Genomic DNA, 71,899 nt, shown 5'->3' with positions numbered 1-71,899 from the left:
ATTAATGGAATGTTTGTGCCATTTGTTTGGTGGAATTTGTTTCACCTTGTTGTAGTTGTAATCAAGTGTTCCCTCACTTCTATGAACTATGAAAAATATCACTAGACTGTGTCCAGACCTTTGAGTGTGTACTTGTTAATCTTTAGAATAGGAAAAATATTACTAGATTGTGTCTAGACCTTTGAGTGTACTTTTTAATCTTTAGAATAGATAAAATTCAGTCTCGTTGTTCCTTAAATTTTTGTGTGGCTGTACTATAAGTTATGGGTTGATAGTTACATTATGAGATATTCTACTGGGTAAATGTTTGGGTTGATAGTTACATTGCCTTATCGGTAGTTCATTTTGTTACGTGGATGTAGTGGTTAGATTGGTGTTAAAGTTCTGAATTGTACGTAGGTTAGTTTATACTTGACATGGGGTAAGTTGCTTTTATACTAAAGTTCTATGTACGTACAGTAGTTGTAACCTGGAATGTTTTAAACACACAAATGATGCTTGCTTCATTTTAAATGCTAACACATCCAAAGCCAGCACTACTCTAGATCTTCTTTTGGCTAGTCTTAGAACTTGCCTCAACATTTAATTTAGACTATTCGTGTTTTGGTGGTTCCCATGTTGTGTTGCTGTGGACTTTTGGTTTTCTGATTTCTTTCCCCATGTTTATGTCAGTAAATAGTTCTGGTAAAAACTAAACTTATAGGTGAGTAGTCCAATCTTCATTTTCTGGTGGTAGAAACTAGTGTTAAACTTATAACTAGGTGAGTATAAGCCCTAGTCCCAGTAACTAAACTTATAGATTTTTTTTTACTTGTCTCACTAAAGAGATTATCTTAACCTGGTGGTGATTTTCGGACTTCTGACTCAGATATATCACCTACTCAAAAGAGGAGGAAGCAGTTCGATGCATTCAAGTAGTGCATAATTATATCTTACAAGGTCAACCTTTAATGTATGCTCATGGTCATTTCTTCAATGGGTTTGCTTTGTAAGAAATGTCTCAGTTTAAATGTTAATGGCTATTTATGGGTTACGCTTTTGCGTGCAGAGCTTGCTTTGGAACCACAAAGTCTTGCCACACTTGGTTGAGAAACATGGTATAAATGTGCTACTTGGTGTGCTTTTTTGGCTGTCATGTGCAATTTTCTTGTGTTAGCTTGAGCGTTTTACGATACAATGTCTTTCCCGATCCAGCCTTGTAGTAATCACAACTGTGTATATTTGCATGATATTGGAACCGAAGAAGATAGTTTCCTTTAAAGATGAGATCAATTTGTTTTCAAGATATACAAGGTATAGTATTTACGGTAGAACAATGCATTTGTTTTACGCTTATTATATCTTATGATTGTACTTTTTAAAACATGTGAGTACATCCGAGGATGTATGGGTGTGTATACATACATAGGTATTTACTTTGGTCATAGCGACAAACTATGTGTTTTTTTTCTTTTTTTTTTTTTTAGTTCCTGTTCTTTGAGTAATTATTCTATACCGTGGTTTGATTTGTGTAACATTTTGTTGTTTTTCTCTTCATTTTGTTGTTTTTCTCTTCATTATGTTCTCTCCTACTCTGTCTTTGTTATTTTCTAGCGGGGCTTTCTCACTTTACAACCTTCTCTTTGAGTAAGATATAACTTTTAATGTTTTAAAATTTGAAGCGGGTTGCAACTAGTTCTCACCGAGGAAGTGGTCCCACTGAGGAGACCGGTAAAGCGAAAACGCATCGGCATCTAAAATCCATCTATTCTATTGTCTTATGCGGGACATACCGTTCAAAGAAGCTCAACACACTTTCAACGAAGCCTATCCTATAGTATAGAAGTAAGAGGGTGTATATATGGGCATAAACGACCGGGCGAGGTGGAGCATCCTTTTCCCGGTTAAGCCTCTAGAGTTGGGTCATACTCAACTTCGATCTGGTCCGGTCGACCTAACCTTGATGAAGGAGTGGATAACACGACCCCCCGAGAGTTTGAAGTGAGGAGCCAAAGGAGTGAACGCGTCTAATTTCTATTAGAGTTTAGATAGATAAAATAGGGGGATGGGAGTCAAATCCATAGGTGGCAAAGAATAAGCAAGCAGGAGTAGATCGATCGACTTCTAATCAAACAACCATTGCGGTCGTTTTCAGTTGTAGTACGCGATTCTTGTGCCGGGCCGGATATCGTTACAGGTTGCCCGATTAAAGGGCGAAGGTGGTTAAGTCAGCTCAATCAAGTAAAAGTACATCATTTGGTGATCAATTGCCCCGGCTTAAAAGGCTCAAGGACTTGTTTTCCGAGTTTGGAACGATAACATCCTGCAAGGTCATGCTTGATTCTCAATGGCAGGGCAGGGGGTTTGGTTTTGTTGCCTTTTCTACCCCAGAGAATGCCACTAAGGCAGTCAAAGAAATGAATGGAAAGATGATTGGAAAAAAGCCTCTTTATGTTGCTGTGGCCCAGAGTAAAGAAGAAAGGAAGGCAATTCTAGAGGCACGTCCTGCTCAAGTTCAAGCATCAGGAGTGGCACATGTGTCCTCCGATTTGCATTTATCATCTCCTTTGGCTTCTACCCATGGCCCTCAGCAACCTTACTTTGGCCAAGGTTATGCTAGTTTAGTTTGACCACAGCCCGCAGGTTATGGATATGAGCAATTTGATTTTGGAAATCGTCCAGCTATGGCTCACAGTATACAGTGCATGACCACCTCGGGCCAGGGGCGGCTGAACGCCAATAGGTGTAAGACTAAGTGGAACTCCACAACAACAACTGCATCAGGCACGCCCTGCTCAAGTCCAAGCATCAGGAATGGCACATACGTCCTCCGGTTTGCATTTATCATATCCTTTGGCTCCTACACTTGGCCCTCAGACACCTTACTTTCGCCAAGGCTATTCTGATTTAGTTCCACTAGAGCCTGCAGGTTGTGGCTATGAGCAACAATTTGTGTTTGGAAATCTTCCAGCTATGGCTTTAAAGTATATGATGCCAGACCACCTCTGGAGTGAAGGGCAGCCTGGACTTCCAGTAGGTGTAAATCGCAGTGGAATTCCACAACTGCAACTGCTTCAGATGTGAGAGTCAGATATATCCTCTGCTGTAGTGACTTGAACATGTTTTTTTTTTTTGAAACGTTTATGAGGGGTTTGGCAGACCCCAACCTGTATTAATCAAACTCTCTGGTACAACTTACCAATAACATCTTCCTCTACTATTACATTAAGCTCATACGTAAGAGGAGGCATGCTTACAAAAGTAACTCCAAGATTTATAATTCTATCCCGAGTAGTACTAGACTTAGCCATCAAGTCTGCCGCTCTATTCTTTTCCCTATACACATGGGACACACTAACCGACCCACACTGGTTCATTAGCCTCGGATGCCTTCCATCAGATCGAGAGCGATTACCAAGGGCTCATCTCTCATTAATAACTTGATCGCTCTTAGAGAATTGGATTCAACGTAATCATATTACGATTAACACCGAGGCTGCGGAAGACCCGCCTCAATTCCTTTTAACTCTTGGATAATCACCAATCGTAAGTTCACATTTCCCATGTATAAGAGTATAGGAGACCCCTCATGGTTCCTCAATATACCGCCATAACCAACACTATCTTCATCCACCGACCCATCCGAATTAATCTTAGCGAACCCAAAAGGTGGTTTGGTCCACTTAACTAGCTCGGGCGGCTTCATTTGCTTTATAGTGATCTCAATACCAAGTCTCACAATCAAATTCCTTGTCATTTGAAGAAGAGTCCTCGAGTGGACTTGATTTACTTTCGGCTGCAAGTAGGTTTTCATCTTCTCCATGATGTAGCTGCTAATCGACTCTGCAGAATGTGCTCGTTCGAACCTCCCGCTATTCCTCTCGTTCCAAATCCCATACCACGGTTGCACAAATCATCACCCTTGTTATCTCACTTGAGATCAAGTTCGATCTTGTCGTGTGCAATGAAACGCCACTTTCGGCGGTGGATTACAAGCACCACTCTCCCCCAGATTATCTTTTACCACAGCCCAAATCTTTTTGTGAACGACAATTGAAGTAGAGATGCTTCGAATTTTCTGGGAGTTTGTCGTTACACAAGCAACACTCTGAATGAGAGAGAATCTTCCTATGAATCAGCCGATCTTGTGTTGCCAGACATCCCGCAAACAGTTGCTAGGTGATGAAAGAATGTTTCGGAATATTATATTTGCCCCACACCAATTTATACCAACCAACCTTTTCTCTCATCTTCTTGATGGATATGTAAGCTGACTTAGTGGAGAACCTACCTGAACTTGTAACAGTCCACAATACCAAATCCTGAGCCATATTGACATTGATGGGAGTCTGTAAGATTTTTTATTTCAACTCACCGTTTGGCAAGTTGAGGACCTTATCGTTCAAGTACCGTTCAGAATCGGCTCACTTACTTTAGCATCATCATCGGTTCATGGATGAAATTTCTAGCTTGTGCATTGTGGATTAGCAACATAGAGGCTATCCAAGGATCGTGCCATAAACTAGTTCCTTCTCCGTTAGTAATCAAGCATCTAATATATTTCGAGCAATCTTTACGTGTTTTCAAAGATATACTCCTCCACACCCACGAGCAATCCGAAGGAATCTTTATAGTCCAAAAATGTTTTACGTCGAATGTGGTACTCCCAAGTCCACCGTCCCACGAGTTTCATCCTTAGTAGCAACCTTAAAGACGAACCCACGATTATCTTTGCTTTGTTCCATACCCTAGGATCAATAATACTCGATCCACCTTCCTCTTTATGCAACCTCAAGGTTGCATGACTTGCTTTATGCATCTTCACTTGTACCAAATCTCCGGACCACATAAATCACATTCTGAGTTTAGTGACCTTGTCCAAGACACCAACTGGAATGATAAAAGTCTTTGCCAATATATATGAAACGAGGGACGGGATAGATTGTATAAAGTTTGTAATCTGCCCATAAGATAAAGACCTGTTCTTCCGGTTGGACATTCTCATGGTGATTTTTCAATCGGTGGCAAGCAATCCTTGGTGCCGATTCTAGCGTAAAGAGTGGCGCAGCCCCGGATATTTTATGGGAGGGGTGACCGGTTGAACCCCAACAAACCAGCAAGAGCTAGCCCATCATCATTTGTCATACTACCGGTGAGTATAGGCGTCTTCGTGAGTATTTATCTTCAGCCCCGTGGAGAGAAGAGAAATAATTGATTCCGACTTAATGACCAAGATAGAGCTGACTTCCCCTTTACAAAAAGTAGCACATCATCGCCAAAACTTCGGATGAGTTATTGCAAGTCTTTACATCTGGAATGAGGCTGGATGCCTTTCAACAGGAGCCCTTACTTCAGCAGACCACCTAACAGTTCCATTACCAGTACAAACAAATACGGAGACAAAGGATCACCTTGCCTTAACCCTCGTTTCCCTTCAAAGAAGCCATACGGACTACCATTGACAAGGACTGAATAACAAGGAGAAGAGAAGCACATAACTAGCCAACCAATAAACTTGTCGGGGAATCTGAATCTCTTGAGCACCAGCAGTAGAGATTCCCAGCTAACAGTGTCATAAGCTTTTTGGATATCAACTTTGATAGTGCATCTCTGCGGCCCATGCTTTCTGTTGTATCCTCTGAGCAATTCATGAGCCAGTAGAAGATTGTCCTGTATATATCTTCTAGGAACGAATGCTGACTGATTAAGAGCGATCAACTGTTCCATGTAAGGCTTCATCCTATTACTGAGAACCTTTGCAATACATTTAAAAGTAATATTATTAAAGATGCAATCGGACGAAATTCATTAACCCGTGAAACAAAAGGCTTTTTAGGAATCGGACATAGAAATGTTGCATTAGTACCTTTATGAATTTTGTTTTGACCGAACACTTCCTTGATGACTCTTAGGAAATCTTCACCGACTATGTCCCATGAATCTTTGAAGAAGAATGTTGTATAGCCATCGGGCCCGGGGATTTAAAGTCCTCCATATCAAATAAAGCTCGTGTAATTTCCCCATTTGTAACCTCTTTCGGACGGTTTATTTGCTTGTACCGAATCCACCACCCCTAAGCGATATGTCCTCCAACAACAACCCAATTACTTTCGTTATCGAGCCTCAACTCGAAGGTCCCTGAAAGCGATGAAAGCGTTGGACACTTGTGCTACTCCTTCATGTTTTACCCGCTCATATCGAAAACAAAGTCCACACAAAATTACGATTCCTTCTTTCTTTTTTATTGCTTGATGGAAGAATGCATTTCCTTTATCGCCCGTAATCTAGCCAATCATTTTCATCTTTGACCTTAAGTTCCATATACTCCATCTCAATCGGGTTTACGCAGGAGAGTTCTAGCTTTTCTTTCCTTTTTCGCATAACCGAGGTCGTAGGGGAACTTTGTAGTTCTTTCAGAATCTGTGAAGATCCTCCCTTGTTGCCTCGGTTTTATATGAATATCGGACATATGCACCCTTGCCCATCCTCGCAGTTTAGACTTAAGAATCTTCAATTTTTTGACCAGTATATATAGACAACTGCCGTCACCTCTCAGAGCCCAAACTGTTTGAACCAACTCTTTGAAACTGTCATGAAGGGCCCATGAATTACAAAACCGGAAAGGAACTCTCCCTTTTTCAGCATCAACCAAGCAGACTATCATGGGAGAATGGTCCGAAATTCCTTGCGGAAGGAATTCAGCTGAGGCATGCACAAACAAAGACGACTAGAGGATGTTGATAAGAACCCTGTCAATCTTTGACCATTTCCTATTAGCTCCTACTCCATAATTAGTCCACGTAAAATAACACCCTGATGCTTTTAAATCAAACAACCCTGTATCGACTAGGCAGTCCCTAAAAGGAACTATTTCTCGAGGATGGACCAGCTCCCCTATCCTCTCATGAGAATAGAGCACACTATTAAAGTCTCCCTGCACACACCAAGGTCCTGTAAAACTATTGTGAAGCTGCCGCAAATCCTGCCACAGCCCTAATCTCTCCTGGCTATTATTACTCACATAGATAAGCGTTGATAGGAAGCTAGCTGAGTTAGGACGAATAGTCACCCTGTAGTGTACAAACTGAGCTGTCTCTTGAATCTTACTCACGTCCACAAAATTTGGGTTCCAAAGAATCCATATTCTACCCCCAGGATTACTACTATAATTACTCTCAAAATGCCAATTCAGAGCACATATATCACTAATGTTTTTCCTCTTCACCTCCTTGACTTTCGTTTCCAGAAGCCCCAACAAGCAAAGATTATTCTTCAGAATGAATTTATTCACTTCCTTCGCTTTTTTTATTTCGTTTAGTCCCCTGATATTCCATGTTCCAATCTTGATCATTTTGCTTAATGTTTATTACTACCGGACCCCTTTGGTCTACCTTTCTTCTTCCTCTCAGATACCTAAGCATGCTTACCCTGAGCTGTACTTCCATCCTCATTGTTTATCTCGTTGATTTCCGCTCTTTTACGGCTCCACGGTTTTAGCTTTCACCACCTTTTCCTTAACCGGCTCATGATCTGTGAAGAATTCTATAGGATTTTGTTGGTGCAGTAACTGAGAAACTGTTGTAGATGGACCAGTCACCAGATGTACTGAAGAAGTAAGTAGGTGAAGCCATGATTGGCCAGTTGGCTTTTAAAGGGACAATTTTTTGCTAAGAAAGTTGATTTATGTGTTTATAGCTTCTATTATAGAATAGAATACTAATGGAGAACGAGTATCATTAGTTTAATCAAGGCCATGGTGTTTGGCAAGATCGAAATTTAGCGTCACGGATCTCGGTCATATCACTATTAGTTGTATAATGAGTGTCGTTTTCTGAAGAAAAAAATTGCCCCGGGCTTAAGCTTATGAATAGTATGCTTTTGTTTTATTTTGTTTTCGCAGCTCTCTCGTGATCGAAAAGAAGAGGAAGACTAGTGCTTCTTTTGAAGGCGAACATCGAACAATGATTTCTTTTAATACGCCGACATGAGATCGACGATCGAGGGCTTTTGTGCCTAGGGTGGAGTTGGGAATAATTCAATTGGAACACCAAGGAGGCACGCATGACCGGGAAGGTTTTGAAGTGAACATATACCACACCTCCCTTTTATTTTGTGCTTGGAGTTGGAAATGAGCTGCTATGCCCACAGCTCTTATTCGAGTCCTTTTATTTTGAGTATCAGGAAGCATCCCACACCCGATACCTTTACACATCGACTCGCCATCCATCTGTTGGAACCTTTTTTGTAGTTGAGCTTGTTTGCTTGATTTACTTGATGTTTAGCATTGCTTATTTTATTGTTTCATTGGTGATAACTTTATGACCGAGGTTTTTAATGGTTTGGCATTTACATGTATAATTTAGTTCAAAATCTATTAGCTTTTGGTTATTTTTGTCTTCTTATTTGATCTGTACCTTCATGAATGTGATCGAGTTATAACTTTGATAAGTTCTTTCTAAGTTTTTGGCCATGGGCACCAATTTACGCATATAGGAGGTGCATAGTTTTACATGCATTGCCAACTTGTGTATATTAGGTTTATTAATGTTTCTAATAAATTTACTAACGTGATTTTTTTTTTTTTTTTTTTTTTTTTTTTTAAATTTGTTGTGCTAGATTGGTTGATTGGTCGCCAGAAGTAGTAGAGCCAAGAAGAAGCTCCGAGTGGATGCTGCTCAAATTAGCATGCTATAGATATTATTTGTGGAATTTTAGTTTTGAATAATTCGTTTAAATTTAGTTGAACGTTGTTAAGATTATGTGAGACGATGTATTTTCGCAAAAAATAGTTATGTGAATTCTTTAAGATTTTTTGTATTGAATGATTTAGTAATGAAATTCATTTTGTTATGATTTGTGGTGAATTGTTATAGGGTTACTGTGTTCTATAAAAATTGTTTTGGGCAGGATTATGTAAATGAAAATGTACAGGTATATGTATGAATTGCACCATTTGTAATGCTAAATGCGTCCCAAATAAAGCGTGTGCTTTTCTGGAATTTATATCATTTGCAACAATTTTGGTGTAGCTAAAAACTTTGATTCTACCGTAACGTAGACACCTTTTGCCACACTTGGTGTGTCGCTAAATTTATGGACGTCTTTTGCCACGCCAAATGTACAGCTAAAAATTCAAACTTTCCGCACTATGTAGCCACATATATAAACTTTCCGCAACAGAAATAGTGTAGCAAAAGGTTGCCTTTTGCGACGCCTAGTTGTGCAGCTAAAGGTATCACTTTTGCAACGCCATCCTAGTTGTTACAAGCTCTCTTTTGCGACGCCAAGCGTTGCAAATAGTTTGAAATAAATTTGCAATTAATTTAATTTTCATAAATGAAGTAGCAACGGAATTAGTGTATTAGCAACGCCCATAGGTGTCGCAACAAACTAGGAACATTTGACACGCCACTTTTGGCGTTGCATTTGAGTATTTGAGATGCACTTTTTAGCCACGCCTTTGCAACGCCATCTGGTGCGTTGCGACAGATCTTTTGCCACGCTCAAAGGCACTTTTAGCGATAGGGTATGGCGCTGCTAAAAACATGTTCTGTTGTAGTGTTTTTTCCATACATGTTTTCCACCATTAAACAACCTTAAAATTCTAGTTTTTCAATTTCCTTTCAAACAACAATAGTTTTCACTTTGATAAAACCAACACAACTCATAGTTTGATTAGAAAATCTTAGAGAGTGAGAGTTTCTATCATCAAAACCATCCTTTTTTGCATAGATTTAAGATGAACAACATCCCCTTACTCACCCACACCACAACAATCAGGTGTCATTGAGTCCATAAATTGCGCGTAATAAAGTATACATCTTTGCACGTTAAGTTGGACTGTAATATAGGTTATATACGCCAAGTACATAGCAAATTGAATGAGATAGATAAGAGAGTACTTCGGTGAATTCGACTCGTATTGGTGATTGAAGATTCAAAGCCTTTGGTGAAGATGGGTGGGTTTATGGTTTTAGACGTGTGAATAGAGAAACAATATTGATTGGGTTCCTATATTCATACTCGAACTAAAGCTTCCTTCTCCACTATCACTTCTACTCCTAATAACAACGGTTTCATCTCTAACAAAAAATGTGGAAGAAGAATGATTAGGGTATGCGTTCTTTAGAAAAGAATTCATTTTACTCACCCACACCACAACAATCAGGTGTCATTGAGTCCATAAATTGCGCGTAATAAAGTATACATCTTTGCACGTTAAGTTGGACTGTAATATTTATATGTTTAGCAAATTGAATGAGATAGATAAGAGAGTTTGAATTTATTGGTGATTGAAGATTCAAAGCCTTTGGTGAAGATGGGTGGGTTTATGGTTTTAGACGTGTGAATAGAGAAACAATATTGATTGGGTTCCTATATTCATACTCGAACTAAAGCTTCCTTCTCCACTATCACTTCTACTCCTAATAACAACGGTTTCATCTCTAACAAAAAATGTGGAAGAAGAATGATTAGGGTATGCGTTCTTTAGAAAAGAATTCATTTTTGTGAAGTGAACTTTTTTTCATGTTTACATAATGTTGTTTGGTTTATTTAGGAGTATACGTATAGTAAGGGAAAGTGATTCAATTTGTAACTTTCCTATTTTAACTCCTATTTTATCATTGCTTTGGAGGGTAAAGCTAGTTTTCTTGATTTTTCGTAATTAGCCATGACACGTGGACACTCTAGAAACGCTTCCTCAATTGAAAAGGGTAGAGTATATATATATACAAAAATTCAGCCTTTAATTCAACTTTTAAGTCCACGATTTTGCTGTGATTCATTTACAATGTGGCTATAGTGAATGTGCCTCTATCCCTCCCTATATACCCTATATATATATACCTTGACATCTTATTTTGACACCTTATTTTGACATCCACAACTTACACAATGAACTAAGGGCTAATTTTCTGGGAATATGTTCTCCATATAATAGAGATCATCTCCATAAAATATCAAGACATTTGAACGTGTCTAACCTTGTCAAAAGTTGCGTTAAAGTCAGATATTTATCTAACGGTCCACAATTTTAGCACTCTTTTAAATAAAGCTAGACATATCCAATTGAGACGAGTTTTGGTGGAGATTCTATCCATGTAAAAAGATCTTCTGTACCAAAAATAAGCCCTTAGTTTAATGTGCAAGTTCATTTTTAGGTTTTGGATATCAAGATAAAGTGTCAAAATAAGATGTCAAGATAGCATATACCCTCCAAACTAACAACTGAATATAGGAAATATGGAAATTCTTCATATTGACATACAGAAATAACATATGCAATCCTACCTACCTACATAATGAACTAACAACTGATTTTATGGGGATGTGATCTCCACAACATGGAGATCCTCTCTACAAAAAAATCAGCTCCTTTGAACATGTCTAATACTACCAAAAGTTGAGTTCAAGTTAGAAATTTATCTCACGGTCCAAAATTTAAACACATTTTTGACAAGATTAGAGACATCCAATTGAGCTGATTTTTGTGGAGATACTATCCATGGTAGGTAAATCATCTCTACCAAAAATTAGCCTTTAGTTCAATGTGCAAGTCCGCTTTTGGAATGCGTATGTAATTTTCGTATGTCAATTATGTATGTCGACGTAGCCAGCTCGATATATATATAAATCAGCTTGGTTTTTTGTTATATCGAGCGGTCAGGGAGAAAACAGTTTTGGGATGATCCTTGGTGATAAATCAGTTTATTTTAAGAGTTCTGCTTACTCTAAACTAAAGAGTCCTAAAACTTGCTAACACAGTTTCTTTTAAGAGTCCTACTTACTATAAACTAAAGGGTCCTAAAACTTTCTAACAAAATCACCTCCCGAAATCAATTTCTTTTAAGAGTCCTACTTACTCTAAACTAAAGAATCCTACTTACTCCAAAAAAATTTGCCAACAAAATCACCACCCAAAATAAAAAGTCCTGCCTTATCCCCTATTCACGGCAAGAAAACCCCTTCCTCTTCACACCCAAAAAAAAACAGAGGTGCTGTCTAACAAGGTCCAGTCAACTCTTCTTCAGTAAACTTCTTCAAACATTGGAGATAATAGGTACCCCTTTTGTTATTTTTCATATATACTCCATTGTTAATGCTTAAGTACTGAAGGAAATAATCTCCTGAAAGGTTCGACTAATCTGAGTTACATTGTAAGATAAATAGATAATTGCTTTGAGTGTACTATTTTCCACACAAATAATATTAGCATACAGGTACACGGTGTACTGTTTTCCACACAAATAATATTAGCATATAGGTACGGTGACTAATAACTACTTTGAAAGACATACACCTATTCGAGTGCTAAAGTGATCACCATGTTTAACTTTCTATAGATTTAAATTAAAGAAAACTTTATTTATTACAAATATTGGAAACCAATAGTTCCGTTTGTTCTTAAGAAAAAATAAAATAAAGAGTTGTGTACTCTTCATTGAAAACCAAAATTGTTCATCGAATTTTTTTCCCATAGGTTTGGTTCCTTAGATTAAGTTTACTTCATTCCAACTTAGTGTACATGACAATGACTTCTAACCCTTGTGCTTTTGGTTCTTATTGATAGCAATATATATATACTTTGGATTATAGGAGTATGCTATTTGGAGAAGGATCGGAAAATTAGTATGCATAAACCCTTCAATTCCCTTTCAATTCCTAATTAAGGTGCGCACATACTAATATATGGAGGTTACTGTAAGTAAGCAAAAGAAGAAAAAGGTTAAAAACATGGCCAATAGGTCACCTAGCTTAGTGGTAATTCTAAGAGTCTTGAGAAAACATATCTACGCAGGATAGTATAATATGGTTAAAGCAAAACTTCATATAATAGCAAAACTACGAAATGGTAAGAATGAAATCTCTAATTGTTCTTTTTATAATTATGTTGTGGTTTCAATATTGGTTTGGGATTGGGTTGTTTCTTTTTTTTTTTGTGCTCCTACCACCAAACTCAAGTTGCCAAAGGAAGACCCATCAATTATTGAGTTTTGCAGGCCTTATGTGGCAACTAAAAAATAGGATGGCCTTCTTATTCTTATTGCTCAATCTGAGCATGCTAAAGCCAATTGTAGGTGCAATTTTTCTTTCCATGGGTTGTCCAGACATCTCCCCTCCCCCCCCCCCCCCACACACACACACACACTCAACAACCACCACCAACAACAAGTTTTGCTAGTTCCGACGTGCCTGCCAATCCCAACCCCAACCCCCCACACACACACACACACACACACTCAACAACCACCTACAACAACAAGTTTTGCCAATTCCGACGTGCTTGCCAAGTTCTTTGTAAATTAGATATAGCCCCAGAAAACCAAGACCCAACTGCTATGAGAACTTCATATAAGGTGTGGAAACAAGGGAAACAGAAAAAGATCATTTAGAAAGGCTGCACCATATGGATTAAAAAGTATTAGTTTATTATTGGATTTGAATTGTTAGACAACTTTAACTCATCTATAACTCATCTTCTGTATACAAACTTAATGCACATCAGTTTTTTTTACTAAAAGGCCAGTTTTGTACTAAATGTAAACTCATCTGTTTTTTACCTCTTTTGATGGATCTGTAAATTTATATATTGGTGTGCCTCACTATACATTTGGTGTTGGTGTTATGCCAGATCGAGTGCGAAAGGACCTTAGTTAGTGATTTGTTGTATTGCTACAAGCTTAGTCACTAAGGTACAGTGATTTGTTGTATTGCCATAAGGGTGGGAAACATTTTAGGATATAGTACTATTGTTTGAGCTTAAGGTGCATTATGATTATATTAGGTTTGAAGCACAATATTTTTTGCATCTAATATTACTGCTAACTTTTATATCTATTTTCATCGTGAATGCTACACAAGTTGCACATGAATTCTAAGGTTGTTGTAGTTTGTTATACAATAATGATGACCGTTGAAAGGCAATGGGTACCTTAAGCCACATTCACATAAAGAATTCAATATTGTAACATTTTTAGTTTTTAATTTTTGATTGTAAATGCAATGGGATTGCTCGCCTTAAAAAATCTCATTTTTGCATAAAGAAGTGTTGAGGATTATATATGCTTAAAATAGTTGTTTAACATGAAATTGAATAGTATAAAAATAATGTTTAATGCATTTTTATATAAAACAGGTTAAATAGTATATATATAAGAGCACTTCGCGCGAGATGTATCTGCGCAAGAAGAATTGAGGGCCGTGGATCACTACTTTGTGATGCAATACACACGCATTACCCCCTTTGTGATTGGCCGAGAAATTCTAGATTTATATATATAAAGTAGAGTGAAAATCTCTACACTATATGATAACCGAACTTCCCACACTACCCCCCTCACTTTCAAATAGTCATTTTGTGATTTTCCTATTTGTTCAATTTAGAACCACCTCCCTCACTGAAATTAGAACAAGCTCCCTTTTTATTAATTATTTTGAAGAACCTCCCTCATGTCACTTAAATTATATAATTATCCCCCATTTTTTAAAAAATTAGATGAGCCTCCCCTATATCACTAATTAATTAAAGTTATATAATTAGCCCCCTAACAATTTTATATCACTTCTTAAATTACAATTAGAAATTTAGAACTAACTATTGATCTTGAGGAAAACCAGGCTAACTATTGATCTAGAATGACGGGTTTGAAGACTTAAAAAAAAGCCAATGCGTAACACAATTTGAATTTGTTAAAAAAGTATATTTTGGGATATTCGGGTTTAAAATATGTGAGGATTTTAGTAAATTCTAAAATTCTTGGTCGTCTATGCGTCCTTCACTGCATGGAGCCAAAAGTGAAGGGCCACTTGGTAGCAGTGTTTAGAAAACCGGACCGGACCGGTGGTTGAACCGGAGTCCGACCGGAACCGGTAAATTTTCGGTTCGGTTCAGTTAAAACTTGAGTTTATAGTCGGACTCTCGGTCTAAGGTTAAACCGTGGTTGAACCGGCGAATCAGTTCTAAACCGGATCATCCTTATATAATTTTTTTTTTTTTTTTTTTTTGAAAAATTGATAATGTGGGGAGTTGAACCTAACACCTAAACAAGATAATCCAAACTCCAAACCAACATACTACTATGTATTTCTTGTATAAGAAATTTATTTTGATACATAATACCAATTAATATTGAATTAAAACATGTATTTATTCATTTTATTATTGTAATTATTAAAAAATTTACTAAATAAACATAAATCGGTCCGACCGAGTCGAACTATGGTTGAACCTGGTTGAACCATTTTAAAAAAATCTGTTAGATTACTGGTTCGGTTTTCAAAACATTGCTTGGTAGTAATAAATTAATAATGTTAACATGTCATTGTTCGCTTAGGGAAATCAGAATAGAGATTTGAGATGGAGGACGTGTGTTGATATGCAAAGAATGGAAAAGAAATGAGAGGTGGGAAATAACTTAGCCTCTCAGTCACATTCCAGTACGTGTTTGTTTGTATGCATGTGTTAACCATATTGTGTAAGCTATGGGAGAGTATCTGAAGGGTTGGTACCTTATCTTTCTATCGTTCTATCTATATATCTATCTATCCATCGTCAGTTCCCTCCTCCTTCACCTCTACACTTTCTCATTCTCAACAGCGCACTCCTAACATATATATCATATCTCTCATTTCATTCTCATATATATATTCACTTGCGTTGTTAATTCAGAATTATTTCACATTTCAAATCGCTGCGACATTCAATTCACTGCCAATGGTTCTCCAAACTATTCTGCTTCTTGTGTACTCCTATGAATTGTAGCTCTGCCGTTGCTTCATTCCACTCTAATTTGAGCATTTTCCTATTACTTAGCGCGCTTATTCTATCTGTGTGTGCTTGTCGTCCATGTTCCTGAGTTCATATTCTGTAGGAGAATCGGTTCTTCATATCGAGTATATGCGACGAGACTGAATTCCATGTCTTTCTGTTGCATGCTCGAATATAGTGAAGCTAATCTTTGTTACATCAATAGCAAAAACATGATGAACTTATTGATATTTGGAGGATTATAAGACATTTTGTTCAATCTCTAAAAGTGTCAGTAGTAGCTTTTTTTATGCAAAATGGCTCCAAAAACAGGAGGAAAATCGAAACCACACAAAACTAAGGGCGAGAAGAAGAAAAAGGAAGAGAAAGGTGAAACATCTCAAACGACTAGCCAAATTCTTGATCATTTCCTCTTCTGTTAAGTTTCTCTTAAAATGATACTAATGTTTAGAACCTTTTTTAGTTTTGCCAACTGCACTAGACATAACAGTTGAAACACCAGACTATACACAGCTGACTCTCAAGGTGAAAAAACCGCGAACACCAACCAAATTGAGTTTTGATAGTTTTTCAAGTGTGGAGTTTTGTTTGAAGGTGTTAACTAGCATTCATCTGTTGTTTTGTGGGGGCATATTATAGGGGATATCAACGGACAAAATCTTAGATGTGAAGAAACTGCTAGCCGTTAATACTGAGACATGTCACATGACTTGTTACTCCTTATCTCACGAGGTGCGCATTTCTTCCATTCATTGCTTCAATTTAGTATGCAAGAATTTGGTATAATTATGCATGGCTCCTCCATCTCACTTGTTATTCATTGCTCTAGCTAGCTACTGCCATTTAAGTTGGAAAAGTGGAAAATGCTACAAATTAAAATCTAATTCAGTAGGAAAAGTGGAAAATGCTATTCCTCACTCCTCAGCCTGTTCGTTGAGGGTTCATTATATTGAGTCCACGTCGCGAGAATGCTGTGTTACGCACGTGGTTCATTCATCTCCAATAGTCATACAATTAGTTATACAGTACAGAAAGTTGGGCTGGGTGACAATTAATGATCAATTATGGTTTTGGAAACACTAATCCTTTATTTGAAGGGCGCGGCATACATGTTGCACAATAATACTACTTCTCAATTTGTTTTATATAGCAGAATGTTTTTTAAGAAAAAAATGTGACAACTCAAAGTAAAAGTAAGTAATATTCCTTTCTATTATACTCTCTCTCTCCATCAGAGTATGCAAGCGGTCTTAGAAATATTTGCAGGTGTTCTTTATTATTAATTTGGTAATCTGTTGTAATCAAGATTCAGACGTAAGTATGTCTGTCTCACACAAAGTAAGGGTCATATTCCAGCAAGATGAAGTAAGACTCACTATTATTGTTTTTAGTTTTGTTAGGGTCATATGAATGACAATTAGGTACCATTACCACCAGACCAAATTAAGTCATATATATATTTGAGATTTCGGAAATATGAATGTGCTTTGATGTGGGCGGTTTTCACTTTTCACTGAGATACTAGTATAAAAGAAACAAGAAAATAGGCAAAATTTAAGGGTATTTTTATTGGTACAATCGGGGTCCATGAAGTACCTAAGAAAAGGACTGTTAGTTGGATTGATCTACTTTTCATGAAGTACAAAGAGAAGGATGCGGACCCATTTTCCATTTTTTTAGTTTTGGCAGTACACTAGTACAGTTTTCACTTACCTCTTAATAATGCTCCACGCTGTTTGCGGCCCCCAAAAAAATGCATCATGGAACTTGACTTGAAACTTGAAACTTGAAACTTGAAAATGCTCTACCATTTTTTATTAGAAAAAGACATGTCAAGAAAAATTATTCAAATTAATTTTCACAATAATTAATTGATACATATTCTTCTCTAACAGGTACGAGGAGGCAGTCAAAAAGACACTGTTGACATCGTATCCTTAAAACCAGCTTTCCTCTCAATCGTCCAAGGTAACTAACTAACTTAACAACCGTCCCCACTCAAAACAAAACCTCACCTCATTTCTCTCTTTCTTCCATGCAGAAAACTACACAGAAGAGCAAGCAATTAACCACATAAGAAGACTACTCGACATTGTTGCATGCACTACTTCGCCCTCTTCTTCTCCTAAACAAGTAAACAAGAAAACAAGTACCACTGTTACTGAAGACAACAAAGATGGTACTACTTCAGTTGTTGTTGTTGTTGAGTCAGAAGGAGAGAAGGACAAAGAGGGTTCTATGTGTCCTCCAACTAAGCTTGGCCATTTTTATGATTTCTTCTCTTTTTCACATCTTACTGCACCAATTCAATGTGAGTATTTCTTTTTTGTATATATTATACTTGGGGTTTGTTTAATTTTGATGTGTTTTTAATCCCTGTTATAGATATTAGGAAATCGTCGCGTCCTTTTGAGGAGAAAAAGGAAGAAGATTTCTTCCAAATTGATGTAAGTTTTTTTTCACATTTAGTAATTTGGTTTGTATGAAGTGGGCTGGTTAAGGAAATGAGGGCGTGTGTTTATTTGCAGGTTAGAGTTTGTAGTGGGAAGCCAGTGAAGATTGTGGCATCAAGAAAAGGGTTTTACCCTGTTGGAAAACAACCACTTATTAGTCATTCCCTTGTTGGTTTGTTACAGCAGATAAGTCCAAACTTCGATGCCGTGAGTGTTATCTGGGTTTCTTGATTTCTGTCTTATTCTGTTTGTTTAATTGCCTAAGTAGAATGTTTAAGTGAATTTTTTGTTTCGCAGGCATACAAGTTTCTCATGAAAGCATTCACTGAGCATAATAAGGTACGTTTTATTTTATAAGGACGATTTAAGAAGTATGTTGGTAAATGTGGGTATATGAGGATAATGTATGTTGATTTTCAGTTTGGGAATCTTCCTTATGGTTTCCGAGCAAACACGTGGGTTGTTCCTCCTGTTGCTGCGGAGAACTCATCTGTTTTCCCCCCGCTTCCCACAGAGGATGAGAGTTGGGGAGGAAGTGGGGGTGGTCAAGGAAGAGATGGGAAGCATGACTACAGGCCATGGGCAAGAGAATTCTCGATTCTTGCTGCTATGCCTTGTAAAACACCGGAGGAGAGACAAGTCCGTGATCGGAAAGCTTTTCTACTTCACTGTTTATTTGTCGACGTATCAGTTGTTAAAGCTGTTGCAGCAATTCAGCGGCTTATTGACAGCAATGTATGCTCTCAAAGTTGTAGCATAGCATCAATTTTGCATGAAGAGCAAGTTGGAGATTTGCAGATTACTGTAACAAGAGATATCCCTGATGCAAGTACAAAGTCAAATAGTAAAGTTGTTGCAAATCAGGCTTCTGGATTGTCCAAAGAGGAAATTACTCAAAGAAATTTACTCAAGGGAATAACTGCTGATGAAAGTGCCACAGTTCACGTATGTAATAGTTTTGTTTCTTTTACGGGTAATTGCTGCATTTGGTATTTTGGATGCCTCTTCACGTCTCCCTTTATTTTTGTCTTTAGTTGATGGAGCATTTCTTGTTGATTCCTTAAATAGCATAGTTAACTTGCAGGATACCGCTACTTTAGGTGTTGTGGTAGTTAGACATTGCGGATATACTGCTGTTGTGAGAGTTCCAGTTGAGAGAGTTCAGGAAGGGACTCCTCTTCCGAAGGACATTGACATTGAGGATCAGCCGGATGGAGGTGCCGGTGCCTTGAACGTCAATAGGTACGTGTGGGGCATCTTACGTCTAGCTAATGAGTGGTTATAGGACTTCAGAATGTATCTTAATCCTTAGGTCGTCTATCAAAATCACTGTAAGAGTGTCGATAAGAGAGCTTTCGTGTACAGTCTTTATGGTCTCCCGTTGATTGATAGACGCCTCAAAATCACTCACTCTTAACAATCTTTCAGCTTGAGAATGCTATTGCATAAGTCAACCACGCCTCAACCATCTACTGGAGTTCAACGCATACAAAATTCAGAATTGGAGGATTTATGGTCTGCGAGATCTTTGGTGAGAAAAGTACTACAGGACAGTCTGGAGAAGTTGCAAAAAGAAGCTACAAATCCAAGATTGTCCATCAGATGGGAGCTAGGAGCATGTTGGGTACAACATTTGCAAAATCATGCTCCAGAGAAGACTGATGCGAAAAAAACTGAAGAAGCAAAAGTCGAGCCAACAGTCAAGGGTCTTGGGAAGCATGGCGGCCTCTTAAAAGAAATCAAGAAAAAGACAGATGAAAAGAGCCATAATACTGAGCAGGGAAGGGACAATGTGAGCACTAATGGTCCTAACCCGTGCGGAAAATCAGAAAGCATTGATGATAAGGAATCAGAAAAGCAAGAATCAGAGAAGGAAATGATGTTGAGTAAGCTGCTTCCTGAAGCAGCACTTTTCCACCTCAAAGACTCAGGAACTGGTTTTCACCTTAAGGTGTGTACTGTTACTACCTTGAATTCACGTTTATCTGATGAAATTGTTGGTGGTAGCTAAGTAAATTGCGTAGCTAAGTAATTACGTAAGGTGTTCATTCACGCCGTTCAACTTATTAGTTAAATTTTACGTGTATACAAGAACTTTCACTGTCTCGATTAGTTAGAGCGTATTCATATAGCATTATTTTTATTTTTGTGATTTCACGGATGTTTACAGTCACCTGTTGAATTGATTGAGATGGCGCACAACTACTACAGTGATACCGCACTTCCAAAACTGGTAACTTTTACCCTTCCCTTCAGTGTGATCCCTTGGCTTCAGAGTTTCTGGAACATACTGACTTCATTATCCTCATCAAGTTTCTCTTAAATTCACCAGGTTGCAGATTTTGGTTCCCTTGAACTTTCTCCTGTTGATGGAAGGACGATGACAGATTTCATGCATACTAGGGGATTACAAATGTGCTCCTTGGGACGTGTGGTAAATCTTTCAGCATCTTCTCTTACAGTATCACATATACATTATTTATAGACTGTTCAAATCTGATTTTTTTTTTGTTGCACAATGAAAATGTGGATCTTATTACTTTGAAAATTGAAGATTAGCGGATCTCACGTCATAAAATAACCTGGGGTTTCTCAGAGTTCTTGTAAAAGCAGATCTCAAGATATCAGATCTTCTAGGTTGCAACTTGCATCATGAAATAATTCTCAGTCTAAATAAGACCCTTTCTTTATAGAGCATCTTTAACGCCCTAGGAATCCGTTGGAAGGCATTTTTGCCAGCCATTCCAAAATTATTGCCTCCAGTGGAATTGCTACGCATTCTGGACACTCCGCCCTCCGCTCTCAAGCCACTTAAAGAGGCATGTGTGGCAAATATTCCATGCAAAGTTTTTCTTTGGCTGTATGTCTCTGTAAGTTGTCCGATGGATACTGTTTGGAAATACACAATTTATTGCCACTTGAAGCACGTTTAACGAAGGCCAATATTCTTTCTGCACCAAACTAGAATTGAGCACTAATAATTGTTTCGAGCAAAACAAATTGAGCACAATATGCACCAAATAAACTTAGACTGAATGTATCTGCATAAACTAGTTATAAGAATAAACAAACGGATGCTCAATGCCTATCTCTCGCTGCTGTCTGTCAGTCTGTCCTACTGCCTGCATTAAAAGAAAAAGGAAAAAAGAAAGTTGAAAAATCTGTTTTTATATTTTGTGATTAAATCTATTATTTGAATACAATAGCTGCAAGTAGTTGCTTGGTAACTCTTCTTAACTCCTTTTCAAATGGCACACGATGATTGAGAATGCTCCTGCTATGAAGGACCCTAATGAGCCTGCTCCTGTTTTCTCATTAAATCAAGTGATTTCCATAAGAATGAGTGTCACAACTATGATCTATGTATACTTTATAACGAGTTTGGCCTTTGGATGTACCCTTAGTTTGCAGGGTTGGGATGCGAACATCAGGTTGCATCCCAAGGACTATAAATTCCTTGTTTAGCACTTGGTGAAATGCAGGTTATAATACCGGACCTAAAGTGTGCCATACGAAGTACAATGAACTTTTGGATACAAAAACTGGTCACCTCTTATAATAGACGCACCAATGATCAGGCTTTGATGGATAAGCGAGGTTGTTAGAGAGGTCCCTACCCCTTTTCATTAATAGAAAAGCTTGATTACATTCTCAGATACTTTGTGCCTATTACATCCTCATAGACTATTTTCCTTACTCAGAAAAAGAACTTGGTACAATTTCAACAAAACTAATAGAAGGGATATTAGAAGCTAAATTATCTGTCAGCTGATTAGCTTCCCTATAAATATGCTTCAAAAAGAAAACTTCCATCTATTCAATGCATCTTCTAATTCTTCCCATCATGTGCTTGGCCTGCCATGGGTAGTTTCCCTTTGTGACAAAGGATACTACATTTTGTGAATCAGTTTGTGCTCTCACCTTCTTGATGCTCCTACTACTTGGTAGCCTCAAACCTTGTTATATTCCTTAATCTTGCTCGGTGCTCAAGGTAGGAATGTTGACATATATGAGTCGTTAGTATATTAATATAATTGACCCTTCACATAAGTTCGAGCATGGAGAAATTGGCAATTTAATATGGTATTAGAACCTCTGGTTTCTGAGAGGTCCCGGGTTCAACTCTTGTCAGGTGAAGACGTCCACTTCTTCTACCTTGTGCATTTTCACTCCTGCCGGCCAGGTGAAGATGTCCAACCCTTCTACCTATGTATTTTCAGCGTGTCCCGCTAAGGGGGAGTGTTGACATATATGAGTGTCCTCAAGTCTACTCTAATATATTAATAAAATTTACCCTTCATATAAGTTCGAGCTTATGGAGAAATTGACAATTTAACAAGGAAAAACCATCTTTTAAGTGAATTGGCAGAAACATATCCTGCTTGAGTACTACATTTTAACCCTCATGACGCATTGATTACCCTCTTCAGTGAAAATTCATAAACAACACTTATAGCATGTTTCAAGGACTCCACTTGGTTGAACAATGGGATCTGATTTTTAGTTTCCTTCGAACTTAAAAACGTTAATCCAATCTACTAAGTAAGAATAAGGATTGTGCGTACCTAATCCCAAATAACTTCGATCAGCCATTGGATGACTTCGTCAAAAGTCTTGAAAAGTATATCAAATTTCAAATTGATCATCAGATGAATGGTACATCTCAAAGTCTCGGGAAGATTGGAAGCTTCTTTATAAAGTTTCCATCAACCAATTAAGTGAGCCATTTAGCAATCTGGAAGAGTAGGAAACTCTGAGAGAAGTTATGACAGAGAAGCATGCTATGAAGCACCGATACATCTCTAAGGGTGAAGTATCAGTGTCCGATACGTGTCCGACACGGATATGCCCCGATATGTGTCAGATACGCCCCGATACGTGTCGGATATGCGATTTGGAGTATCTTATTTTATAATTATTTTTTTTTTAATTTCCGACATGCCGGGGACACGCCAGAATAGTAATCTCACGCATACAAGAAATTTTTGAGAGAGAAAAGAGGACGCTGGCTCCATGCCCCTTCTGTGACGGTGAAATATATATATATATATATTATTCAAACATGTCCATGATGTATCCATGTCCTATATTTTTGAAAAATGTCGTGTCCACGAATCCGTGTCATGTCGTATCCTTGTCGTGTGTCGGTATCTGTGCTTCCTAGGAAGTGTGTGGGATAAGTTGAAAGCAAGAATTTGGTGGGAACTCGAACTATTGTTTTGAGATATTTTTGCTTGTGCTATGGCATGGAACCTTTTGTCCTTCACGCCTTTATATTACAGAAATCCAGTATGCCTTTGCCATCTGGTGCTTTGCTGTTGCCTTTGAAACCTGGTGTGGCTAAACAAGTGGCCAACCGCTTATATATATACAAAAAGGTGGACAACTCCATTGGAGATGTTCTTACTAACTGCAAATCTTAGGTACATCTTTTCTTGTTATCTCAAAGATATCAGATGATAAATATCAGGATCCTCAAAAATAGTTGTTGTTGGAGAGCTCTTGATGAGAACATCCCAACAAGCTCTTTTATAAATCAACTGATATCTGTATCAGTTGTTATAAAAAGATCCAATTGTTTAAATACTTAATGCTTTACTATCAATATTCTGTTATTCATAATATTCTAATATAGTACCACCAACAAAAATATAGTTAAAATTTATTGTTATTATCATTATTACTTATTTATTTATTTCATGTCCACAATTATTTGTCTTTACAGCCAAGATATTTTTATTTTATAGAGTTATATTTCTAATTCATCTTTGACTCATTGTAGGTTGAACTTGCAGACAAGCTCCCTCATGTACAATCACTCTGTATACATGAGATGATTGTTCGAGCCTATAAGCACATATTGCAGGCATCTGTTGCAGCTATTGGCAACATAGCTGACTTGTCTGGGACCATAGCTGCATGCTTGAATGTCTTTCTGGGAAGTCCCTTGCCCGAAAATACTGATACAAATATAGCTGACGACAATTATCTAAAATGGAAATGGGTGGAGACCTTCCTCTCGAAGAGGTTTGGGTGGCAATGGAACTCTGAAAGTTCCCAGAACTTAAGAAAGTTTGCAATACTTCGGGGGCTCTGCCACAAAGTATAACATTGTTTCAATCATTTTTCAACTTGAGAGCCCTATTATGGTCAATGCTCTATTCTGCTCTGTCTTACAATGTAGTCTTACCAGGTTGGACTTGAGCTTGTTCCCAGGGACTACGATATGGACACTCCATCTCCTTTCAGGAAGTCAGACATTGTTAGCATGGTCCCTGTCTACAAGGTAACACGATTTTCTCACATTTGAAGAGTTCATATTCACTGGAGAAGTGTAACCATGGTGATTCTATAAAACAGCACGCGGCATGCTCATCTGCAGATGGGCGCACATTGTTGGAGTCATCAAAGACTTCCCTTGATAAAGGCAAACTGGAAGATGCTGTTAACTATGGCACAAAGGTATTTAACATAGTTTATTCCTTTTTCATTTTTCTTTACGAAGACTGATTTTTCACGTTGATTCCGCAGGCACTTGCCAAGCTTGTTGCAGTATGCGGGCCTTATCACCGAATGACAGCTGGAGCTTATAGTCTATTAGCTGTAGTGCTCTACCATACTGGTGACTTTAACCAGGTTTGTGCTGATATACGCTGTTCATTGTTATCTAGAAAAGTCCAAGTAATATTTGTTTGAGGTTTATTACAACATAAGGTAGGAAGTGTTAAGTTGTGAATGCATGCATTTGTTAAGCTTCATGATATAATTATTATTAGAGTTTTGAGGGACATCTGCCGAATTTTTTAGGAAGTTTCTATTATGTAAACCCTACTATTTTCTTTTATATAATTGTGTGGGGGAAGGCCTAACTGTTCAATGCCGTATAGTCTTTTCTTTCTTCTTCTCCAGTCTTTAATAGCTAAAACATAATTTTACTGTCATGGACATGTTACTAGTTTATCTCAGTAGAGGGGCTGAAGGAGTCCTATTGGTTTCAAGAGCTTCATAAGCTGTAAAGCACACTTCACTTCTGATTAGTTCCATTTCCCATGTGGTCCCATGTCTCTTAACTTCTAAATCATGTACATAAAGGCATATGAGTGAATCATAAATTATATGCTAACTAGTAAAAAAATCCTTTGTGCAGTATATAGTGACTTATTAGTTTATCACTTCCTCTTTTTTTGCTGTTACCACATAGTAGTGACTTTTCAGTATATCACTTGCTCATTTTTTATGCTTTAATATCTCATCTGACAGACAACACCTTTTAAGCAGACGCGTTGGTCCATAATCTCTTAGTTTTGCTCCCCTAGATTTTCTTTCATGAGAACTACCACATCAAATATATGAATGTTATAGTTTGCATACTACCAGTTAAACACAATTTGGCCTTTCTTAAAATTTAGGAGCACCCAAGTCAAAACTAATTAGTGAGGAGTGGAGAGGCCCAAGAACTTTTATACTATACTACAAGTCTTTAAAATCCCATGGGGATATACTAAACATCTCAACACACCCTATCACATGTGGCGTTCCTTACAACATACTGCGCTGACGTGGAGTATACAGGCCTTTTGGCCAAATACAATAGCCTACTCCAATTAAACTGGTCTACTTAGACTAAACCCTAATTCTAGTACTATAAGAGCTCAAGTTTATAAGAAGTCTCGGGTTCAAGTCTTGTCAGGTGAAAGTTGCACAAAAAATAAAAAAGTGCCCACTTGTGTTTATTTCCAGCATGTCCCGCTGAGGGAGAGTGTTGAGATTATTCCACCACAATTTCTAGGTGTGTCCCGCCTATTTCTCTCTTGGGCCTCCTCTCATATTAATAGAATTGACCCTTCACATAAGTTCAAGCTTATGGAAAAATTGGCAATTTAACACTATAATACCCTTGTACTCTTTAACACTCCCCCTCAAGGACTCGGTATATTTCAAGTTTTCAATACAATACAAGTAAATACCCAAATGTGAAATGACTACCACACTCTTCACAATAAATATCCTCACAACACTTCATCTAAAAGAGAAAACGGCAGCCACCAACATCAAGTTTTACATATCCTCGAACACTTGCACTTGAAAAATAATACATCCACACAAATATCCAGGGCAAACCTTACTCAGAAAAACAACCAACTAGTATCACGTACTAGGGCATACAACACAACATTGTTTACTATGACATATGACTCCTCAACTTAAGGATGCACATGAACAGAGTATAGTGAACAAAGTCGTGGCATCAGGTTTGATCTGCAAGAAGTTTCATGATAGTAGCATCAACTACACCACATAGTAACAGACGAGCAATTAACCACAAACAAGCTCTGAGGGTGCAGTAACATTAACACTTCCGTGTGCAACTTTAGGGTGAAACAACTAACTAATTTCATCCATGATAAGAAAGATCCAACAACAGACTCCGTGAAATTTGCTAAACACAAAATCCACTTCAAAGCTTATGCAAGTAAAAGGGCATGCAACGACGAGCTTTAGAAAATGAGTGTAAGAAACAAGAAGCGATTGTGGCTTCCCAACTCTCAAAACACTATCACCATGTCTAAAAGAACACATTAAGTTTGTGCTTCTGTAGAACACCAACCAGAAAACAGTCCACACAACCATTAAATATTCACTCTCGAAGGAAAAACAAAAAAACAAAAACAAAAACAAACAAACAATAGACATAAGCCAGAAACATGTTGACAGTTGAAACTGGATGTTAAATTTAGAGTTGAGACAAACACAGGCTAAGGATATGTCATATTATGCTGAAAGCTGGGGCAGAAAATACCTAGATTTCTTTGGTGCATTTGATTAAACATAATGCATAGGTTGTAAATTGATGATTTGGCAAACTTTCATAAAGTAGCCATCATAATATTTATACACCATCAATCACAAACAAATCAATTTTCAATCCAACAAAGAAAAGGAAAATGTTCAATGCAGGAATATCCAAAACCTCAACTTTAAACGACTGGCGATACCAGAATACTTTGAATTAGATTTCAAACTAGCATAATGTTGTAAAATTGATGTTTTCGGTCTAAATCTGGCACCCTGTGGAAAAACAGTCATATCTTTTTGCTCACTGGTTGAAAAATTGATCCATTTTTTTGCATTAGAAATTAGATTGTAACAAAAATTAAAAGAAAAAAATATTGGAAAAGCTTCTTGAATCTAATTTCTAACACAAAAAACAGAACAATTTCTCGACCAGTGAGCAAAAATATATGATTGTTTTCCTACAGGGTGTCAGATTGTGACGAGAAAAAAGAGTCCAACTTCGAAACTTTAGAATATGAATCTTTGACTCTTATACCATCTTAAACTTTATGAGCATCCGACTCAAAACCAATTGGTGATGAGTGGAGAGGCCCACTATACTGCAAGGCTTTAGACATCCCATGTTGGGATACACTACACATCTTAACAGCCTTAATGGCCATTTTCATCATGGAGTTGACTTCCTTCCCGCACCTGATATATTACATATTGATGCTAATTAATATGTGACAAATCAGGCAACAATCTACCAGCAGAAGGCTCTGGATATAAATGAGAGAGAACTTGGTCTTGATCATCCAGATACAATGAAAAGTTATGGGGATCTTGCAGTATTCTACTACAGGCTTCAACATACAGAATTGGCATTAAAGTAAGTTTTTCTATACCCAGATATTTCCCGTCCACAGCTATTTATTTGATTCTTTGATTTGTTTAAATACCTGATGAATAGAACCTTGATTAGTTGCGCTCCTTCATCAAAAAAGATGCTGATGCTTGGTCTTCTCTAGCTAATGGTTAAACTTCCTTCTATGCTTGGCCTTGTGCCCTTATTGCAGGCTTACAGCAAAGTTGGGAACTTGTTTAAAATTGAAACTGATATTATTAGGTTGGATATAGACATGATTAACATGTGTAAGAAAATTAAGTGAGTAATTCCTATTTGGAGAAACCTCTCATTGGTGAAAATTATACATGGAAAGAGTGTATACACCCGTGGGTTGGAATATCCAATATATTCAGCCATGGATTTTCTGAAAATATATATTTTTTTTGGTGCATGTGATGGCATTTTATTACATATGGCTTGTTTTTTTTTCTTAGGCAGTCAAAGCCTTGGGCAACTTGTATTCTTTTTAGTTATACCGATATGGCGGTGGCAATTGAAATAATAACAACTTTACTATCCTGGTATTATTATTATTATTGTTAAACTAAGGTGAACTTTAGTAAGTTTTTCTTGTTGGGGGTGGATGGAAGGTTCTATCTCTCTGCCTATTACCCTGTATGTTTTTAATCTTTTTTCTCCCTGAGATAAGTCGGAGGAGAAAACAGGGAATGAAATGATCATATTAAATAAAATAATTTTCCTTTTGTTTCTACTTAGAATGTGTGGCTTCCGGCTCATGAGGTGAGTCGCGCATCCCATTAACTTCATACTGCATTCTCAAGTATGCTGTAAAAGTTCAGCGAACATTGAGGGGAGAATGATACAGTTTAACAGTTTTTGAGGTTTAGAGCATGTTTCTGTGACTCCTGTGAGTTACATCAATACTTGGAGAAAATGGAAATAAAATTTTAAATCCATCAAGACAGTAACCTAGTTGCTATATATCTTGTTTGTTCCAGGTATGTGAATCGTGCACTGTACCTTTTGCATTTAACTTGTGGACCCTCCCATCCAAATACTGCTGCTACTTACATCAATGTTGCAATGATGGAAGAAGGCTTGGGAAATGTCCACCTTGCACTTAGATACTTGCATGAGGCTCTCAAGTGTAACCAACGACTGCTTGGAGCTGATCATATACAGGTCTCTCTCTCTCTCTCTCTCTCTCTCTCTCACACACACACACACACATACACACACATTCATTTTCTCTATAAAACCGTTGACATGAGTAGGCTTCACCTGAAATGCATGTTAATCTGCAATTTTTCTTATTGCAGACTGCTGCCAGTTATCATGCTATTGCAATTGCTCTTTCTTTAATGGAAGCCTACTCATTAAGTGTTCAGCATGAGCAGACCACTTTACAAATCCTGCAGGCAAAACTTGGAAAGGAGGATCTTCGTACCCAGGTAACATTACAATTGAAACTGGAAAATCATTCTTGGATTCCACCTGTGAAAGTTTTCCTGAAAGTTAGTACGGAATTTCTGCAATATCTTCTTGTAGGATGCTGCTGCATGGCTTGAGTACTTTGAGTCGAAAGCCCTTGAGCAACAAGAAGCTGCACGTAATGGTACTCCGAAACCAGATGCATCCATTGCCAGCAAAGGCCATCTAAGGTAAAGTTCGTACAGGAAAGTGTTGTTCTGATCACGTAATTCTTTTTCATGTATTCTTTTTCCTAAAAGGACATGGCACATACGGGTGGTTTTTAAATATTCAGATACGAAGACTAGAGTTTAGTTAATAAAGTGAACTAGTGTTTATTGAGGTCTTCTGTGAGGGGGAATGGTACGTGTAGTGAAGTTTTCATTCCGTTATTTCTTCAATGTCATTTCAAGTTTGACACACGGAGTCTACCTTCCAACTGGAGGGGTAGTCTTAGTAGGATTGCTTCCACATAATTGTGTAAAGAAATGTAGTCCCACACTGGGCAGTTGCGTTAAGTCTTTATCTGTCTGTATAAAGAGATGTAAGCTGTTTACTAGTCATCTCATCTCAATAATTCCCAATTACCATAACAGATTATGCAGTGTATTTTACAAGAATGTTTAAATTCTTACGAACTCTCCCCATAATGTATTTCAATGTCCAACTTTTAGATTGTAATGCACTAGTTCATATTCTTTGATTGGTAGGATTTTTGGGGATGCTTTTCCTTTTCTAATTTTAACAATCCTGTTTTATATTAGTCGAACGTACAATTGATTGAAGGTTTTTACTTGTGTTCTGATCTGAATTCCTCATGTGCTCTTGGACCAGTGTTTCAGATCTATTGGACTATATAAACCCAGATGCGGATCTGAAAAGAAGGGAGAGCCAAAGAAAGCAAGCTGCTCTTTTGAAGGTATTTCATTTCAGAAAAATGGTCTTACAATTCGGTACATCCTTAGCTATAGAAATTGTAATTTTCTTTTTTATCTTTGTAACCCAGGTCAAAGGTAGACCAGGACAAAACCAATGGGAAACAGTCGCATCTGAATATCAAAAGGATTTAGCTTTATCACCAGCGTACCCTGTGACGGAAACCTCTAGTGATAAGGAAAATAAAGCAGAAGCTCAACCGGTGGAACCAAAAATTGAGATATCCAATAGTGGTCTGGGAGATGGATCTACAATAAACCAACAACTTGAACTGGTACATGATGACATTTTGGATGAGGGATGGCAAGAAGCTGTTCCAAAGGGTCGATCACCTGCAGGTTGTAAGCCTTCTGGTTCAAGGAGGCCAAGCTTAGCTAAACTCAGTACAAATTCGATGAATGTATCTGAATCTGCAAGATACAGAGGAAAGACCTCCACCTTCACATCCCCTAGAACCTCCCCAAATGAGACTTATGGGGCCTCTACTGCTGTTTTTGTTTCAAAGAAGTTGGTTAAGAGTTCTAGTTTCAGTCCAAAAGTCAACAGTACTACCGCCCCTATACCCGGGTCAGATAAAGCTGCTAACTCTAAATCAGCTCCAGCTAGTCCACTCCCCTCAGTTCCACCTGCCAAATCAACCTCTCTGGGAAGTTCAGCCAGCATCCAGTCTGCTGGAAAGCTCTTATCATACAAAGAAGTTGCTTTGGCTCCACCTGGGACAATAGAGAAGGCGGTTGCTGAAAAGCAGGCAAAGGAACATATTGAGCATAACTCTCAGGTGAGGGTGGAGAAAGTAAACATGGAACCTACAGAAAGTGAAAAGGCGAAAGAGAAACAAGTCCAAACTTCCATTCAAGGAGAGAAGCTTTCACCAGTTTCCACTGTGGAAAAGAAGTGTCCTACGAGCAACAAAAAGGAAACAGAACTACAGAATCTGATGGTGATTGAACTGTCCCAGGAAACTAAGGGAGCCGGTGTTATACAGAAAGAAGCCAAAGCTGGGGAAGTAGGGTCGCAAACTGAAAAGTCTGATATAGTGAAGGATTCAGTTTCAAATGTTGCCCCTTCAGAATATGATGATCCTGAAGCAGGATCTACATCATCAGTGGAGTGTGCTATGACTTCCTCTAATTCAGACTCTCAACTTATTACGACAGAAAACACGATTGTGCAAACAGAAACAGAGTCTGCAACTGTCAAGGAAAATAAGAGAGAGGGAGCTGAGTGTCGTCGGGAATTAACGAATGAAGGTGAACTTGAGAAGTCCTTACCAATGGATGGAGAAAAACCAGATGAAGAAGAAACAGGAAAAGAAATGAGCAAGAAGCTTTCAGCAGCTGCGCCTCCATTTAACCCCACCATGATTCCCGTTTTCGGCTCAGTTCCTATCCCGAGTTTTAAGGACCATGGAGGTATATTGCCAGTGCCAACAAATATACCCCTGATGCTGACAGTTAATCCTATTCGGAAAGCTCCCCATCAGTCAGCTACAGCAAGGGTGCCGTATGGTCCTAGACTGTCAGGTGGTTATAGAACTAGTAATCGAGCTCTACGTAACAAGCCTAGTTTCCAGACTAGTGAATTCACTGGGGATGGTCAATTAAGTCCTCCAAAGATAATGAATCCGCATGCTGCCGAATTCATACCAGGTCAGCCATGGGTCCCCAATGGTTTTCCAGTATCTCAAAATGGTTTTGTAGTATTCCCAGGTGTTCCACTTACTCCAAATGGGCATCCGGAATCACCTAACGGTACTTTAACATCACCTAACGGAGTTCTAGCATCCCCAAATGGAGTTCCAGTGCCACCTAATGGGCTTCCAGCATCCCCAAATGGTATTCCAGCGTCGCCTGATGTCTTGCCATCATCTTTAAATAGTATGACAGTGCCACCTGATGCTTTCCTAGCGCCTCCAAACAGTTCACTGGAATCTGCTACTCTCGTCAATGTTGAAAAGGATGAAAAACAAAACGAAGCTCATGTTCAAGAGAATGTTTGTATTGATAATTCCTTAACAGAAGATAATGAGGAAGACAATCAAGAGCATCACGATGAAGTGGATGAACACAGAAAGCAGGAAGTTGATTCCGAGGAGAGTAAACAGAGTGAGAAAGTTGAACTTGAGGAGACTGAACAAAATTCTTCCAATGTTGAACAAGATCCAAATCCTACAAGTGTTTCTGATGACCTAGCGGTGATAAAAGAAACATATTGTACTTCAAGAGATAATGAGAAGCCAACCAAGTGTTGGGGGGATTACAGTGATAGTGAAGCAGAAGTAGCTGAAGTTGTTGAAGTTAGAAGTTGAAAAGATGACAATAACATTTTCATGGAACCAAGTGCAAATTACAATTAACTATACAGTTCAGCGGTTGTGTGAACTGTGAAGGGAGAAACAGAAAAGCGAGAAGTAAAGCTTGTCACTACTCGCTAGTAAATGATGCACGAGCAAAAATTTGGGTTGCTATTCTTCTCTAGCATACTGCATACCCAGGGTGGCAGCACATTGTTAAATCTTACTTTCTGACTCTATCAAGATAGGAGTCTGTTCGTTGGAAGGTCTGAGATATGTGCTATGTGAAAGAAATCTTTTAAAGGAAGCAGAAGTGATGTTACTGTCCAGATAGCCATAGTTGTCAGGTGAGTCTGGTCCTTCTCTTTCTTCTTCTACTTTGCAGTGTCTAAGTAACGTTTAAGTGGTGCTGGGCGCTTATTACATGATTCAAACTGTAGAATTTCTGTACTCTTAATAAGGTCTGAATCCCATAAGGGTACACCTGTTATGGGCTGCTCTGATGGATAGTGATACTGCTCGTTAGGGCCTACGGTAGCTGCAGCAATTAACTTCTAGGACAGGATGTATCCCAAACTTTAGCCATCTTAATAAATCTTTTTTTTTTTTTTTTTTTTTTTTTTTAAGTTCAAGCTAAGCTTGTGCTGGGTTTGGGGCAATTTGATCGATGATTTGTAAATGGATTAAATTGCAACATCTGCTTCATGTTATTGATATACAGGGTTGGAAGTTAGTTCCTCAGCTAGTTGTGACTCTGCTCATGGAGGAGGACTACTTGTGGAAGGGGTAAATTATTTTGTAACTGAATGAATTCATCTACTTCAGTTTTCCCTTATACCAGGTCAAAAAGGTCACTTCTATTTGGTATTTTGGTACGAGTCCAATTTGGTTCGAGTGTTATAGTGGTGCTTGGGATAAAGCACGGTTAGCTTTAACGAAGAATAGGCTATCCTTACCAAACAAAATGTTTCACATAGAAATTCTAACCGGTTAAACTTGTGGAATTGAAATAGATGATGAACAAAGATTCTAGGCACATTATGAAAATGTAAGGAGAAATTGGGCTATTAAGAATACTACCAGGTATAAGCCATCTTGGTGATTTTTGTGTGTGCTAATTGACTTGTGAAATCCAATTTTAACACTTTAGGAATATCCTCGGCTAGTGCACTTCAAATACCTGGTTCAAGAATGTATAAATAGAGACATTCGAAGTATGTGTGTGTTTTAAGACATCAAGGGTGTGTGTACTTTATTCCAGATTATAAGTAGACTCTCTCAAATATTACAGAGTTTAAACAGTAAAAGGGTGTGACAAACAACATCTAGAGTAATGGAGTCAATGAAATCATCTACTAAGAGCAGTACTCTCTTCTTGATCACACCATGTGAAAGCCAGCTCGTACATTTGCCATTTGTGGATCAAATTCATTTTGATTGATTTTTATGTTCTAAGTTTGGTCTTAAAGGCATGACTAAAGTTAGGACTATTTCCATAAATGCCAACCTTTGGTGTTGCACCAATTTATTTTGGCCCATAAATTGATTGGTAGGGTACCCAAGAGAAAATTCTTAGTGATCTCTCACTTGTCAATGAGTGAACTTTTCATAATGAGAAATATAACGTGTATTTGATATCTTGATCCAAATGTAGAAGCGCAACTCTACAAACATAGAAAAGCAGAAATGCTACGAAACACCAAACAAAAAGTGCTTCAAAATGATCAATATTAAATGTACTTTATGCCATATGAATTAGCCGGAAAAGGAAAGGCTTAGTATGTGACGTAGACAAATTAAACTGCATGACAATCAAACTAATCATTATCAAACCTTTCACTTCGAGATATCATCCATGATCTCAACCACGAACCACTCCTTTCACAAGGGTACGCACATTCCTTAGTGAATACCCTTAGTATTGACTGCACATTCCTTAATGATGGGCACCTAAACAAAGACTAAACCTTAACAAAATCTTTGTTTCTCATAGATATTATGCTCGGTGCAGTCAGCCAGTCACAGCGTTTGTGAAGCTTTGGATGAACCTGAGGAAGTTGTTCTAACGACAATCCCTGTGCCCCACTGTCCCAGTGCGTGCCTCATTTCAAAATTCAAGCACTAATTTCATTAAATTCCGTTGTTCTAGCTATAAGAACTGCGCACATTTGCTCTTACCTAAGTTTGCATGCATCATTATTCATTACTTTGTAAGAGGCACATGGTTCGAGTTGCACCCTTGGCCTAGCTAACCTGTTGAGTTTGCCCTGGACGGGTGTGTGTGGGTGCTTCGCGCCCTCTAGCCTGTGGGCGACATGCATAGAAATGCTGGGTCAACTAGAACTTGCATAGAAATGTTGGGTCACCATGAACCTGCCAAAAAAAAACGGAAAAACACAAAACCAGATGGTTTTGTCAAATTAAGACGCAGGTCCAAGTTTTTAAAGTACCCAACTGCATATTATGAAAAACTAGACAATCATCAAACATAATTGCTTAAATGGTCCTGAACCTAGAACCATATGCTAAATTAAGTCCTGCTTGCCATCTAGATTTTGGGTTGGGTTAGTTCCTATTTGCACTCTATTTTGTTTAACCAAGCAGTGCGCTTGACTACCATGAAGGAGTTGGACTATACACTTGCCAGGCCCCAGGAGGACCTTAATTAAGCAAAATATTTAGGGTCGAACGGTATATATCATTGAATTTTTAAAGTTTTATATATACATTGTATGAGTATCCAATTGGTCAATAGTATATAATGTATACATGACACAAAATGTTCAAAACTTCAAACCCACCACATACACATTGAATGTTCATTAATAATTTCCTCAACTCCACATGGGTGCACCATCTTTGCAAAACACCAACATTAACACACCTACAAATCTAGACAGTACACAAGAGAGGGAGAGGGGGTGCTGAGGGAGCACAACCTCTCCAAGTTTCTACAAAAATAAATAGTAGAAAACGAGGCCTACCCTATTTCAACAAATAGGAATACGTACAAGTGCGCGAGTGATGACAAGAGAGAAGAGACTACACAAGCCGCTTATAGACGGCCATAATCCATTTTCTTAGCCGGCACCCTCTCTAATTTGCCACCCCACACCCTTCCAAATCTCTAACTCTTTCTCCCTCTCTCCTTTAAAACCCCTCACTTTAGAAGACCAAGTCATCTCTCTCTCTCTCTCTCAATTCTCACATTCCTAATGGGGAAGCAGAGCATGAAGACTAGCACAAACAACATAAACAACAACAAGAATTCTGCAACAAAAGTTAAAAGAACGAGAAAAAGTGTTCCAAGAGACTCTCCTCCACAACGTAGTTCTATCTATAGAGGGGTCACAAGGTGCATGTTCCTCAAGTCTTAACGTATATATACATTTTTCTGATGTCTTTTTCTTTTGATTTTTGATGATCATACTCAATGTCTTATTAAAATTCATTTTGATTTCCTTAGACATCGATGGACGGGTCGATATGAAGCTCATCTTTGGGACAAAAACTGTTGGAATGAATCCCAAAACAAGAAAGGAAGACAAGGTTCATGTTCTTCTTTTTTTTTTGCCCTTCATTTTATTGTGGATTTCTAAATTAAGTGAATTAGTTTTGTTTTGAAATGTTCTTTTTACTTATCCTTTTCATTTTGTGTTTGGCTACTATTTTTGGGCTTATGGTGGTGGTGGTGGTGGTGGTGGTGATGGTGAAATGCTACTTAAGAACAGTTTATCTTGGTAAGTTTATGTGTGGACAGTATTGCAACTCATCATCACTTGTTCACTTAATCACTTGGACTTAGGACTTAGGACTTAGGACTGACATTGCAGTCATAGCCAAGAATGGAGGACACAAGCAAACACCACAGAACAAAAAACAAACGAGAATGATAGTCAAAGAAAATTCCTTCCATTTTACTCGCATGAAACGCATGAAAAAACAAAAAATCATGAAGCCTCATGAGACTTGAGAAAAGATTTCAATAAATTGAACAATCCATTTGTATTCTTTCTAATTTGATTCATCCGTTCTTTGATACCCAGGGGCATATGATGATGAAGAGGCAGCAGCACATGCATATGACTTGGCAGCATTGAAGTACTGGGGACATGAAACCATCCTAAATTTTCCTGTAATTTCTGCTTTCCTGTACTAACTTTCTCAGTTTCTCAATTCATAGAATCTGATTAGTTTAAAATTGCATTTTGAGGTATGATACCACTTCACAGTTCTTTGGTGTTTTTCGTCGTTGGTACGTATTTTCTAGAATTATATCTGACTAGCTATTTTGTTGTAGTTATTGACATACCAAGAAGAGTTAAAAGAAATGGAAGGTCAGTCCAAAGAAGAATATATTGGATCTCTTAGAAGGTAATTTCAGATCATAGCTAATATCAAGTTTAATAATTAATATATCGTAGCTAAAGTACTTAAATCAATTTTAATTTGCAGGAAAAGTAGTGGATTTTCTCGTGGTGTCTCAAAATATAGAGGTGTGGCAAGGTACTCACAAATGAACAAATTATTAGTTGCAATTTTCCTTTTCATGAATAGTCCACAATACCTTTTCTCTTAAAAAGTTCTAATTATTCCTTTTTACCTAATTCAGTGTATTTAACGAAAAAAATTAATGTACATGAATATTGATCCCATGAGGAGCATGTCTAGATCTTATACCCTAGTACGTACTCTAACAATGTACCTCACAACGAGTGATCAATCATACGTTTTAACACCCTGCCTCTTTCAGGAAAATAGATATTTTGGTTTTTTGCTTGTCAAATAGGCAAATAGCACAATGGAAAAAAAATGCCTCACAAAAGCTAAACAGTGAAAAAAGAGAAAAAGAGAAAACACAGTAGCTATTACGAATCTATTTCCGAAAGTACAGTAGTTATTCAGGTACGGCCAAAATCCAAAAGTGTAAATGGTCCTAAACTCCTAAATCCTAATATCAAAGCTTTCTCTTGTTTATGAATTATGAATTATGAGCATATTCGTTTTGTTGATGGTAACATTGGTACAGTGGTAGGGTCTCAGGCTCTCTCAGTTAATAAGTCCCCATTTTTATATGGAAATGCCTACTGCTGTGTCAACAATATCACCATCTACAAAAGGAATATAATTATTTCATCATTATTTGAACAATCACTTGGAGATTGGAATATGAATGAACTAACAAATTATAATTGCTAATCAATTATCACTTTGGATCATAAACAAAACTTTTGCACTCTGCAGACATCATCACAACGGAAGATGGGAAGCGCGAATTGGTAGAGTATTCGGCAACAAGTACCTCTACCTTGGAACATATGGTAATATTCATATTCTTTTATTTTTCTAAACCAAAGGAAATAAAAATAGATCACTACTAATTTAAATTCGTGATACATAAGATTTGTCAAATGACAAAAGTTACATTGTATTTGTACAGCCACAATTATGTTGTGTGGCTTGTTTTCCAGCTTATTAAAATACTTTACTGGTAGAAATTGAACTAATATCTGTGATCGGTGAAGGATTCCGTAGGTATTTCCACTTTCCACCACCAAAATTGATGCAAACATAGATAAGGCTTTGCAGTTCTAGAAAAAGCAGCAAAGATTTTACCTAGGTTACATTGACACAAGGCCCAAAATATCGATATCGATGAATATATCGGTGAACCCAAAAACCGATATATATCGAATATATTCATTTTTTTGGTGACCAGTCCAAACTATTTAAAATATTAGAAATATCAGATATATCGAAAATATAATATCGGAAATATATTGGAAATATTGGATTTATATTAAAAAATGGTCAAAAAATCAACCGGTATCGTAAATATAGGATATATCGATTATATCGGTGATATAAAGTTTTATATCAGAAATTCTGATATATATTGGAAAAAAAGGATTCTATATTCGGTGGATATATGTCGAAAATATCGATATCGGTGTACCAAAATACCGATATATATCTGTGATATATCATATATATCGGCGATATTTTGGTCCATGCATTGACACTCCGTATCGGACACAGATAAGAATTGTCAGACACGGCAAAATATCAAAATTTGAGATAAATTACATGCAATATGTGTTCCACACGAACACGTGGATACGTATCTGACACCGATTTTTTTCAAAATATAGCGTGTCTATATATCCTAGAATTTTACTAAAGCTGCAACTTTTTTATGGAATTTCTAGTGGTGGTTAACCCTACAGCACTTTCACTCACAACCTGTTTTTGATTCTATCATTCTATGACAATAGAAATTTCTTATTCCTAACTTAGCATACAAAAGTACAAATACGTGAAAACACAAAATTCCCATGTCTTCAGGGATTTTACCAAGTGGCATTCATTTTGCAGTATGAAATACAGTTACATTGGTTGAATTGTAGACAGTTGGTAATTAGACAGCTGTTGATTACAATGTGGCAATGTGCATGTAAGGTTACTTTCGAAAAATTATTTAAACATTTTCAATTTAGAAAACAGTCAAACTAGTTAGTTGGAGAGAAGATCAACAACCCCGAACGGCTTTTTAAAGTTTCAACTGAAATTTTCAACTCTCCACCGAATTTCAATGTGTTTGGTTATCAAATTGATTATCTTTCTCGATTTACCACTAACCTTTTATTGCTTTTACTTCCAGCTACACAGGAAGAAGCAGCAACAGCATATGACATGGCAGCCATTGAATACCGTGGACTTAATGCTGTTACAAATTTTGACCTCAGCCGTTACATCAAATGGCTAAGGCCCAATACCAATAACCCAAACCCAAATGACCCAAACCCGATTCTAAAAGTACCGAACCAAGAAACCGAATTTAACACTTTGACCTTTAAAACCGTTGTTGGCAGTGAACCGGCAGTTGCTCAGCCGAGACTGGCAGGTGGAGCTAGTGCGTCGTCTGCATTAGGACTTTTGCTTCAATCAACGAAATTCAAGGAAATGCTTGAGAAGACATCGGCTGCTGATTGCCCATTGACACCACTAGAGTCTGACTTGCCAAGGTGTACATTTCCTGAGGACATACAAACTTATTTCGAGTGTCAGGATTCTGGCAGCTATGCCCAGGGTGATGATGTTATGTTTGGCGATTTGAACTCATTTTCATCAGAAATGTTTCAGTGTGAGTTGGATGGGTGAGTTAAAAAAACTCCCTGATTCATTCAACCGATTGAAACGTCTCTGTCCTTACCATTAATTTAGAGTAAATTGAGGGTGTTGATACGAGTTATGAACGCGACCGTATGACAGCTACAAGGTGGAAGATATAAATATTGAAGAAAAGAGGAGTCCATTTTTTATTTAGCTTTTATTTTTTTGTTAGCGAGTGCTACTCCTCATTGAAAGAAGCTCGCCAACTAATTATTGTTTTCATGTAGATAGAGATCGATCATAGATATTCAGTCATGCAAAAACTAATTCCTTAATAATGGTGACCAGTTTGCTTGTTGTCTTGAACGTTCATCAATCTTGTTCTTTTTGTCATATACTAATTCCTTAATAAGGAAATTTATAAAGTATACAGTATCCATTTTATAGCATTTTCATATGTTCATGCCTTCATGGGGCAATTATGATGTACTATAATTGCCTTTTATTTTTATTTGGGATAAGGTAAAATTTATTTCTAGCACAACTGTGGCTTGACCTGCAGGATGATGTATTTTATGTTAAATGTTTGTTTCTATTGCCGATTTCAATAGTTTGAAAAAAAAAAAAAAAAAAACTGATAGAGGCTTTACAAATGAAATTAGTGATAGAAATTGAAATTTTAAAATTTCAAAGTATGTCAGGATGAACATCTTTAATATATAGAAAAACCAAAATCTAGGGTATGCCTGCTGCACCGGTACGCAGGCTCTTTGTCCAATTTTTTTATTTAGTCATATTTTTGGTAACCGGCTAGGTAAGTTTAATGACAATTAATTAAAAGGGCGAAAATGTAATTTACATCTTCGATTATTTTAAATTAGATTAGATTTTGGTTTGGATATTACACGAACCATTTCAACTAACAAAATTATCAGTCTTCCTCCTCCCCTAACTTCATTTAATACAACCATCGTCGATCGTATTTACTTGTTAATTAAATCAATTTCAATTCGCGGTTACCGGTCAAAAGTTCATCTTACATTCTTACACACTATCAACCTCTACACTAACAATAATGTTAGTAAACTGGTTTCTCAACTGAAAGAAAGATTTTTGAAACGCGTTTGCAATTCAATTTGCAATTTGTGTTATAATGTGTTGAGTTCTTAGGGTTTATTTCTTAATTTTGGAGATTCATTCCCATCCCATGAATGACATTCTATGTATATATTTTATGAGAACGAATGATACATATAATATATCATTCTAGTGGATAGTTCAGAAACATTCTCCCAAAAATAGATGAACGATAGATGACAAGTATCAACCTTGTTAGGTAACATTCTCCCAAAAAAGGAGGGGTGCATTCTATCTATTTGCCTTCTAAGAAGAAATGGTACATGTAATATATCATTGTAATGAATAGTTCAGACTTCAGAAATATTCTAGAGGCAATAATGAATGATAGATAACATTTGTCATCCTTGTTGGACAACAAAAAAGAAAATATGCCTGGACGGGGCTGTAAACCCATATTAAGAAAGGAAATTGATGGAATAACCATTATGGCACTGCCCTTTTACCAAGTGGGTGCCAACCCGTTTTGTTGGGGGTAAATGGTCGCGTCCCCTCTCTAATGTCTTACAAGCATTATCATTTAGAGGGTGTAGAACTGTGTAAATTTGTGCTAAAAGTCTCCATTTGTTTTATGTAGTGATCCTAACATGAATCATATCTCCAAGGACGACGAAGAATGGCTTAGAAATACATGTTCTGACAGTTTTAGGTCTGAGGAAGAGGATGAATCAAATGTTTCCATGGTGGATAGTAAAAATGATAAAGTTACAGACACTAGGGATACATCCATGAGTAGGCCAGAGGCTGATAGGCTTTATGAAGAAGACAAAACAACTTTTTATTCTTTGCAGTTCAAAACTTTGGAGGAGGTGTACACACTTTATAATGATTATGCCAAAGTAGTGGGCTTTAGTGTTCGTAAGGATACTTTGAGAGTTCGTAAAAATGGTGATCATGTTAAGCGGAGATTTTTGTGCTCAGCTGCAGGTGAACGAGATCCAAAGCGTCTCATACCGAGGAAACGCAAAAGAGCACCCAAAGCAATCACTCGATTTAAATGTGAAGCTAGTTTTGAGGTTGGTTATGATTTCCAATTCAAGCAAAGTTGTGGATTGTGAAAGATTTTGTTGGGGATCACACACATTCACTTGTGCCATATCCAAGCTCAATGTTCGGTCGATCACATAGAAAAGTGCCTCAACATGGTTTGGAATATGCTAGGACTCTAAATGATGTGGGCATTCTTCATTGCAAAATAATGGATATCTTTGTACATAGAGCTAGAGAATATTCAAATGTTGGCTTTCTGAAGAAAGACTTGTATAATAAATTGGGGTATGATAGGAGAATTTGCTGTATTGATGGCAATGCCAACATTCTGCTAGGTTACATGGATAGCAAGACAAAGGTAGATCCTTTCTTTCACCATAATTACCAATTAAATGAGAGCGGGCAGCTAGTTTGGCTGTTCTGGGCAGATTCCACCTCACGTATAGATTATAGTTGCTTTGGTGATTTGTTGTTGTTTGATTCAACATACAGGAGCAATCAATACAAGATTCCGATTGTAGTGTTTGTTGGGATCAACAACCATCGACAGACAGTAATTTTTGGTTTTGCATTAATGACAAGTGAGACGGTGGAGTCTTATAAATGGGTATTACAATCATTTATTGATGCAATGTACAGAGAGCACCCAAAATCTGTGATTACTGATGGTGACCCAGCGATTAGTAAGGCTTTGATATTGACTCTCCCAAATTCGAAGAACTGTTTGTGTTGTTGGCACATCATGAATAATTGCCTCAAGAATGTCCCCAAGCAAGGATTTTTAAAAGCCTTCAACTCGATGATGCATATGAAGTGCTCCCGCAATGAATTTGATAAACGATGGGAAAAGTTCGTGGAAAATTACAAGGTTGATAAGCACAATTGGGTGGGAATGATATACGAAAAAAGGGAAAAGTGGTCAGAAGCTTATCTCCATGGTTATTTCTTTGCTGGTTGTAAAAGCAACCAGCGGTGCGAGAGTATAAATTCTGTTATACGGCATCATGTGAGGCCTGGCATGCGGTTGTTTGATATTTTTGGAAAATTGGAAATTGCAGTTTGGAATATCTGCTATAGAGAGCATGAAGAAGAGGTGAAGACTATAACGAGCATGCCTGTTATCGATACCCACTTAGATGAATATGCAAAACAGGCTAAATCTATCTACACTCGAGCTTGTTTTGATATTTTCATGATAGAGTTAAAGCAAGAAGTGATATACACTGTAGAGGGTAGAGAAGATGCGAGTGAGAATGTTAGTGCATACACTGTAAGTCATCATTTAAACAGACATAAAAAGTCAATTGTGAAATACAACGTCCTAGAAAGGGAAGATAATTGCTCATGTGGACTATTTGAGTCATCTGGATTTCCTTGTAGACATATAATTTAAGTTTACAAACATGAAGACGTTCGACAAATTCCGCAAAGCTGCTTTTCTAGGAGATGGACCTGGGTGGCTAAATCAGTTGTTAGAGTACCCGGTACAAATGATTCAAATAGGTCTACCATAGTCGTTCGTTATGGTGAACTTACAAGCAACTGCAAAGATATATGTTTGCGGGCTTCCAAAACTCAAGGAGACAGTGAAGCCTTTAAAGCCATGTTAGCTTCTTTCCAAATAAATTATGAGACTCGATCTACTTCGGATGGCAGGCCCCAGGTTCACTCTGACATACCTTCTACTCATGATTGAACTTATAGAATGGATGAGACTCCATCAACTTTTGAACGCAGCCTACCAATTCCCTTCGAGTTTCCTTTTACTCCTCCTAAAATCACACATCATCGATCAGTTAATGATCCACCATATGTAAAATGCAAGGGTCGGCCCAAAAATCCTAGTAGACTAAAAGGTCAGAACGAGATGAAAAGAAATAAGTGTGGCAATTGTGGTATCGTACGGCACACGAAAATGCCCACGCTTGTGTCCAAAATGTAAGGGCAAGTTTATATAAGCTGGTGACAGCCTTGTTTAATATTGTAATGATCCATTTTCTCAGTCATTTGTTAACACTTTGTTTGATTATTTTTGATGGGGCAGTTGCTTGTGATTTTTATTTGGCCACATTTCTTTTTGTGGTGCCCTCTATTGTAGGTGTAAATAGGGAGAATGTTGAGCGCAATGCTCGAGCTGCAGATGACGAGTTGAACGGAGATGTTGGATGTAAGTTCTTATACGAGTATTTTTTCTAAATAAATTTACTTATGTAAGTAAATGCGCTTAAGACGTTTTAAGAAAAATAACATGTATCTATGTAGATCTCACTTTTGGATTATGAAATTTCCTTTGTGAAGAGATGAAGTTTTATTTTGGGTTGCTTGTTATGTAGTTGTAGTGGAAGCTGCTGAGCAAAATGGGACAGACGAAAAGAACAAGTGTAGCAACTGTCAATCTACAGAGCATACAAAGCGTAGGTGTCCACATGTGCTTAAACCTAATTTGCAAGGTATGCGAATGTTTCCATTTTTGCTCATTTTCAGTGTTACGTGCTAATGATTATGACTTTAGAAGCTAAATAATGCAATATAAATATTGAACTTACAGGCCTATCGGTTGATAATGTCCCTGATGATGATGATGTCCCAGATGACTATGTTGGGTGCAAGCCTCAAGACGGATATAGACTCCAAAAGTTTTGTAGTGATGATGGACATGTCTTTTTCCGAATGATAAATATATGATGTAAGGGAAAAAAAAATATTTGGCTTCGAACAATATAGAAGTCTGCAAGTTATTTTAAGCACTCGTTGCGAAATCTTCTGACATTTTTGTAATAGATTCTGAAATGGTTTTTGTAATAGATTTTGGAATTTTATTCACTGCTACATTCTTAGTTGCTCAACAGGATGGTATATGGTATGTAACATTCTGAATAAAGGATGGTATATATATGGTATGTAATCCATTCTGAATAAAGGATGGACTATATATATAGTAATATGGATGGTATATAGGATGTACCATCCATACTTTGGCAAGAGACTAAAGCGGGCCCTAACAAACTAGCCTAGACTATAGAGCCAAACGATCTTACTCGTCGTTTATAATAATGGACTATAGTATGTACCATCCAAACGATCTTATGGGGCCTATATAGTATGTATCATCCCAAAAAATGGATGCTACATAATAGTAAATTCATGTTTAATCTTCGAGCCCCAAAATAGGTACCATAGCTTTATACGTTTTATACATTCCTCGATATAATATGAATAATAAGGTTTTATAACGATTTCAAACTTAGGAATTAATACACGAATTCTATGATCCAGACTTATAATTACCAAAAAATATGGTTTGTATTTTTTAAATGGAAAAAAACGTATTATAAAAGGTATATGATGCAACTTCAAAATGGAAGGTTTTGAAAATCCACTTAACTTAGAACCTTCCATACCTAAAGACTATCGAAGAACTAAAGTGTTAGCAAGTAAATATAAATGAAAATTTGAGTTATGCATGAGTAGTTAACGAGCAATTATGACAATTTATTGTATTCTAAACTTGTAATGCGACAAAATATATCCGATTTTTTCCGTATTATACCCGTATCAAAGACGAATTGTATGTTTGGCATTTTTCTTGTTTTTTTAGTCGAATTTTTAAACGTATTATTATGATTAAATTTCGAATTTTTGGCAAATAATTTCCTTATCAATTTTTAGTAGTCCGCGAATTTACTAGCTATGGACGATACATAGTATGTACCATCAATAGTTTGGCAAATCAAAACTTTGTGCTTAACAGGATGCTATATACTATGTATCATCCCAAAAAATGGATGCTACATATGATATACCATCCTAAACAGACGAAACGGGCCTTAACGACACACGCAAATCGCTTTTCTATGAGACAAACAATCTGACAATGTCGTTCGGATCATCTTCAAGCCTCAAAACGGGATGCTAGATAGTATGTACCATCCATACTTTTGCAGATCAAAACTTGGTGCTCAACATAATCAAGTGAGAGGAGCGAACGATCTAGGGCCGGGTGGGGGTATGTGGCCCAAAAAGGCTTTTAGTTGGTTTCTGTCTATGTTGCACGGACGCGGACACTAACGCTGCGACTCGGTTATATCTAAAAAAAGTAGGACGCGGTTGTGGCAAAGGATGCAGAAATTAATTAATATTTATAATTTTATTTTATATAAATTAAACATTAAAAACTAAATTAAATATATCAACATTCATAAATTCAAAACTATTAAAGATAAATAGCCACAAAATTAAGTTTAATATTTGTTAATCAAACTTTAAAAACATGTCATAAGTCTTAACAAAAAAAATGAAAAATTTGAGTTTTTTAATATTATTTTGATTTAATTTTTATATTTTTAGGTCAAAATCCGCATCCTGACCATGTTGACCGCGTCTTGACCCTCGTCCGGTTTAGTTGACTGCGTCTTGACCATATTGACCGCGTCCGTGTCCGACGCAGACACAACCTATTAGGAGGTGCGTCCATGCTTTAGAGGTTTCTGTCTGTCCTCATTTTCTCTCGCGCCCCCTCATCTCTCTCTCTCTCTCGATGCCCCTCGTCTCCTCTCCTCTCTCTCTCTCGTCTCTGCTACGATTCTTATCTCTGCTCAAAATTTATTTCTCGCCCTCCCTCATCTCTCTCTCAATACCCCATCAACAAAGAAACCGCTTAGTCTATGAATTTTTTCACTCTGGATTTAAGGAAGAACGAATGAAAGTACAATCAAGTATTTTTCTCTCTCATCACTAAGATCAATTAAGCTTGATCAATTAAGGGCATGTTTGTTATGGAGGAAATGCTAGGGAAAGGAAAGGAAAAGAGGTGTGGTCCACCTTTTCCATAGTTTTTTTGTTGTTTGTTTTCCCATGGAAAGGAAAGACTACTTTCCGTGCGGAAACAAAACTAGGGAAATGGAAAATGGTTTTGAGTCTATGGTCCAGACCTAAAAAATTTAAGGAAAGGAAAGGAAAGAAAAATGCAGGCACAATTTACTTTTCTTTCCACAGTTTACCAAACAGACACAATTTTAAAACAGTTTCCATTCCATTCCATTCCTTTCCTTTCCATTAGTTAAAATTTAACAAACAAGTCCTAAGCCTATTTGTTATGAAGGAAAGGCTAGGGAAAGGAAAGGAAATGAGGTGTGGTCCACCTTTTTCGTAGTTTTGTAGTTGTTTGTTTCCCCATGGAAAAGAAAACTCGTTGTCCGTGCAGAAACAAAACTGGGGAAAGGGAAATGGTTTTGAGTCCGCGCTCAAATTTTAAATTTTAGGGAAAGGAAACTGGAAAAAAAAAAAAAAAAAAAAAATAGAACCGAAAGAGAACCAGGGAGAAAGGAACTGCCCACTTCTTCATCTTCCTCATTTGTCTTCATCACTTCTCCTCATCTCCAATTTCAGGTAAGGACGTCTTTACTCTCTCTCTCTCTCTCTCTCTCTCTCTCTCTCTCTCTCTCTATTTTCCATTGATTTTTTTTGTTTTGTTTTATTATTATGACCGAAATTACAATCAAATCAATGGAAGGAGGTATGTTAGACAGCCAACATATACTTTGTTTGTAAATTACATTAGTAGTTTTTCTGTTGTTTGTTTTCATGCTAGCTATTACTATGATAGATGTAATAAGCGACTTAAGAGTTGAAGTTGCAATTCTAGTGATTTAATGAGGTTAATTTTGTATGCCCTTGTGTAAATTTGTTGGTGGTGATGTCCTATATGCATGCTTTTTTAATCTTAACTATCACAAAATGGATGACAATTAAATTCTGCCATTTGGGCTTACACTTTTTTGTGGTAATTAACTTATTAATTTGACTGATTTAAGATAATAATTCAAATTTGAAAGTGGAAAACCTGCTTCTATTAGCTACACGCAAGAGTTATTTTTTATTCATTTTATTTGCAATTGCCCCAACAATGCGAATGGATTAATTAGACTAGTTCTATTATCGAAAAAAAAAAAGTAGACTATTCGCATCAACAAGAAACTGACGAATAATCACCAACTTATTCCAATCATATTGTGAAGACTAGTATTTGGTTGGTTATACTTCTATAGTATTTTGCCGTTGACAGACGATTTAAGGAATTCTATGGGAAATTCGTTAGATTTGTAAAAAAAAAAAAGTGGTAGATAGCACCTAATTCTAACATGCGAACCATGATATTAAGTGAGTCGATAAAACATAAAGAATTTTATTTCTAGGAATCTAAAAACAAAGCTAAATGCGCACGCCCAACGAAAGATTATATATGTTTATGATCGAAACAAAGCTAAATGTGCACGCCCAAAGCATGTGATTAGTTGGTTATGAAGAAATAGACTCTGTTTCTTTGTTGTTGCTGTACTCTTTTAGGTACTATCTTTGTTTTCATATTTAAATATGTTTTTTATTTATTATCTCCGCATGAACATCATAAGCAAAATGCAATTTATCTTACTTATGATTTAATATGCCTCCCGGGATATAATTCTTTCTCTGCTGATACTAATTCAAGAACCTTATGATATATATTGTATGAAATTGTATGTTTTGATTATGTCGTAGGAACATGCACTTTTTGATGTTTATTTTAAGTGTTGTGGATGTTTTGAGGATTTAAACCTAGATCTTTGTTGTTATTTTCTAAATGCACTAACATGGTTGTGGTAGTTTTATGGATAATATTATGCATGTGTTGTTTGCAGGTGTAGGAAATCTTGTTTATACTCTACGAGTGTTGATAAAATAGGGTAGTTTATTTTTTTTTTTTTTTTTTTTTTTTTATGTTGAATTTCTTTTTACAGGTGTCATGTATGGTATATGTGCCCAAAATAGGATAGGTTATGCCAAAAAAAAAATTCGCAGGAACTATAAGTTTAAAGAAAATTGTTAGGTAATATGATGTCTATTTCCAACTTTCTTTTCCTTTCCACAATTTTTAAAAAAAAGGATTATTCATTTCCCCAGTTTTACTCTCCTTTCCACAGTTTACCAAACAGACACAATTTTAAAACTATTTCCATTCCATTCCATTCCTTTCCTTTCCATAGTGGACCACTCTCATTATTTCATTTACTTTCCATTAGTTAACATGATAGTTAATACGGGTACGCTTTGATGTGTTATATCTCTTTTATTTGGGTACATGTATGTATGGTATTAATTGCATTTTTGTTGTTTCTCTTGCTACATTCTCTCTACGCTAACTTGATGAATTATTGGGTAGCTATACTTGCTATACGCGTTTGACGCCTTATTTGTTTGTTTTTTTTTTCCAGGTGATTGAAAGCTTAGTGGTGCTGTTATGACGCGAGTGTAGAACTTCTAGGAGCCTCTCTTTTGTTTGCTGTCATCTAGCTCTTGGTACTTTACAAACCCAACTTCTTAGTTTTGTGATTTCCCCCCCTTTTATAATCTCTCCATCTGTCCCTCAAGAGAATAATGAAGCAATTAGATCGATCTGTTAAGGACCTAAAACACACAATCCCTGAAGACTACATTTTCAACGAAATACTCTCCAAAGTATAATTAAGCCATACACTTAATTATACTGCGTTTGCAAACAATGGCTTAACTTACTCAAATTCGATTTGAGGTTTATCAATTTACATCTCAACCGTTCAATCCAAGTCCACAGTTCCAGCGTCATCTTTGTCACTAGACCCAACCACATAAAATCCCAATTTTATCACTTAGAGGTTACCTCCAATTCCAATCCCATAAAAATAGAAAGTCCAGTTTCCGCTTCAATGGTTGTTGGCGTTTGCAATGGTTTAAGTCGTTGCTTAGCTAACTATTCGTTCAACTTATATGTGTTAAATCCTCTTACAAAAGATTACATTACTATTAAATGCAAGTTACCTCGATTTAAAAAACTTTGGAATTCGAATCACAACGTTAATTTCGCATTTGGTTATTGTGAAAGTAGTAACGAGTATAAGATTATAATATTGATCCATCGTAAATCGTGTTGTGTTGTAAGTGTGTTCACTATTAAAGTCGGTCTTTGGGCGCAAGAAAATGTTAACCTCAATGCAATAGAAGAGACATGGAGAGATGTAGAAAAACCCGAGGTGTCGGGTTTTGATCAAACATATTATGTAATTGTTAATGGAGTGACACATTGGTTAGGTTGTGAATTGAAGGGTGTTACTATTTGTTTTGATCTCAAGGACGAGCGTTTTTATGAGATGCAATTGCCAGATTTGGATGTTAATTATCTATCTCATCCGGGTGAGGTCAGAGTGAGTCTTGGAGTATTGGGTGGATTACTTTCTTTGTTCTATATGTTCCAAGCAAAAGAAGTTGATATTTGGGTTATGGGAGAATATGGTGTTGCTGGTTCTTGGACGAAGCTGTTTAAAGTTGGACAAAATGAGATGTCTGTGCCGTTTGAATTCTTGCATCCAATAGGTTTGTCAAAGAGTGGAAAGATTATAATTAGGAAAGATGAAGGCCAACTACTGTTGTATGACCCGAAACAAAACTCAGTTACAGAATGTAAACTAAAATCTGAGTTTGTGTTTCATGATATATTTAGTTATGTTGGAAGCCTACTCTCACCATCGTTCATGCAGTAGCCTACCAAAATACTTGATTGGTACGTTTTTTGTTTGTTTGTTGCGGATGAATTCTTTTTGTGATTAATGGTTCTTTTGTAGTCCTCTAACTCTTTTATCTTTTCTTTCCTTAATTTTGTAGGCTATGTTTGAAGCTACCTTGAATATAAAAATCAAGTTAGTAAAGCAACTCTCTTCTTGAAATTTTAATATATATGTGTTTCATCGATTTCCTTAGAATAAGCTATTTCTTTAAAGATAAAATAAGCAAGTGATGTTTTTTTTAATATATAGTGAAACTATATAAGAGTTCGTATTATTTAAATAATGGTTGCGTTGATGCGAGTATTATTATCTATATGCATGCAAAACAAAAAATTAGACTAGAGCAAGTCACTTAACCACTTTTTTTCACGATTTAATACCATACTTAGGCTATGTTTGATAGCCCTATTTGCCATGCCAAATCGTGGCGAATGCAAAAAAACATCAATTTGCCACTATTTGATACGTTTTCCGCCCTGTGGCAAATTTTCTTAAGATATGCCCCATTCTTTGATTTGCCACCAAAATCTCGGCAAAATTTACATTGGGGGGAGCTAAGAAAAAATTTCTACTTAAAATAACAAAGGAATTTGCCACGACATCTAATAGAGATTTTCCACCAACAGAAAAAAAAAACTCGATACCAGCTCCCTTCTCCCACCCCTATCTTGGTCATAAACCAGTGTTCATTGAGAATACTTTGTTAGGAATTAAGAATGGAAAATCAGTTGGGAAAAACGCAATGCAAGGGCATGAAGCTAATAAAAAAAAGGTAATAGGGAACTATCGAGGCTAGTATCCAATATCAACTTTGGTGAGAAGATTGTGGAAGGGAGTTCTAGGAGAGGGGGAAGAAACCAAATTGTTATACATGGGGCATAAAATCATGTCGTGGAATGTTAGGGGGCTAGGTAGCAATAAGAAGAGATCTGTTGTTAAAGAGGTCATTAGGAAGGAGAAGCCTTCACCAGGTTGTCTTTGCTCAAGAGACTAAGTTAGATTGTTTTGATCTTAAGGTCGCCCGAGATATTTGGGGAATCAATGAGATGGAGTGGATAGACATACCGGCAGTTGAGTCAGCCGGAGGGATTTGTGTTATATGGGATCAAGAGAAGGTTGAGGCAGTGGACCAACTCATTGGATCCTCTTCCGTGTCCATTTCTTGTATCTTTGACGGTGAGGAAGCCTATAAGCTTGTTACTTGCGTTTATGGTCCTTCTAAGAGGGCCGGTTTTCCGAGTTTTTGGGCTGAACTTGATGACGTTTATGCTTTTAGTAGAGGGGGTTCTTGGTGTGTGGGTGGCGATTTTAACGTGGTTAGGTTTTCCCACGAGCGGAAAAAGGGAGCTCCTAGTCCCACTATCAGTAGGAGATTTGATGATTTTATTAGGAGATGTGAGTTGGTGGATTTACCTCTTATTGGGGGTAAATTTATGTGGTCCGATAGAAAGGTTGAGCCGATTCTATCTTGTTTGGATCGGTTTCTAGTGAGTACGGAGTGGGAAGAGAGTTGGCCTTCTCTTGCCCAATCGGTTGTTGCTAGCTCAGCTTCTGATCATCACCCTATATTGTTAACTAGTGAGGTTGAGAGGAGACGCCCGACTCCTTTTGTTTTGAGAACATGTGGCTAAAGGACAACCAATTTGTGGAGAATGTGAAGCAGCGGTGGAATTGCGAGACTGATGGAGATAAAGCGAGTATTAGACTCGCAAAAAAGCTTCAAATTGTGAAAAATAAAATTAAGGAGTGGAACAAGAATGTTTTTGGGCACGTGGACAGGAAAAAAGAGAAACGTTTAGAGGATATTAGGAAAGTCGATCTCAAAGAGGAAGAAGGAAACCTCGAGTTGGATGAGAGGATACAATGCTAGGATTGGAGGGCGGAGTTTGAAAGGGTGGTTTATTTGGAGGAGATGTCCTGGAGACAAAAGGCTAAGGTCAAAGATATCAGGGAGGGGCACTCTAATACAAAAAAAAATTCATCAAAGAGCAAGGGCTAGAAATAGAGAGAATATGTTAGAGATCAAAAGGATTGATGGTGAGGTTATTTAGGGAGAGGATAGCTTGAGAAAGGAGGTGGTTTCTTTCTACTCTAGGCTTTACACCGAGCCCGTAGGTAGACGCCCTCTTGTAGATGATCTCTTCCTTCCTAGCATTTCAAGAGAGGAGAGTGTGGACATAAAAAGAGAGTTTGAGGAGGAGGAGGTTTGGAGGGCAATTGTCGATCTGGGGAACGATAAGTCTTCGGGACCGGATGGGTTCAATACTAAGTTTTTTCGGAAGTTTTGGGATACAGTGAGAGATGATGTCATGGAGACCGTTCGGGAGTTTTGGGAGACATCTTTTCTTTCGAATAGCATGAATAACACCTTCATCAAGCTCATCCCTAAGAAGAGAGTAGTTGAGGACATTAGTGATTTGCGTCCTATCAGCTTGGTTTGGTAGTGTATATAAGATCATATCCAAGATTCTTTCGATGAGATTGAAAGGGGTGATTTCTAACCTCATTGCGCAGGAGCAAGGGTATTTTGTGAGTGGTCATCAAATCCTTGATGAGGTGTTGGTCGCTAATGAGGCGATTGAGGATAGGAACGTTAGTGGGATATCAGGTCTAGTTTGTAAGATTGATCTTACCAAAAGCTTATGACCATGTGAGTTGGGAGTTTTTGGACTATGTGATGAGACGTATGGGGTTTGGTTGGAAGTGGCGGAAATGGATTAGGTGTTGTATCTCATCGTGGTTCTTCTCGATCCTTATTAATGGGTCGCCAGCAGGTTTCTTTAGGAGTTCTAGAGGCATTAGACAAGGTGACCCCCTGTCTCCACCTCTTTTTTTGTTAGTAGTGGAGGTTTTGGGTAGAATGATTAGTAGTGCTAATGAGCTCGGGTTTATTGAGGGCTTTAGGGTGGGCCAAGACCGAGTTCTCGTCTCTCATTTGCAATATACAGATGATATCGTGGTGTTCTTGCATAGGGACCTCTCACAGCTTAGATTTCTTCGTGGGATTCTTTGTTGCTTTGAGGTGATCTCAGGGCTTAGGGTGAATATCGCTAAGACTAAAGTGTATGGGGTGGTTGACATGAGCGATATTGATAGGATGGCTGGAGCCATTAAGTGCTCTGCTGGATCTTTGCCCTCGAGGTATCTTAGACTTCCTCTTGGTGCTCGATATAGGTCTGCTACTATGTGGGAACCTGTAGAGCAGAACCTCCATCAGAAACTTGAAGGGTGGCATGGGTTGTACCTATCGAGAGGGGCGAGAGTGATTTTGATTAAGAGCTCTCTTTTGAGCTTTCTAGTTTATGTTATGTCTCTTTTTAGGATGCCACAAAGCGTGGTCAAAAGGGTTGAAAGGATCATTAGGAATTTTTTATGGGATGACAAGGAGGAGAATCATAGGTATCATCTTGTTAACTTAAAGATTGTCTGTATGTCGAAGAAGAACGGGGGTCTGGGATTGCGAAGGATTTGTGAGTTTAATTATGCCCTTATGGGTAGATGGCTTTGGAGATTTGAGAAAGAAAATGAGAGGCTTTGGAGGCGTGTGGTCAAATCCAGATTTGGTGAGTCCAATCTTGGGTGGTATAGCGGGGGGAATTCTAGTCCCTACGGCCCTATGGGTGTGGGGTTTGGAAGAGTATTCAGAGGGGTCTCGTGGAGTTTCAGAGAGAGATCACATATATATTAGGTGACGGGGTAGAATTAGGTTTTGGGTGGATAGATGGGTAGCAGAGAAACCGTTATTCTTGTCTTTCCTTAGACTTTATGCCATCTCAATTTTTAAAAATCGCACCATTTGTGATTTTATGCGTCTAAATAATGGTAATCTTGGGTGGGATTTGGGGATTCATGTTCACTTGACTGATCGGGATATTGCGAGCATTGCCACCCTCACGCTTATGCTAGAGGCGATTCCTCTATGAGACCGGATAGGGATCATCGGCACTGGACTATAGAAAAGAATGGGAAATTCTCAGCCAAGTCTTTCTACTTTTCTTTGTGTTCTCATCTACCGGTTAACAACCTAGGGGTCATGATTCCAGAATTTCCTAGTTCTTTTATTTGGTCAGCAAAGATTCCTTGTTTTGTTTCTTTTTTCATTTGGTGTGCGACCCATAATAAGATTTTGACCATAGACAATCTTATTAGGAGAAAGAAAATAATCATTAACTTTTGTCCCTTGTGTATGGCTGATGAGGAGTCAGTGAGTCACACTCTCATTCATTGTCCTTTCTCTTGGGAGATATGGAGTTATTTTGTGGGCCACTCTGGGGTGTATTGGGTTGTTCCTCAGTCAGTGAAAGATCTGTTGAGCTCTTGGGTACTTAATGTCTATTCCCCAAAAGGATGTAGAGTGTGGAACATCTTACCTTTTGCTATCATGTGGGATTTGTGGCTGGACCAAGGAACAGGAGACACTTTGATGGATGTGCAATGACTAGGGAACATGTGATTGTAGCAATCAAGGGATTCGTCTTTCTCTGGTCAAAGTTCTGGGAAGAGTGGACAGATACATCGTTCGGGAACCTTATGTTCAGTTGGGAGTCCTTGCTCGGCCATGCATGATTGCATCTGATAAGTGCTCAAAAAGTGCTATTTAACCCTCGATTATGCCTATTGTTTAGCCATCTTAGTGGACTAATAGTGTTTATAAGTTGTGTTTTAAGATTCTACAGGTGAAAAAGAGAGTTTTGTAGAATATTAGAGAAAATGGGGTAAAACGAAACAATTCGGAGCATTAAGGATCACATGGGAGGCCCGTGGACAATCATGGAGAAGGCCAAGGAATTGGAGCTGTTAAAGATGCGACTTGGACCTATTTTAAAGTCTATTTGGAAGCCCAAGGCCAAAAAGGATTCGTTGTTTGGACCAAAGCCATAAAAGAGGATAGAAGGATATAGCGAAGAGAGAAAATCGGCTTATCGTATGGGACGATGTATCGGCGTCCAGACGATTGAGTGCGTCTGGGACGATAAATCGAGCATCCGACGCATTGATTAAGTCCGGGACGCATGAATCGATTAATTTTGTAGCCAATTCCTTCTCGGTTTTGAAGGCTAAGTCGGACTCTGGAAGAAGTCTATTTGTATTAGGAAACAAATGACGGTTTGGAATGCTTCTAGAGCTCATTGTAACCCTATAAATAGAGGACCTAAGTGCCTCATGTAATTTGCCAATTCACTTATATTCTTGTCTCGAACTTGAGGAGAAAGAGATTAATAATAAAAGATCGGTTTTAACTAGTCGAGTCTTAATAAATTAGTCTTTCTAGTCTTATGTTCTTTGACTCTTCTTCTCGTTCTTCGTGTTCTTTTTTTCTATATGGAAGGCTAATCTTTCCTTCAAGGGAGGAGATGAAGCCGGTGCTTAAGGTTTAATGATTCTTCGGTTTATGGTGTTCTTCAATCGGGTTAGTTCTTTATGTTTTAGTTATTAGTTCCATTGCCCGGGGGGATGGAAGTATAGATTAAGGTTTTTATTTATTACAATTGAATATCATGCTAGTTTAGGGTTTTATTTATTGCAATTGAATATTTGCTAGTAACATGCTTTTATTTATTGCAATTGAATATAATGCTAGAATAGAGTTTTATTTATTGTAATTGAATATTATATTATTATTCTCTACTTTTCTTCTAATTGTGTAGTGTTTTAGAGTAAGGGAAGTATTCCTTGTGTTTGTCTTAGATGGTGATTCATTGAATAGCTGCCCAAGCTCACATAAAAGGAAAGAAGATACTAGTAACATGAACATAGGAACAACCTTAAGTAGAGTTAATTGTTTAACGATGTTTCACCCAAAAAGGCATCGACACTCGATTTCGATTGCCTGGATTGTAGTCTACTTGGAGAACAATATGAAGCAAAAAAGTCATTGAATCAAAAGCATTGGTGGATTTGAATATCTTGAATCTATCTCTCTCATATTCTCTCCCTATTTCCAATTCTTAGTTTTAGTATAAGTTTAGTTAGTTAGTTTAGTTTAGTTTAGTTTAGCATTAGAATCTACAATATCTATAATATTAGTTTTAATCCCTCAAACCCCCTTTCCAATCCTGTCCTTCATATAAACATACACTTAAAAGTAGAACGATCCCCTACTCATCCTTTACTTATTGAGGGATAATTAGGTTTTGATACGCTTCTCTTTTGTTCAACGACCATACCACATCTCACACACAAAAAAGAGGTAGTGTCAGCATCCCTTTGTTTGAATTTTCTCTAATAGTCGTAGTTTCTTTTTTCTAGTAGTGATTTAGTATTTGTCTTTTCCTTTGTTGTATCTGAGTGGGCTATCTCATCCTACGAATTTTGACTTGAAGGCGATTGGAGCTTTTAAAAACCAAGTTCGCTGGCTCTCGTCTCAAATCCACCATCTCTCCTTCAATCGCCTCATGCTTTTAGGGTTAGGGTTTGGGAATCTGGTTTTCATCATCTTTTTTGTGGATACCCCAGTTATATTGTAGGAGTTGTTTTCTGTTTGATGCAGGGAGAAGATTGCTTTTCCTTACCATTAGTCACAGACTTACAATCTATACTTCACACGATTAGATTTTAAAATTGTGTTATTGTTGAATGCAGTAAATTGTTTTATTTATTTTTCAGCTTAGTGTATGTTTTTAAATTTTGTGCAGGTCCGTATTAAATTATTTTAAGTTTTTGCCTCCTCCTTTTCAGCGCCTTCTAGGTGCCAATTCAGCTTCACAACTTTTAGAGAAGGTATTTCACTTTTATCAATTACTTTTGATGCTCTAGTAAGTTTCACACTTCAGTCTGCATTGAGTATGCTATATTATCAGAAAACCACATTGTTTAGTTACTAATCAATTCCATATTGAGTGGATAGGGATTTGTTATAGCTGTTGTTTAGTTACTAATCTCATCATTCATGAAATAGAATTGTTTTTGGTCGATTTGCACACAAAATAACGGAAACCCAAAAAACCACAACCCCATCTAGTACTATCAAACAAGCTCTTCCTTTTAACACACCTAGATATCCCCGACACTGAGAAAGTCCAACTCAAAGAAGAAGTTTTAACCATGGTTAAGTCAGATGGTAATAATATAAAGGCTCCTTTGTTTATATTATCTTAAATATGAATAAAAATATGATCTTTAGTTAATTTAGTTAATTTATCGTTAGTTCACTTTTGCCATAGTTAGCGGAAACCAATGTTATAAAGTTATAGAAGTTGTGATAAATTACTGCGGAAAGTTTCATCTCATTTGATTCCTGGAGTTACATAGAGTGGTGTTAAAAAACATGTGGTCACGACCATGAAACTAGCTTCATTGTAACTGAACCACTAATTTACGGGAGAGAGGAAATATTGTTAGGATATTGGAGACAAAGCAAGCACGAGCAGTCAAAACAAACTTTTTATCTGTTCCATATTTGGAACTGGTGGTTTAAGAGAGATGACCATTGCTCGACTGACCTGTAATGATGAGAGAGTAGTCACTATTTTTAATAGGAAAAAGTGAATTAAGGCTTACTCTTCGAGGCTGCACACATAAAACTTGACTGAGGCTATAACGGTATAGCCTCACATACAGTGCGAGAGGCATAACTTCTTGGATTGTGTTTACTTTTACTCATATAAATCCCATACTTTTAAGTCATTAATTTATCTATTTATTTATTGTCTGGATTCTTAAAGTGCACTTTTATGGACATTGAAAGCAGTTTAGTGGTAGACAATGCCAGCAATCAAAACAATTATTCCATCTGTCCCATATTTGGAATTGCTATTTTAAGAAAGACTAGCCTTGCTCAACTGACCTCTAATGATGAGAGAGTAGGCAGACCTTGGAAAAACACATCAAAGCTTACAGCTCGAGGCTTGCCTTAGAGCGTCGTACACTCACATTGGGAAAGTGCACTGAGGCTATACTGTTATAGCCTTATAGTTACATGTTATTTTTGCAAAAGTTATTAGTTTACTTATAGTTTCTGGAGTTTTATAGTGTGCTGTTTTTGGACATTGAGTTTACGCTTCAATAACCTTCGGAACTCGCCTTAAGTCTCTTAGATTTTGAAGACTGTACAATTTTGAAGATTGGTAAGATACTGAGATGTGAGAGATCTCCCAAAATGCACGACATGTATTTGTGAAATGTGAATCAGTGTCAGCTACTCCGAGCACACTTTCTAAACTCCATTAATTTTGTCGTTCAGTACTTTTCAACAAATATACATGTATTTTCCTACTAAAGCTCTTGGTATGCAATCTTTCATGACTTAAATATTTGAGTGCTAGATTGAGGAGTTTTTGAGGAGTGCCTAGGTCACTTTGGTTATCTGGGGAAGGGTATTCATGTAATAGGAGATTTGTTGTATATTCATTATAAGTGACTTCTACCTATAAGGAAAGGGATCCTCTTTTGGGAAAATGATTTGGGAAGAGTAGGAATGTAGGATTACTAATTATTTACATAAAGTAAGTGATATGTAGCTTCCTTATTTCTTGGGGTGACAATTTTTCGTATAAGGATGAGGGATACTCTGACTTATGAGTTTTCAGATGAAGGAAGGATGACAAATTAAGGGTATCTTGAAGTTGACAATGAGGCTTTGAATTATGTCTTTCTGTGTTTATTTTTTTTTAAGTCATTTTGAGATAGCATTAAGGTGAGACAGGTGTAATAGGAAAAAGATGAGAGGGAGAAACAATGGAGTTGCAATGGTGATTATAATTTAATTCATTATCAAAAAAAGATAATTCTGATGTCAAGATGAGGCTTATAGATTTTAATCTTGGGATGGCAGGCCAAGTCGTGTAATTTGTGTCAACATATTAATAATAAGTACGTACTCTAATTTATTCATAGAATAGTTTGCTTACTTGTTTTCTAGCTAGCTAGCTTTTACGGTGTTGTAGTATACCCAAATCCAAGATTAATCGATTGATTTCTAGCAGCCTTTCGACATAGTTTGAATCAAATTTAGGTTTCAGGAGCCTACATAAAAAGATAGTATTTTATGTCTTGTTTTCTAGTGAATCTTCTTTTGTTACATTTGGCTACGATAGTCAGAAGTTATGCTTGGTCTTACTCTTATATAGCCATGGATCTCATTATAAAGAATCTTATATATGTTGTTGTTGTTGTCCTCTTTCTTCTTTAAGCAATTAAATGATTTTCAATTAGTTTGATTTGTTTAGTAATTCTTAGTATGTTGTTGTCAGAATGTGTGGTATTGATGACAAAGGATGTGACAATTGTCAATTTGAATACTCCCTTCGCTATACTCAAAGGTACAATTGTCATTTTTAGCTATACTTTTTATACTTTAGTTTTTTTGTTTATTGGGTACAAGTTTTTCAGTGTTAGTGGATTAGTAGAATCCTAAAGCTGAAACTATTTAACCAATTTGATTGGTTAATATCAAATTTTCGTTTAACGCCATCGATATTGGATCGAGTCTCATTTTTTAACTTCACTCTCATGTACTCAGTATAGTAAAGAGTCAAAGAGCTTGATTGTGGTTAGATATTTGTTGCATGTTAGCTATTCTCGTCATTCTGGGTTTTCAATCTCAGTTAGATGATGGTGTTCTCTTTCGGGAGTGTCCGAACCTGATGCTTTTGCAATTCTAATAATTATTTAATCCCCTCAGTTGGATCTTCCCTAGCTTGCTCATCTCTTTTATTTGCCAACTTATTCATGCTTTCTATTTATTGGCAACAGGTTCAAGCATCACAGATTTAATTGGAAATCTCATGCACATATTGCAGCTAAATAGTTATTCAACCATATTTGCTCGAGAAATGTGTTCAAGTTTACTGCCTCACTTGAAAATGTGAACTATGAAATCTGAATTTAATATATATTTTTCATGATGCAATTCGACGGTGTTGTAATTATTTGACTTTGTTGAATTGTCAGTTATTTTGTTGCTTCAATTCGTAGGCAAACCAGATTGTGCCTATAGTAGAACTTATATGAGCACACTTTTCAGTTGTGCTGACTTCTTTTTTCTTTTGTGTTACTTCTCAGTTAATCAAAATTATATCGTTATTCAAATGCTAGGTAAGTGGGTAGATTCTTATGAAATTTTATTTGGATATTGTTTAAATTTTAAGACTGCTATAATTTTGTCCAATGCTGTAATTTTGTCCACGTCTAGAGGAGATAACACATGTAATTAGAAGATAAGATCATCGAATTAGTGGCTCCAAGTATATGTATCTCACTAGGGCACCTCGAGGTGAGCTAAGCTTTTACCTCCGGTGGAGTTTAGTATGTACTAATCTTTGGTTTTTACCATAGCGCCAAAGGTGTGTTAAGGTTATTAATGTCATACAGCATGGGCAATTATTGATGTCTAATGGGATGGACAGGTTGTGTAATATATTTGGAATGTATGGTAGAAGTAGGTGCAGCCAGGTAGGGATGTCCAAACGGGTACCGGGTTACCCAAACCCAAACCGGTTTTTAGCGGGTCGGGTTCAGAGTCGGGTATTTTGTTGAGAAGTGTGACCAAACCCTACCCTAATCCTATATTTCGGGTACCCATCGGGCCCGGGTTTAGGTTTCAGGTAGGATAAAGCCCGGTATAAATGAATAAAGATGACAATAAACAGAAAATTTATTTGAAATATATATCTACATTTTATTCTTTCTTCGGTTATCCACCAATCCTTCAAACAAAATAAAACTTCTAATGAACTTGGAAGTAATTATCACCTATACTCGGACATAATTATTTGATATGATTTAAAAATAGATAGACTCGGAATGAACTATAGACACATGATCACGTGCAATTACTTAAAAATTTGGATATCCTGACATAATTTTTTTCATAATCCAATATATTAAATAACTCATCATTGTAAACATGAATGAGATCATAATCCAAATATTTATCTAACTCATTCATTCTTTTATATGAGATTAGTAGTATGCAATTGAAACCGGATTAATTTGGGGTTCGATTTCGGTCTGGGTTCGGTTCCGAGTTTTTTAGCCCTTTTAACGGATTTAGGGCTAAATTATTGGGTCGGCCTCGGGTCGGTCTGGGTTTATAGAGTGTGACCAAACCTTACCTTATGTATTTTGGTTTGGATTTGGGTTTGGGTTTTGTTGGTTCAGGCAGGGTTCGGTGCGGGTATTTTGTTCGGGTTTTGGGCCGGTTTCGGGTGTCGAGCAAGATGTCCCTAGGAGCAGGTAGCCCAGGAACAATATTGTAGGTGGTATATTGATAAAACACTCTTTACACACGAACATTTATTGGCTTTCAGTTACTTATTTTCTTAAGTCCGAGGTCCACAGTCCAAAGTCCGAGGTCCACAGTCCAAGTCCAAAGTCCAAAGTCCAACGTCCGTATAGTCGTACGTTTTAGTCAAGTTACCTTACTCACGTGGGATTGGTAGGATAGGTCGAGTAAGGGATCGTCCAAATCTTAGGGCTCGGATAGGTTCACAACTGGAAATTACAACTTTAAGTGAGAAGGATTTTTAGGTTTCTTTTTAGTTGGTTTTTAATTAAAATAACGGTAATGCAAATAAAATAAATTACTACGGCGATTATATGTAGGTAAACAAAATGTAGAGAAACAGGGAGAGAGTTAATCATGCTCATGCAAGAATCATTTCTTAACAGTTTTTATTACCAAATCACTACATCTCGAATTCGTCTCGTTTCGGAGACGACGTCGAGTATTGATCCCTAGTGCATGCCCACATCTCTAGGTCGCATTTCACTAGCATAAGGAGTTTTAATAATACCGCATCCTACGGTATATTATTTCCGCCTCTGGCTCGATTTCACATCACCGGGACGAATTGGAGAGTTGTCGACACTATAAGTCGCGAGACATTTTTAGATTACGATCGCTATCTGGAGCATCGCCAATTCAACTTTGTATAGCCTCAGTCATTTTGGGACCGGATGTTAATTCTATGCCTAATTCCTAAGTAGTGATTCTAGAATATTAACGAGTCAATCGGATTTTTACACGAAGCAAAGATAACCCTCCCCGGGGGGATTAGCTCATCATCATAGAAGGAATAATAAAACTTCTTTGTATACATTAAGTAAATAAATGCAGGACAGAAATTAAACTAGAAAAGAAATTACTGTTATTAAGGGTAAAATAACTCTCGTATTAATTTCTTTGAAATAAAAATGGTGAATGTAAAGTAAATCAAGAAAAAGAAAAACTAAGCGTAGCTAAAGCATTAATATGCTGAAGACCTTACAATGAAGGCGAACCCCTCATATATATAGGCGGATGTCCCTTCACGTGAATTCCTAACAATTAAATCAGGTTTGTTTGTTACCTATTTGAAACGTTCAAAACTTTGAGAATCAAAGTTTTGTTTCGCATGTATTAAATTTTTGTCCTTTAGCTGATTTTATGTTTTGCTTGTTAGCTCATTTCAATTCAAACCACCTGGTTTGAATTAGTACGTGTCTTCTCTCTTGCCAGGTGGTATCAAATTTAAACCATCCTTTGCCACCTGCCTATGCTGACTCATCATGCCTTCTGGGCCCGCAGAGTGTGTCCACCTAGTGTGTCTAGTGGCGGCGCTGATTTTGGCGTTTTTATGACTTTTTGTCCTTCTTGCGAGTTTCGTTGCCGCGGTCGCTATGGCAGCTTCACTAGCCAACGTCGTCGGCACCTAGATTTATCCGATTTGAGCCGGAAGTTTCCTCGCCTCTTTATATGTGGGCGCCCGCCCCGCGACTTGTTTACGTTTCTTTTGGAAACCGGCTCTAGTCGGGCTTTGTTGGGCTTCGCGGGGATTGAGTGGGAATTCCAAATATTCAGTATTCTTGTACTTGGCGGCTTCACTAGCCAACGTCGGCACCTAGATTTATCCGATTTGAGCTTCGGAAGTTTCCTCGCTTCTTTATATGTGGGCCCATTCTCGCGACCGGTTTCGTTCTTTTGGGAACCTCGGCTTTAGTCGGGCTTTGTTGGGATTCGCGGGATTGAGTGGGAATTCCAAATATTCCCATATTCTATACTTGGCGGCTTCACTAGCCAACGCGTCGGCATCTAGATTTATCCGATTTGAGCCCGGAAATTTGTTTCGCTTCTTCATATGTGGGCCCGTTCGCATTGGTTTCATTCTTTTTGGAAACTTCGACTTCCGCGGGGTCGAGTGGGAAACTCAAATATTCTCATATTCTGTGCCGATGTATGTTTTATCACTATATTCATTTTAATTGCGGAAAACCCGCAAAAGTCACGAAAATATAATTATTACATGATTATTAAACACATAATCGACCAAAATGCTATGTCTCCGGGGTTTAATATTACAGGTTTGGGTGCTTATCACACCACCCCAAAACAGCACTTTGCTTCTCCTCAAGCAAAGAAGAGACATTAAAATGATAAGTGATCAACAATGTGTTGTCCTAAGCTAAATCTCATTTAAGCAGAGAGTGCGGTTGCATTGACCGTATAACAAGGCCTTGAACCACTAGGAATTCCCTAGTGGGACGAGTTATAGCCCTCGTGAGAGTTTTCGAGAAGATACTCACAAACTTCATTTATACTACAACGACTTCAAGAACAAAGGCTTGTTTCCTTAATTAATCTCGGTATCTAGACATCTCACTAGCAAGGGAAACAAGGATTTTATTCTTTTGAAATTCAAGTTAATATACATACAATAATCGAAACATCTACGTATGAGCATGCATGCGGTGATGAAATATCTGGCGGGGGCCGTTTCGGATCCTTTGGATAGCGTCCTTAAGTAGGTTCTCACGGGTATGTGTCGAAACACAATTTCTCTCTTATTTTTCCACTCAAGCTTTGCTATCTCCAGGTAATGCGGTGGGCACCGCGTTTCCTCACATACTCAATGACGAATCGAGGAGCCGAGGTCGAGAAGTCACAACTACTACTTATTATCATACTATCCTATTCCTAATTGAGCTAGAGGTCTTTATTAGGTGTTATGGGGCTTAGGTGGTAGTGTAAAAAAACTGGAATGGAAAATTCAAAAAATGCTAAGTATGAGAGAATAAGGTCTTGAGATATTTATACTAGAGAAATCTTTTTTTCTTTCCTCGCTTCTAGCATGGTTTCCATACTTGGATTTTTCAAGCTTTTTATTCCTTTTGATTTGATCTTTGGGGAATTCTACCTTGATATTTCTTTTGATTTTTGGAAACATATTTCTATTTTCTTTTTTTCTTTTCTTAAAACAGTGGCGATTTTGATTTGTGACAAGGTTTTTCTCTTCATTTTTCTGCACTTCATCCTATTTCTCATACTCATCATCTAGGTAGGCTTATTTATTTGTGGTTACTAGATGGGTAATGATTTTTTTGGTGAAGTAGAAAGGATTAATGAAAAGTTCAGTGGGGCGACTAGCGGTAAATTTTTTTTTTACAGGTGCGAATTTTTGGCTATATCGATCCAAAGAAGGCCTAAATTCTCGCCTAGGATTTGGGTAGTGATCAAGTAAGTAGACGTGTGAACTTCTCTATTCGGAAGAACTACTCCTCTGTGTCATTACTCATATATCATACATTTGAGGCTTTTGGTTAGATTCTTACAGGATATGGAAACTATGTTGTCTAACCGTGGGTCCCAGAAACTTACTGCTGTGTACATTTAATGATAGTCAGTGCATGAATGCTCATGAAAAGATGTAAAAACTATTGCATATGTATTAAATTAAGTTTCTAAAGATAAGTCCTGATTCTGATGCTAGGGGGAGATTTCTAAATATTTTTCATCATAGAAAGGGAAACGAGAATTTGTCACTAAATACGTTTATTTACACATTAAGTAAACTATATACAACTATGCATGCCTAATTTTTGCAAAAGGTTCTCACCACCCCCAAACAGTCGGACACTGTGTCCTCAAAGTGTTTAAGAGGAAGAAGGAGTATAACAAACTCTCCCATCCTCTAGAGTGAATTTCGTGATCAAAGAATGGAGCAAACATCCCGTTTTCAAACAAATTTCCAAAAAAATTTCCACACAAATTCGTCTGTTTCCAGCCATTGCTGATCTAAGAGGGAGGATGGCTATTGATTATTGATGAGGGGGAGAATTGGGATGATCGGCGGAAGGAAATCTTGATCGGAGCTTGTCGCGGGTCTCATGAGACACGGTTTTAGTGTGGGGCTGTCTCGTGCGAGACCGATTCGAGAGGGGCAAGATCCGGTTTTAGGAAGGCGAATCGTGGATTTGTGGACGCGTGTGTGATCGGGTATTTTGGGTTTAAATGGACCGAGAAATCGATATTTGGGTTGGGGCAAAAATTTTTCGAAGCCCAAATCAAGCCTAAAGCCCGATTTAAACCTAAAAATCTAAATCGTACCCACGAATTTCGTTTGGACTCGAATTGGGCCGAATGAGATATCGAAACAATCGGCACAAAAAATTCTATCCAATTGTATGAGTCATTCTGAAAGTTTTTTTTTTTTTTTTTTTTTTTTTTTTTAAGATAAGGAAAGTGTAAAGGTTTTATTTACATACAAAGGGAGATATCGTGAAAACACTTTGGATGTCGTGGGAGTCACCATCTTAAATCATAGACAATTGTCATGTCGGCTTTGGAGCGAACCCAATCCAGCCAGACTGTGACTTCACCTCTATGTATTATGGGGTTAGGGGCAAGACAGTACCATCCTGGACCGTGCGCACTACGGTCTAATAAAATTGCCCTTTTTACATACGGCTATCCTCAAACCGCCCCAAGGGACTCAAAGTAACCAATTCTAGGGTTGGTCTGGTGGAATGCATTGCCCGATTTGTGTTCCAAGTATGCAACATCTGAGGTTTGACACGAATCCCCTGTGCAAAACTTAATGCAAAGGGAAAAGGTAACAAAATAAACATATTTACAAGGTGAGTCTTTTAACGTCAAATCCTCAAGATGAATCCCAACCTGTGGGAGAAACGGCGCGGCGACGAAGATTATCCTGCGTAGCTGGTGTTAGACAAAAGTATACCTTAAACTGGCTAGTATCGGATAGGAAGTCCGGGCCTAGGAGAGGGTGTTTGGCAATGCATACACCAGCCCATCCTTCGCGCACGTCGTTTACGAGCAAAAGAACTACGACCATTTCCTATTCGTGATGAGTGAGACTTACACCAAATGATTAGCTAAAGTTCGCGAGGTAGAGAGTAGAAAAGGGAAGAGAAGGAAGGAGGTGAAATTTTAGGTACCCATCGTTTACCGAAAAGCACGTTTGCTCTTGTTACAGAATACATTTATACTTCGGTTCGAAAAGAGTTTTCGTGGACTAAGGTTCCATCGCTTGCAACCACACACTTCAAAGAACTTTGGAGATCATAAGATAGAAGATGGCCCGGCTACCAAATTGGCGTACCCTCTATAGAAACAAGATTGAGTACGCCAAATGAAACATCTAGTCAGTGTAAACTGGATTCTGAAGAAGAGTCTATTCAACATCTGGTGAGCGTAATTCGTGGTAATGTTTTAGGCGTTGTCCATTGACTTGAAAATTTGTTATCTTTTGGATTAAGCAAAGAGATTGCCCCATAATGTTTCACGGTGACACAATGAAAGGACCGGACCATCGTGTTTTCAATTTACGGGGAAAGATGTGTAACTGGAGTTGTCAAAAAACTTTTTTGGCCAATTTTGAAATCCTTACATAAAATGTGCTTGTCGCGTGCACTCTTTTCATATTAGCTTTGTAGGATTTGAGAGATCATAAGCATCACTCGAATCTCCTCCAGCTCATTTAATTGCAGTTTTAAGCTTCGCTTTGCCTCGATGATATTGTAATTGAGGCTTTTGATGGCCCAAAAGGCACGCTGCTCAAGTTCAACTAGCGGATGACAAGGTTTTCCAAAACAATGCGGTAAGGAGACATTCCTATAGGTGTCTTAAATGTTTCTTTCGGTATGCCCACAAGGCATCCGATAAGTGGAGAGACCAGTCCTTTCTTGATGGGTTGACAGTTTTCTCTAGAATAGACTTTATCTCTCTGTTGGAGACTTCCACTTGGCCACTCGTTTGTGGGTGGTATGGAGTAGCAACCTTGTGAGTAACTCCATATTTCTTCATTAAAAACCCAAAAATTTTGTTACAAAAATGTGTACCCCCATCACTGATGATAGCTTTGGGAACACCAAAACGAGAGAAAATGTTTTCTTTTACAAATCTCGCGACAGTCTTATGGTCATTTGAGCGACATGCGAGTGCCTCAATCCATTTGGACACTACAGCGACTAAAATGTATAGAAAACCTTGAGAAATAGGGAAGGGTCCCATAAAATCAATGCCCTAAACATCAAAAATTTCCACAATTAAGATAGGATTTAGGGGCATCATATTTCGTTTGGTAATTCGACCTAGGTGTTGACAACGAATGCAAGCTACGCAATGTTCGTGTGCATTGCGAAAAAGGGTAGGCCAGTAAAAACCACATTGTAACACCTTGGCCGCAGTTTTCTTTCCACTGAAATGACCTCCGCAAGATTGTTCATGGCAAAAGGATAATACATCGGTGTGTTCCCAGACTGGAATGCAGCGACGAATGAGTTGGTCGGAACAATACTTAAAGAGGTAGGGTTCATCGAAATAATATTTTACTGATGGATAAGAACTTTTATGATCGGGGCGTGACCAAAAGGAGGGGACTTCCTCGGTAACTAGGTAGTTAACGATATCCGTACCATGGAGATGAGAAAATAGAGTACAAGTATTCGATGCGGGAAGGAATCACCGATAGCTTCCGGAATCACTATCGATGTCACCAACCAACCTTCATAAATGGTCGGACTACGACATTTTTGGTTCCTTTCTTGTCTTTGATTTCGGGGTGAATTCTTGTAAGAGAAGGATCCAATGGAACAATCGTTGTTTTGCGTCCTTTTTCGCAAGTAAGTACCGAATTGCGGCATGGTCAGTATATACGATGGTCGATGTTCCAACTAGGTAGGGGCGAAACTTATCCAAGGCATAGACAACAGCTAGGAACTCTTTCTCAGTTGTGGTATAATTACGTTGAGCATCGTTAAGAGTTTTACTAGCGTAGTAAATAACAACGGGTTTGTCGTCACGTCGTTGGCCTAGCACGGCACCAATAGCAAAGTCGTTAGCGTCACACATCAGTTCGAATGGTTGAGACCAATCAGGGGGTTGAATGATAGGAGCGGTAGTCAGAGCAGTTTTTAGAGTATCAAAAGCTTGTTTGCAATTGAAATTGAAGTCAAATACTGCATCCTTAAGCAGGAGATTGGTTAAGGGTCGAGCAACTTTAGAAAAATCCTAAATGAATCTCCTGTAAAACCCAGCGTGGCCTAAAAAGGCACGGATATCCCGAACTGTACGTGGGAAGGGTAGCGAAGAAATTTTAACAATTTTAGCTTTATCAACCTCTATCCCATCTTTTGAAACAATATGACCTAGAACAAGTCCTTTGGTAACCATGAAATGACACTTCTCCCAATTGAGTACCAGATTTTTCTCTTCGCAACGCGTTAAAACTTTGGAAAGGTTGGATAAACAGTCGTTAAAGGAATTTCCGTAAATGGAAAAGTCGTCCATGAAGACTTCCATATAACGTTCCACCATATCACTAAAAATGTGAAGCATGCGTTGGAAAGTGCACGGAGCATTACAAAGACCAAAAGGCATTAGATGCGTATGCAAAGGTTCCAAAGGGACATGTGAAAGTTGTCTTTTCTTGATCGGCGGGATCGATGACAATTTGGAAGTATCCGAATAGCCATCAAAAAAAAGTAGTAAGCATGACCGCTAAACGCGTTCTAGCATCCGGTCAATGAATGGGAGAGGGAAGTGATCTTTACGGGTTACGGCATTAAGTTTGCGATAGTCAATGCAAATTCTCTATTTTAAAGGAATGCGAAGTGGAGATCCACTCACCCTTTTCATTTTGCACAACTTGAATGCCGGACTTTTTTGGGGGAACAACGTGGACAAGACTAACCAGATCACTATCCGAGATAGGGTATATGATACCGCATCAAGTAAACGTAGAACTTCCTCTCGCACTACTTCCTTCATTGCGGGATTAAGGCGGCGTTGTGGTTCTCGTGATGTCTTTCTGCCGTCATCAAGATGTATACGATGCGTGCATATGCTAGGGTCTATTCCCTTGATATCATCTAAAGACCATCCGATAGCGGAGTGGTGTTCACGAATGACATGAATCAAACGTGCCTCCTCATCTGTAGTCAAGTGAGAAGAAATTATTATAGGGTGACTACCATCGAGATCGAGATGCACGTACTTCAAATCAGGGGGTAGAGGTTTTAAATCCGGAGTTGGAGGATTGGGGATCAAGGATTCGTGGGGGATCATCTCTTCAATGGAAAAGAGCGAATCCGGTTCTTCTGAATTAGTTTGCACCGAAGCATTAGGGTCAAATAGTGGTACCGACTCTAATAATGCATGGACATCCCTTTACGTCGAGTCATCGTCAAACTCCGGATTATCAAAAGAAAGAAATTGGTGTATCTCGCCCGGGGAAAAGAGTTTGTGAAATAATCATGTTCCGGACTATCAACCAAGCTAATCTCGCCCTCCATTATAGGATCGGAAACTGTTTCATTAATTTGAACACGTTGAGTTAAATGAGAAAAGGTTCCCGAAAAGACAATGTCATTGAACCGCCCCGACAATTTATGAGGCGTTGGCAGTTGCAAGGAAAGGGCGTCCCAAGATGATAGGGATGGAGTCACGAGGCTACTTCAAGATCTAGAATGACAAAATCAACTGGATAGTAAAAATCTTGGACCTTTACTATAACGCGTTCTCTACTATGCCTTTTGGGTACTTAATGGAGCGATCCGCGAAGTTGCGAGTCATATTGGTAGGTTTCAATTCATGAAGACCTAACCGCTTAAATAAGTAGTAGGGAAGTAGGTTAACACTAGCACCTAGGTCTAAAAGCGCAGTAGCGGTATATTTGTCGCCAACGTGCATGGTACAGTTGGTCGACCTGGGTCCTTGTACTTTACCACACTATTGGTAGTGGTAATCGAGGGAAACCTTACTTTCGATGAGGAACGCTTGTTGAGGTACATTAAATCGTCGTCGTTTGGTGGTGCACATGTCCTTCAAAAACTTGGCATGCTTGGGCAAATGCTTTAGCGATCTAGGAAAGGTAAGTTTATGGTCAAATTTTTGAAGGTTTCACGGATCTCATCAAAATGTTCGTCATGTTTGTTCTTTACCAAACGGGCAGGGAACGGAGCTTTTGGACGGAATCGCGTACAAGGATCAATGGTATATTTTCCTAGGGACGTAGGTGTAGATTTTGATGGCACAACTTCGTCCGTTATAGGTTGCGAGGTAGGAGTTGGAAGGACGTTAGTCGTGGCTTCCGTCGATTCCTCGTCTGGCATACGTATATTATTGTCGATGGTTTGGCCAGAACGAAGAGTGGTAATGGCATTTACCTCACCCTGGATTGGATTACTAGGTCCTGGTGCATTGTTGAGTTCAAAGGTAGTGTTTGTAGGCTTAGGGTTTGGAACTGCTTGGCCAGGGAACACGCCCTTTTGACTTTTATCCTGAGTTATCAGCTGAAGAGACTATTGGATAGAAGCTAGGATTTGATTATGTTGATTCATGTATGTCGGGGAAAGTTTGGCCGTTTTATCGGCCGTGGATTGTACCAAGGGAGCAAAGCAGGGAACTAGTTCACGGTTATTATTCACGGGTTGATTTTGGTAGCCATATCCTTGGTTAGCGGGAACAAGGTTTGCGGTTGTTTTGGTATCCCATATTTGCGTTATTGGGAAAATTACTTTGCCCTTGCTGAAATTGTGGAGGATTTCCTTGACGATAGGAATTGTAGTTCATTTGGTGGTCGTGACAGAACGCGTTGTTGCCACCTGAAGGAGCTTGTTGTTGGACAGGGGGTGCCCAAGCTAAATTCGGATGTTGTCGCCAAGGTGCATTAGGGATGTTGAAAGCACAAGCCTCTTCAGAAGGTTGGGGAGGACACTCGTATACCAAAGGACAATAAGAATCGGCGTGCTCGGGACTTAAGCAAAGAGGGCATGGGGAAGCGTTGGCAGCCATGACCTGTTTGGGTTTTTGTTCATTTACTTGTACCGAAAGAGAATCAACCTTTTTGTTTAGGGACTCGATTAGAGTTTTTAATTCCGGATCGGGTTTGACCTCAAACATAGACGTAACTTTGGTAGGAGTGTCTTTAGAAGATCTAGAAGAATCAGTGTTTCCCCAATGGGTGCCATTGAGGCCTGTTTCTCCATAAAAGTGTATGCTTCATGGCGCCCTTGTCCATGAAACAAACCGCCGTTCATGATATCTAATGTTTCCTTTTGATGGTCGAGAGACCATTAAAGAATGAACGGACTAATACAAATGGTGTCGAGTTGATGATGGGGACATTTCGAGAAGTAGATCGAAAATCGCTCCACGCCCGGAAGGATTCACGGGGTGATGGCGAAAGAATTGAATCTTTTGAAGCATTTCTGTAGTTTTCTTCTGAGTATAGAACTTTATCATGAATGCTTGAACAAGTTTGGCCCATGTGTCAATGGATTGCGGCGCTTGTCCGGCGAGCCAAACTGAAGCTTTAT

At 37.9% G+C, this 71,899-nt stretch overlaps 5 protein-coding genes across 7 annotated transcripts; all 5 read left to right on the top strand.

Annotated features, from left to right (window-relative positions):
• Nucleotides 1–15,472: 15,472 nt before the first annotated feature.
• Nucleotides 15,473–33,413, top strand: LOC147509755 (Tetratricopeptide repeat (TPR)-like superfamily protein). Of its 2 annotated transcripts, XR_015218604.1 has the most exons (24): nucleotides 15,473–16,117; nucleotides 16,212–16,273; nucleotides 16,388–16,480; nucleotides 17,644–17,716; nucleotides 17,790–18,059; nucleotides 18,134–18,195; nucleotides 18,277–18,408; nucleotides 18,499–18,540; nucleotides 18,622–19,146; nucleotides 19,286–19,443; nucleotides 19,630–20,152; nucleotides 20,372–20,434; nucleotides 20,534–20,635; nucleotides 23,984–24,304; nucleotides 24,395–24,487; nucleotides 24,562–24,663; nucleotides 24,733–24,837; nucleotides 27,735–27,868; nucleotides 28,846–29,029; nucleotides 29,167–29,298; nucleotides 29,396–29,508; nucleotides 30,152–30,236; nucleotides 30,324–32,893; nucleotides 33,268–33,413. XR_015218604.1 is itself a non-coding variant. In XM_086601989.1 (23 exons), the coding sequence occupies exons 1-23, from the start codon at nucleotides 16,045–16,047 to the stop codon at nucleotides 32,559–32,561; spliced, it is 5,685 nt and encodes a 1,894-aa protein (XP_086458115.1). In that variant the 5' UTR covers nucleotides 15,473–16,044; the 3' UTR covers nucleotides 32,562–33,158. The 2 variants fall into 2 exon arrangements, 1 of the variants encoding a protein (XP_086458115.1); XM_086601989.1 differs by lacking the exon at nucleotides 33,268–33,413 and having other exon boundaries at nucleotides 30,324–33,158.
• A 2,209-nt stretch (nucleotides 33,414–35,622) lies between these two features.
• LOC147509754 (AP2-like ethylene-responsive transcription factor At1g16060) lies at nucleotides 35,623–40,025 on the top strand. 2 transcript variants are annotated; one of them, XM_086601987.1, is made up of 8 exons: nucleotides 35,623–35,901; nucleotides 36,013–36,095; nucleotides 36,278–36,286; nucleotides 36,593–36,681; nucleotides 36,847–36,920; nucleotides 37,002–37,052; nucleotides 37,791–37,867; nucleotides 39,208–40,025. In XM_086601987.1, the coding sequence occupies exons 1-8, from the start codon at nucleotides 35,762–35,764 to the stop codon at nucleotides 39,705–39,707; spliced, it is 1,023 nt and encodes a 340-aa protein (XP_086458113.1). In that variant the 5' UTR covers nucleotides 35,623–35,761; the 3' UTR covers nucleotides 39,708–40,025. The 2 variants fall into 2 exon arrangements, with proteins under 2 accessions (XP_086458113.1, XP_086458114.1); XM_086601988.1 differs by lacking the exon at nucleotides 36,278–36,286 and having other exon boundaries at nucleotides 35,624–35,901.
• A 1,969-nt stretch (nucleotides 40,026–41,994) lies between these two features.
• LOC147509753 (protein FAR1-RELATED SEQUENCE 5-like) lies at nucleotides 41,995–43,179 on the top strand. The gene has a single exon (XM_086597908.1). It carries the CDS (start codon nucleotides 41,995–41,997, stop codon nucleotides 43,177–43,179), a length of 1,185 nt encoding a protein of 394 aa, XP_086454034.1.
• Nucleotides 43,180–49,507: 6,328 nt separating this feature from the next.
• Nucleotides 49,508–50,338, top strand: LOC147509752 (F-box/kelch-repeat protein At3g06240-like). Its single transcript, XM_086597907.1, has one exon. It carries the CDS (start codon nucleotides 49,508–49,510, stop codon nucleotides 50,336–50,338), a length of 831 nt encoding a protein of 276 aa, XP_086454033.1.
• Nucleotides 50,339–51,408: 1,070 nt separating this feature from the next.
• On the top strand, nucleotides 51,409–51,993 carry LOC147509751 (uncharacterized). The gene has a single exon (XM_086597906.1). It carries the CDS (start codon nucleotides 51,409–51,411, stop codon nucleotides 51,991–51,993), a length of 585 nt encoding a protein of 194 aa, XP_086454032.1.
• The last annotated feature ends 19,906 nt before the right edge of the window (nucleotides 51,994–71,899 follow it).

Source organism: Coptis chinensis, chromosome 3 (assembly GCF_015680905.1).
Source record: "Coptis chinensis isolate HL-2020 chromosome 3, ASM1568090v1, whole genome shotgun sequence".
NCBI lineage: Eukaryota > Viridiplantae > Streptophyta > Magnoliopsida > Ranunculales > Ranunculaceae > Coptis > Coptis chinensis.
Note: the sequence above shows the minus strand (reverse complement) of the source record. Positions and strands in the feature narration are given on the sequence as shown.

Coding starts and splice junctions, on each gene's coding strand:
- LOC147509755 (XM_086601989.1), top strand. CDS start 16,045: ATGGCTCCAAAAACAGGAGGAAAATCGAAACCACACAAAACTAAGGGC. Junction 24,488..24,561: donor GCATGGTCCCTGTCTACAAG/GTAACACGATTT, acceptor TCTATAAAACAG/CACGCGGCATGCTCATCTGC. Junction 24,664..24,732: donor CTGTTAACTATGGCACAAAG/GTATTTAACATA, acceptor TTGATTCCGCAG/GCACTTGCCAAGCTTGTTGC.
- LOC147509754 (XM_086601987.1), top strand. CDS start 35,762: ATGGGGAAGCAGAGCATGAAGACTAGCACAAACAACATAAACAACAAC. Junction 35,902..36,012: donor ATCTATAGAGGGGTCACAAG/GTGCATGTTCCT, acceptor TGATTTCCTTAG/ACATCGATGGACGGGTCGAT. Junction 37,053..37,790: donor AAATATAGAGGTGTGGCAAG/GTACTCACAAAT, acceptor TGCACTCTGCAG/ACATCATCACAACGGAAGAT.
- LOC147509753 (XM_086597908.1), top strand. CDS start 41,995: ATGGATATCTTTGTACATAGAGCTAGAGAATATTCAAATGTTGGCTTT.
- LOC147509752 (XM_086597907.1), top strand. CDS start 49,508: ATGGTTGTTGGCGTTTGCAATGGTTTAAGTCGTTGCTTAGCTAACTAT.
- LOC147509751 (XM_086597906.1), top strand. CDS start 51,409: ATGGAGTGGATAGACATACCGGCAGTTGAGTCAGCCGGAGGGATTTGT.